The following is a 70,532-nucleotide window of genomic DNA, read 5'->3' on the forward strand; positions in this document are numbered from 1 at the left end:
TTAGCATATAATGCTATACAGTCTCCTGAACATTTCCTACAATACATTCACTGTGGCATTTATACATTCTGTATAGGGCAATATGTACATGTACAGTCTGATAGTGTTTTGCATTGGGGGCTAAAGAGTGTGTGGAAAATATTGTGTGGCTAGATGTAACACATTCCCTGTGATTAGACAGGTTTGACATAGTCTACACACCCTTCTGAACATTTCCTACATTGCTTTCTCTGTGGAACATTCAATAGTTTTTGAGCTATGAGGCAATATGTATTCCATATTCAGTCATTTGCATTGTCTGAATTTTGACCTATGAATGTTTTAATACCCCGTTTTTATTGAAACTTTCCTTAAATATAATAAAACATTAATTGTTGTCAATGTATATTTTATTAAGCAATGAATTAATTCAATTCAAATCAGTTTTGAAATAATTCGTTGGCCTTTATTTTGAAATATTCCTAATTTTCGTGAACCGGAAGTGTTTCTTTAATGTTGCTCACAAGACGCAGATGACGCTGATCTGATCTTCATGTTGTGTTTTCAAGTTTACTAACAGAACTGAACGTGCCATTTACTAAGTAGGCTTTGGGACACACTGATAGCCAGCAACACATTTTCTTGGACCAAACGAACAGTTGCAAGCCACCATGAGTTCTAATAATGTTTCTCTGTCAAAAGGTAAATATGCAATGAGAGCTAACTTGCTGAATAAAATGGTAGCTAGCTAGTTTGACAAGTTGCTAGCTAGATAAAGCGATGTTTTTAATGCTTTCCATAGGACTAAACAATGAAAAGAACTAGCTACGGACAAATGTTATTTAAATCTGTTTCCGAAGAATAAATTAGTGTGTGACGTTAGATCGTGTAATCTGTAAAGGTTTTTGGCATAATCATTTATTTCGTAAGTCTGCGACCTTGGCTTTTAAGGCTTGTTGCCCGCTGGACTGGAGGTTGGGTGTGAGGCCGAGATGAGTAGCATTTACTCTGCTCTAACTAACGAATTAACCGGGCAGTAGTTGTAATGTTACACCCTTTTTGAATGATCGCTTATGGCTACTACCAAAACAGTTAAAATGTATAATTCAAAATGTTCTGTCTTTCCATTCCGACTTTCTAACCCAGCAGTATTACCTAACACCCAAATATACCCTATCGTGTTACTCTGCCGTAATTAGTAACCAGGGTAAAGGGTTAGGGTTTGATATTCAAAACCCGACACCAGGTCCTGTTTTCCTGGAGTCAGTCACACTATAACCCCGTGGATCTAACGACGTATATACAACGGTCTGCATATGATTAGGCACCGTCAATGAATTTCATGCTTCAGCTATGTATTCAATAGTTTTTTAACCATGTGGCTTAGAAACCCCAAACCACTATCAAATAGTTCAGAGGACACCCACATGTTGCACAGACTCTGGATTTTACGAAAAAAGTTTTGAATTATTTGTATAAAGATTTGAACATTTAAAAACTCAATTGCTTTTTTGTTGATTCACTTAGAAACCTGAAACCACTTTCTCAGAGAGCACCCCCACATGTTGCACAGACTTAGGGTTTTGCAAAAAAAAATTAACATTTAGAAAATGTTGTTCAGTTCTTAAAAAAGGTATTCTATACTCTTTTTTTGCAAAAACCAAAGGCTGGGCAACACACCTGTCCTCTCTGAAAAATCTGAAAGTGGTTTGAGGTTTCTAAATCATGTTACAAAAAAGTTATTTAATTGTTCAAATGTTTATAAAAAATCCTAACTTTTTTGGGGGAAATTCCAAAGGCTGTGCAACATGTGGTTGTCCTCTCTGAACAGTTTTGAAAGAGTTTTGAGGTTTCTAACCCAGATGGTTAAATTGCTATTGAATTAATAACTTTGAGGCATGTAGTTTATTAATGGTGCCTAACCATATGCAGACCACTGTGTTTGTTGTTTGAAACACTGAAAATCAAACCAACTTTACTTTACTTTATTAAGTAACACCATAAAAGTGTTTTTTACGTCTACATCCAATGAAATTGTAATTTTTTTCCAGTTTTGGGAGAGACTAATATGTTCATGTCTCAGGCTCTAGTATGACGAGTTCTTCACCTTTGGCTTTGAGTTTTGTCAAATTAACATTACCCTGGAGCTGTGTTAATACTGGAACTGAGCGCGATCCCACCTTTGCTTTCTAGTTGAGCTGGCAGCGGCCATTGGAGTGACTGCAGGTGTCACGGCTGCAGGCGTGCTCCTTGTCCAGCACTTCTATAAAGGTAAAGGGGTGAAGCCCAAGGTGAACCTGGACCTGCAGAAAGACAACCCCAAAGTGGTGGACGCTTTTGATATTGAGGACATCGGGGACAAAGCTGTGTACTGCAGGTGTTGGCGATCCAAGAAGGTAGGCTCGTCGCCAGTTGGATTCTGTTTGATATTTTTTTTTTCATTTTGCAACCTTCGACCTCATAAGGGGAGGTATGCAGCCATGTCCTGTAACTTAGAAGTGTGTCAACCTGAAAAGAGTTAGTGAGGAGTGCTTTCTTAGCATCTGTCATTTATAGTCAATTATGAGGTTACGACTGTGGTAGGCAAATAGCTTCAACTGTCTGATTTTTAAATAATTATATAATGGTGTCAAAATATGCAATGTATTTCTAAAATAACAATTGAGTACATTGAGACACAATCATATTCTCATATTTATTTGTGGGAATATGAGAGGACCTTCATGGTGATTTTACAGTCAGTGATTTATTTATTTATTTTTACAGAAGCTAGGTTTTACTAAAAGTGTGAGTGAATCGTCTCTTCTACCCCTAGTTTCCGTACTGTGATGGTTCTCACGCAAAACACAACCAGGTAACCGGGGACAACGTTGGTCCACTCATCATGAAGAGGAAGGAGGCCTAGAAAGATCCATCAGTGTGTTTCCACGACTGCTGCTGCTGCTAACTGACAAGTTCTCTCCACTACAGACAGAATGGCAGAGGTCGACTTGACCATACATTTGTATGCTTGGTGTTTAATCAGAAATGATACAGCTTTTATCATTGTACAAATTATTGCGTCGTTACTGCTGTTAACAAAAACGATCCCTTTCTGTTTGTGATTTATTGATTGAGTGAAGCAAAACCTATCCCAGGACCAACCACCTTTCAGTGTTGTAGTGGTTTCTGGGTCATTTCTGTGTTACTGACAAGTAAACAGTGCTTTGAAACCACTAAGATGAAGGTTGTCTGCCGATTGTATTTATTTAATGGAGCTGTGGTATCAGTATGCTGTTCATTTTAGAAAACAAGGATTTTCTTATGTTTGATTGTCTGCCTTTATTTTCTTTGTTGGTACTGTGGAGTTTTTTCTGAACTCTGGACCTGATCAGGGATATCTCTGGAACCTAGAAGGTATATTCTCTCTCGCGGGCATGTGCACGTGGCAGAAATGGTATCACAGTGTCTCTTAACTGTGGGCTTCAACAACTTAAACCATCTGACGCAGATACCTGAGATATTTTTTGTGAGTTTCTGAGATGTTTTTAAGCCATGAATGGGACCCAGTGGTTCTCCGTGGTCAGGTCATGTACTCAGGGAAACTCCTTACCCTACTGTTTGACTGGTTTGTTTTGATTCAACTTGTGAAACGTTACAAGTTGCAATGTTAACGGTGAAGCAACAAGACTTAACAGGTTCCATTCTACATAATGGTTGGATTACTGGGTGGTGCTCAGAGTGTGAGAAACATTTCGGAATGTGTAATGGCATTAGGAGGGACCCTACTTGAACTACTCTGAAGTTTGTGTTTAACATGTTTTGCAACTGTCAACCATCGTGTTCAAAACCCTGTACTGTACCTTTAATGAATGGGGGGGGGGGGGTGTCAAGCATCAACCAATTAAAATCCTTGATGTGGTGTCAGGTGACAGAATGCTACAAACAGTTTTTGGACTCAACCGATAACTGCGGTACACATTAGGCCTATGCTAACGTTACCAAGTGTCAAAGGGCAAAACCTTTGTTTTCCTTCGCAAACCAAGGGGATCTCTTGCCAGCAGAGGGCTGCATGTAAATCTCCAGATTCCAGGTGTAAATGTATCCCTCTAGTGGGTGAGCTGACCTATTACAAAACAAGAACTTGAAATATTTCTGATTGTTCACAAGTATGGCCACCACACGTGCATTGTGGCAGAATCCATCAGCGACTCTGTAAACCAGCGTAATCAAAGGTCTAGGTAGTGCCGATTAAGCTTTTCCAAAACCCTTGTCCTCTGGTAACCTGGCGCCAGGCTATTGATACAACTAACCACAGTTAGATGAGCAGTTGAATTAGCTGTCGAGTGAATGGGGGGGTGGAGCTGTTCCTCTTGGTGTCCCTAGTGCCGAGTTTGGGAAACACTGAAGTCGTGTTAAAAGGACGTGTAGGTAGTCTACTGACTGAGTCTACTGACTGAGATATCTGATTTCTGTTATGTCAATAAAATTGCTATCACTTATCAATCAAATCAATAAATATGAATGTAATTTCCTGTTTTTTGTGTGTTCTCTTTGTAAGAATGTTGAGAAATTCATTGGTTTGTCAGTTTAGTCTACATACCAGTCATCTTCCACAACATTGACTGCCACCTGTCTTGGTCAACCAAGCCCCCTTCCGCAGATGAGCTTATTGGTTTAGGTGTCTCACCAAGATGCAGTCTAGGATTATTGGCCACTGGTTGTGAAAGTGGCGCTATAGAGCGAATACAGGTCCCTGAAAATTGTGGACCACGTCATCACAACCAGCTGCTAAAGAACGAAACATTCATGGCTATCAGACAATATGATGATCATACTTAGAATTATAGAAGGGTGGGTTAATTTATCTGCTTCTAACAATGGGGAGAACATGTCACCTGAGCAAAGCAATCAAGGCCATTCATGGAGGATGGGCAATTGATCTGCTGGTAACATCCGGGGGACATGCCACCTGAGCAAAGCAATCAAGGCCATTCATTATGCCTGTGACATACTGGTAAAGAAATCTCTGATGACCGGGAGGAATTAAAACATAAAGCCACTGCTGCGGTGTTCAAATACATCCCCCCCAAACGTGCAAAAGACAACTACACTCACTGGGTTTAGTCGCTATGTCAGCCAGGCGGCACACCAGTAGCTGCGGACAGTGACTTCTATTGCATTATCGCTTTGGAGGGCTCTGACCATTAGCCAGCTAGAATTAAGAAGTAAGAAGATAACATTAACAAAGCCTTACCTCATCTGAAGACGAAAATTAGCTACTATGTGCTAATAATAACTTTACAGAGAGTGGGCTATTCCTGTGAGTCAGGCTGCAATCACTTGAGGAGAAAGCTTATAGCATAGTATGTTCCTCACACCTGGTCTCTGGCAATATGGGATCCCATGAGAAAAGTTATGCGTAGCCTACTATTAGCCTATTGAAAAAAAATCAAGCACTTACAAAAATAAATGTTTCAAAATGTGCCTTTTCCCATGGCTCTACTCCTAACATGGAAACAATAGTGTTTTCTCAATGGTTACCTTTGGTCGGCCACTGGAGTTTATTATTAATCAATTACCCATTCTATTTTTAGCACTTGATCACTGATCGGAACACAATTTTTAGTAATACATCATTAAGTTATATCCTGCTGTCACCTGTGAGGTCCATTGATGTTTATCACAGAATTTTAACTGTAATGCCTGAACAAATGTAGGCCTGTCATAAGGGAGTGAACCCTCTCTGTAATATAATATTTTTGCAGTAGGCCTACAATTATATAGTATTGTTTTAATGTATTTTAATTGAAGAGAAATGAAGTAAATGAGCATCAAATAGCTTACATTTAACAGCTGTCTTTAAAAAAAAAAGTATACAATAATACTACTTAATCCATTATTCACAAAATTAAATGACGGCTTATTTTTCTGTACAGAATATCCATTCGAATGAACATGGAATGAATCCCTGCGTGTCCAGGAGATTATGTGTGTGTTTGCGCATGGGATTACGTGCGAGGAGGACCATGGCAATTGCTATTTTAGACTCTGCGTTCGGGGAATATTTTTGTGTTTTAAACCCATGCTTGCAGGTCACACAATTTTTCTACATCAATTTGGTTCAGATCCTGAGCGGTTACACACCTGCGTCCCGCTGTTATTCGCTAGGTGGGTAGGATTGGAATTGAGCCCAACAGCAAGCGACCCAAAACCTCCAGAATAATGGCTATCGAACTCGTCAAGATTGGAATTTCACTGAAAATGCTACCAAATAACAGTGCAGTTTTTTTCAAATCGGACGGTGCAAGGTTTGGCCAAACCAGGACAATTAAATTGCTAACGGGTTCAAAGTACAAGATTGACGTGGTTGTCAAGCCCGGGGCTGCAGAGGCAACGTAAGTGGGCTATAGGTGTCATGAAAATACATTATTCTTTAGCTCATCTTGCCACTTGCATGTGCTGTATTTTTTTGTGGAGAAAAGCATTTGATTTATCAACTGTCAATGTCTTAAACTGTATAGATTCCATTTTAGATTTCATGAATTTTGCATAGTATGCATTGGGTGTGATGTTGGGCTATTTGCTGTTCCTCACACGAAACACTAATAGGTGACAGGAAACACTTATAGTATTTCTAAGCTTAATAATAAATAATAATACATTTATTATAAATGTGTCAGCCGTAACGTTAAGGCTCGGCGGTTAGGTATTGTACTAGTTAAGACGTTACGTCAGAGCGCACGCGCTGGGTTTGAATACCAGAGGGCGGGTACCGGGTGCGATGGAGGAGACAGAAGGCGCTGCCAGATTGTGTTAAATCCACTTCCGATTAAGGGCTCCACAGAGCTGCAACGCTGAGATTTTTTGTCTTAGTTTCCCACAGTAGAAAAGTCACAGCTGTGAATTTGTGTGACCTTAACATTCTGGTGAAAAGGTCCTAGTTTCGTATTGTAGCATTTGGCTGGCAGTGTCACGAACCCGCAATCGTTGGCTCCAACGCCCTGCCCACTGCTCCAAATAGTGGTGTCCCATTCAGCAGCAGAAGTAGTGGCCTTATCAAGGTGGCTACAATATGTAGGACACTGGACTCACTGGTACCAAGTTAGTAACCTACATTCAATCCTCAACATCCAATATTCCAGTAGTAGGCTAACCTGTGCTCTGATCACTTTTAAACCCTACGTTATTTTCTGCCATGGCAGTTTACTCCCAAGCCAGTCAAGCGGTCATCGCCCACACCACAATAAAAAAATAGTTCCTAACTGTGGTGATGCTGTCCCGTCTTCAGCAGCATGACAGTGGGAGGAGTTACCTTCCCCTTGGAGCAGCAGTCTAAAGACCCCCAGTCTGTGGTCTACAGCGGCATCTATGACACCGAGGGTGTGACACACACCAAGAGTGGAGACCGACAAGCTGTACAGGTCAGCGTGCAGGTAATGTGGTCACTGTATGTCTGACTGTATTTGGGAGCAGTCAACCCGTTACAAATCAGTTTCCTGATGTTTGTCTGTGTCAGACTAATAGGGTCCCAAAGAGGTTCTTTGGTTGTCTTTTTTAAGTTATTTACCACAAACCCAAATGGTTCTACCTGGAATCCAAAAAGGTTCTGCTAATAGTTCTCCCAAAGAACTTGTTAGGAAAAAGAATTCTGATAGCAGAGTCTGTCCCCATAGGATAATGTTTTGGTTAAAATAGAACCATGAGGAAAGGGTTCTACCCAAATCAAAAAGGGTTCTTTGAAGAAACACATAGTTCACAGCAATCCCTATAGCTCGATACTCATAGGACATTATGTATCACACAGTAAACTATTGGTGACACAAAAATCCTGATTAAAGCTCTGTAGCCTCACTGTGCAACTCAATTTGCTCCATCCCAGTTCACAGAAGTGGGCTCTTTTGAGGTGGTGTGGCAGGTGAAGTTCTACAACTACAACAAGAGGGAACACTGCCAGTGGGGCAACAGTTTCAACAGCATCGAGTATGAGTGCAAGCCCAACGAGACTCGAACCCTGATGTGGGTCAACAAGGAGATGTTTGTCTGATGCGGTGCCGACCAATGAAGCCAGGGTCCGGGTTGAGTTCTTAGGCACAAAAAAAACACAATGACATACGACAGGACTGGGATGCACTGGCCAGTGGAATGGCTTGTTTTCCTTTTTCTCATGCGTAAAGTTTTGTTACAGTGTGCCCTATGAACAACACCCATGTTACAATAAAATCTTGAAGTTTGTGATAGTGTGTGTGTTTCAGACAGCATGGAGTCCCTTCAATGCACAGCTTAACAATTAATTATTTTAAGTATCTAGATGTTGATAACATCCCGTGTGTTGGTAAAACTGTTTGTAAATTTTTTTCCACATAAAGTTCTGTTGTGATATCTGTTAACCCTCAGGTATATTACATGTAATGGAGTGTCTGTGGGTGTGTGTGTGTCTGTGTGTGTGTTATATCTATGCATATCAAAATAAGCAGTATGGGAACTCCATGTATGTTTTATGTACATGTGTGTCATGTGTTACTTGTATTTGTTATGGCACTGTAATAAGCAGTCCAAAATGTAGTACTTTGTTTTTTATTCAGTTAAAATGCTTTAAAAGGGATCTTAAAAACATGTAACACTTCCTCGAATAAACTGTTAAAGAGGGGAAGATTCTCAGAGGAGCCATAACAACTAGCAAACATGAGGTGTTAACTATTTTTTATGGGGTATGTTCTTCAATGAACCATTACAACAAGCATTTTGAAATACACTTTTACATGTTTCCTTGAAGAATGACCTGGGAGAAAATAGAGTGAAATGCCTTGCTCAGGGACAGAATGCCATTGTTTTCCCATGATTGCAGGGGATTCAGTCTAGCAACCTTTCAGTTACTGCTCAGGTCACCTTACAACTGGGCCACCTGCTCCCCAAAAGTTTTAATGTAAAGAACCACTACTTTGTCTTTTTAGACTGCATATCTATACATTATTTTGTGAATTTCTTATGTTTTTCTAAATCAACAGAGTGGCAGCAGTAAAGAAGTTATTGTAGAATTGAGTGCTTTCCTTGACAATATTTTTTTGTGTTAAAAAGATCACTCATTTGAATTGGGCTCATGTTGATAGTGAAAAATTGGCTCACATAATATGACAATTCCCTTAGAAGCTGTTTGGCAGCACTGCCTTCTTAAATATTTTTATTTGAAAAACTATAGTTAGTTGGTGAAGTATAACTTATTTTGACATATGCATCAAAGATGCAGCAAATTTGGTTATAATTATTTGTGCAATTTTACCATGACAAATAACACAATGTGGGATGCGGATATGTTTTTCATGTGTAGCTGAAAACGTTGGTGGAGGTATTTGAATATAGTATATATTTTTGAAATATTGTTCTGTGCTGTTGTTTTTTGCTGCTATTTGAATGCTATGAGACAAAGAAGTAGTTCTTAAGTTATTACTGTCTTGATATCTGGTACTTTCTATTCCATGTATAGTAAAAGGGATCAATGTTAAAAGTAGACTATTCTACAAGTTGAATTTGGTCCAAAAATGTATGTAGTATGCCAAATAGTATGCATTTGCGGGGGAACTGCATGCTATCGAAATTAATGATGAAATATTTCGGCATTCGCCATTTTAGCTTTAAAATGCGTGTATGTGTGACTGTCATGCGACAGTTCAATGAGCACCATTAATAGAAACATTCAAAATGATGTAAAAATTGAATTTCAATAGAATTTCTTCGGTAATTGTAAATTAGGTCTGGGTATAAATGTAATAAATAAGGAATTACACTATCAACAAACTGTAACAGAGGATAACAGTAAAACATAAGGACACATGACACTAGCAAAAAAAATATAAAAATTACAGAAGCAGATTGGACGCATACTCAGACGATAGCACAAACGGTCAGAAACAGACCGTCAATTTAATGTTCTGAGGTCTCCGTGTGTCCCACAGTCTATGCTAGAGGTGTCAAACCGGTTTAACGGAGGGCCGAGCGTCGGCAGGATTTCGCTCTCACCTTGACTGGTTAATTAGGTCACCAATTAGTTAAGGTCTCCCTTCACCTGGTTCTATTTTGTCTCAGTTGGGCACTAATTGAAAGGAAAAAAACTAAACCAGCATACACCGGGCCCTCCGTGGAACCGGTTTGACAGCTCTGGTCTAAGCAGCTGCGTCCGGTGCACAAGTATACTGAATGCCGCACTAGGTTAGAATCCCGCGCACTCTCAGGAAATAAATGTATTTCTACAGTGCAGCCTGTAGAGTATGGATAGTCTCGCACTGATTTGTTTTTACCACTGAGAGGCGCACATTTGTAAACAGACTGGAGCCCGGATAAAAATCCACCTAAATTCCCCGGATGTACTGTAATGCACCTCTCCCTGTTGCTTAAGTTCCGCTCACTACACTAAATAAATATTTTTTTCAAACTAACCGTAGACTGCCACAACATGGCGTAAAGAATTTGCTGAGCTCTTCAGAATAAAAGTTGTAATGATCAAGCCAGACGAGTCTGGCCTTGGAGTCTAGTGGAATATACATGTGAGCTGTGTCCTGACACTGTGCCCTTTACCACAAGGGAGGATTTAAACAGCTCTCTGGGAACCATATCTTGGATGACACTAAGTTCCCTTTCATCAAGTTTGGGCTACATTGTTAAACTGGCAGTGGCAAAATATGTCTGTCAATCTTCTGAAAAAGCAGGACTTTTGACCTGCAGTCGTAGAAGACTGCTGGATTTCATCTGGTTTTGTCAGTCAGGGAGTAACTCACACCTGGAAACCAGATGATTGCATATACCCTAGTGAAACCGACATCAATGTGCTGTTCCTAACAATTTAGCTTCCTCCACTGACAGTCTGAACTCAGGTCCTCTGCTTCGCAAAACACATGACTGCCGTCTTTGACAACATTCCAACCATGTTATTCATACAAAAGGTCCCAATTGTCTAGCCTCTCTGGCAACATTTCAAAATAGTTGTGCATATTCTTACCTATGTTTCACTCAACCCTTATAAAACCACTACACAGCGAGCTACCCCAGCTGTTAAGCTGAGCCTGATTTATCAATCCGGGTCACGGCACCACTGACACCAGTGTCAATGTTCTGTTGCTAACAGTGTTGCTTCCTCCACTGACAGCTCGACTGGCCCCACACTGCGCTCCAAATCATGGTCCTCTGCTTCATAACAGACATAACCACCCTCCTTATTTAAACCATTTGAGCTATACAAAAGATACAATACATAAGATACCAACTGTATAATCCCACCTGCAACATTTGTAGCTAGCATTGGTGTGAGATTACGTTGGTTCTTACCTCCATGACACTAGCAAGTAGAAACAATAAAAAACAGAATTGTTTCAGCCCTCTGGATGACAGTTGAATACTGTTTAAATGGTAGGAAATATATAAATAATGTTTTTATTTGGGTGAAATGTCTCGGATAAAAAAGAGAAAACTAAGAAGGGGGACTTTTATTTTGATATTTTGGCTTTTCGCTGCCACCTCCTCTCCCCTCCCCGCCACACTTTCCTTGTCCCTCCTCCGCTTTACTGACCCCGCCCTACGGGTCTCCCTGGTTCTCTGCTGCAGTGAAACCGACGGTAAAAGAGAGGAGCTGAGCCAAAATAATCAACAAGAACCTGAATATCACTAGCACCGTTTTTTTGTAGAAGTGAGACACCCTTTATTCCGAATTTTCTTCACGTCTAAATTTCTGGGTCAGCCTATTTCATCATCCAACCGGCAATATGGTAAGCAAACGGACGCAACTCTAATTTCCACCCACCAACCCACAGATAAACAGTGGATATGGTTAGATGTCTGCAATCATAGGGAAATAATAGCTTAAAACCTATGTTTTTGCACAGTTGGTTGGGTTATTACAATGTTATATAGGCTATGTGTCAATGTATGTCTATAACAGAGACGCACCGCCCTTGCGAAAAGGAAACGATTTCCTTGCCAATTTTACCTGTATAATGGGCAGTGTTGTGGCCCAAATACGCCCTTCCCTTGCGGAACCCTGCCTGTACAGTCATTCTGCCTTACTGTACAGTATAAAAAGAAACACTGTATGTCCTATAAACAAAGTCATTACATGTGGAAACCAATCTGCGACACTCGGAGATTAACATGTTACTTTGATGTTTCCCACGTCCGTTATTTAGTGGCTAGCTTGATTTACTTGTATCCTACAGTTCACATTTGCATATAAATAACAGTTGTTTGTGCATTGCATTTAAGCTGGACTATACATTTCCAACTCAAGAATGGTTGGTCATAAAATTAAGACCAAAGCGTAGCCTGGACATGTAGCAACACTGAACAACTCTTTCATTGCGTGTGGCTACATTGTGTGGTTTCGTTCTGAAATGTAGCATTATCAGTCTATAATCATGATCCTGTCTCTGCGTATATACACTGGAATATGTGTAGGTGTATCTAACACAATGCTAAATGGCTACTCTTATCATCTAAGCATAGACGTGATTAACAATGGAATTACATACTAACAATATTACGAATGGGCATATGAAGGGTACGGACAGGCCCGCAAAAGGAATCCCGGGGCTCGTGACAGAATACCCCCCTACCCCCCCACCCACATAGGAACCTCCTGACTGGGCAGGCTACAGAAATAGAACATTCAAAGCATGTTCAAATGTTACGGCATTAGACCTTTCAGGTGTTAGTAGCAGTCTTGGCCTGGCCCGTTGGCAACTGCTGAACCCCGCCGTGCACCGAGGCCACACAGCCGGGCTGTCCTGGGTCGCCACGGCCAGTAAGTGGGGCAGGGTGTTGCTTAAGCATGCAAAAGAATGACCTGACAAAGGGACCATATGCTGCCCGGCAATCAAGCACCATACACCCACGGGCAGATCGACTGCGCGGGTTCAGGGTTGCACCAGTTAAGGAACAGAGGCGATCCCCTGTCACTGGGGCCGATCTGCTGGGGCCCGTCAACTCACTCCAAACGGACGCTGTGATGGACCAGCGTAGCCGATGCTAGCACAGCGAGGAGCTCATTTGTTTTTGTGACTGGGTCTAGCTGTAAGCTCTCTTCGGTAGGGGCCAGGTGTTTTACCACCCAAATCCCTGGACCTGCTACCTGGCCGGCTGTGGGGAGGGCAACTGCTTTGAGTAGGGGGGGCATTTTTTTCTATGTGAAGGTCACTCTGTCAAAAGCGGTTTTATTTATATTAAGATTATTTCACAAAACCCCTTATAAACCTTTCCACATCCCTGAGCTGTAGACTCGTTAAGTATTGCCTTGATCCTAGAACAAAGGGGAGGGGCTAACATCTGTTGAGCAGAGCTAATCAAAGGGGGAGGGGCTAACATCTATTGAGTAGAGCTAATCAAAGGGGGAGGGGCTAACATCTGTTGAGTAGAGCTAATAAAAGGGGGAGGGGCTAACATCTGTTGAGTAGAGCGAATCAAAGGGGGAGGGGCTAACATCTGTTGAGTAGAGCGAATCAAAGGGGGAGGGGCTAACATGTGTTGAGTAGAGCTAATCAAAGGGGGAGGGGCTAACATCTGTTGAGTAGAGCTAATAAAAGGTGTACAAATGGCAGATGTTCCTTGAATGTGAATCTTTTATTGCTGTATTTGAGGCTTTCAAACCTCTCCTAGGCTAACTCAGTTTTGCTATAGGCCTGAATCAGCTGATTCACTTTGTCATGGACGTGATGATTCACCTGGTCATGGATGTGATGAATAAATGTAGAGTAGAATCCAGTTTGCAGGTACCGGAATAACTTTAGATGCATGAAAGTGGTGTGGGTCCAGAGGAGAAATTAAACAAAACCTGGCCTTCAGAGACCTCTGGCCTAAACCTGAACCCAGAGTACCAGCCCGTATCCATGAGGGCCAGTCGTACTGCCACTTATAAGGTCTTCATTGATCTTCATTGATCCAAATGAGTAAATCCAGGATCACAGTGTTTCTACAGTATTCCCACAATGGTGAGCGGGCTGATTGTACCGTGGGCCGCACTTTGCCGTCATTGATGGTGCCTAATCCCTGGCCTTCTCACCAGTCCGTTTTAGACCTCTAGCTCCACTCAGACAGATTATTCTTGATAGGGCTCCAGCCGTGGAGCGTGATGCTGGCCAGACCAGGGCCTGGTGGTTTCATGTGTTCCTTTCTGGAACACATGAAATAGTTAAATGTTAGAAAGCGAGACTGCATGGTTTGCCTAAAGCCACCTGGGCTCTTTCCTCTGTGCCCCCTGCTGCCTCTCGGCCAGGCGCCCTAGTCCAGAATGTGGGCTCCTGGTCATTGTTATTGCCAGCTAGCAGTGTGAGAATAAAACATAGCCAATCCCCTTTGTCCACACACCCAGTTCTTTAAACACACACACATGCACGCCAGCACAAACAAATTAATTAGATGGAAGAGTGAAAGTCGTCTGGTTTGTAGCTTTTCTTCAGTAGCATGGTTTGACACTCCTGCCCGAAGCACACATGCTTGAGAGGATTAGCTAGTGAGAGTATTTAGCCTGCTGATATTTTAATTATTATTTTCAGATTAGCACTTAATCCGTCCACACAGACGGTTCGCCTCTTGCTAGAGGCCAGGAGTCCTGGACAGACTGCGCTGCTGTGGATGCTTCAAAGACGGCAGAGGACGACTATTAGAAGAAGGAACTAAACCCCCATGGAGTCTTTCTAATCGAGTAGCAGCTGTGTAATTTAGCGGACACTTCGATCCAATGTGATTGGTCCACGAGTGCTGTGTATTTTAGAATGGTGTCCCCTGAGGGAATCAGACCCAAAACCGTGGTTCTGCAAACTGAGCCACAGCGAACCATCAAATGTTAGGTCATACCAACAATACCCCGGTCCCACAGATTACAATGTGCATTGGGCTGCCATGTCTTGTCGAACTCGGGCAACTCCTTGTAGTGAGCGGGGTGCCTGCAAGCTTGACAGTCGTTGCTGACCTGCAAAAGCTGCTAGTTCAAATACCTTTAGGTTGAACGAAGAGTATGATAAAAATAAGATTGGCTTGGCGAGATGTGTATCGGATTCTTTCTGTTGTTCACAAATATTTTAGCAAAGAAATTGACAGTATTTTAGGCTAACGGTAGGCTGTCTTTTATGTGCAGTAAGCCGTCAACCGCCGCTTTCAATTTGCCACAAATTTATTTGGTGGAAACACCTGGTTAGAGAACAAAATTGATTTCTTAGTTTCTAATAGGTTACATGAATCAATAAGCCTCATGACCTCATCACAACCTCATCATGACCCCTTGACAGCTTACACCTAAATGCTCTAATTAGCCTGACAAACAATGACAGATTGTTAATATAGCGTATGCATCATAATCGCCTAAAGTGGTCTGTATGTGTGATGACACTATAAACCATACCTTATCTAGTCTGTAGAAGGAGTTTGGAAATGGAGACTATATTGTTTTTTAGTTAGGGGTTTGGAGAATGGTATTGTACCTTACAGAAGATGTGTAAGTTCTGCTCTCTAGTGTCAACTACGGCAATATCAAACATTGTTTTCACTACACTGGATAGCTTTAGCAGCTAACTTTATACCACCTCGCTAGCCTTCAGCGTTCCCATTGCTCTGGCGTGTCAGTCCGTAGTATATAACTATAGGCAAGTTAAATTATTGTTTTCTGTGTCCTAGGATAGCGGCGCCGAACGAAGACATGGCAGCGTACTGGGTGTAGCTTTTATATCCATTTGCAGATGATCCTTTGTAGCGTACTGGGTGTAGCCTTTGTCTCCATTTGTAGATGATCCATTGTATAGGTCAATGATGTACATTAAATTGCTTGGAAAAGGCTTTGTTACTATTTCTTCTGATGTCCTCAGAAAGGTCTTTTGATCTTAGCAATGTGTTAACACACACCCATATGGTTAAGACCAAACCAGACCAGATGTCTGATCTTTATGGAAGGCTGGACCCTCCCAAGTTAACTCTCTGTTGATTTTCTTACAATTTGCACCAATTCTGGTGCAGCTGATTCTAATTTTACCTGTTTAATTTGATGGTAAATTTATTGGTGTGCTTACTATTTTACTCATTGGAAAATGCACTTCTGTTCATTTTAAATGTATAAACGGCTTCAAAGTTTTGCAGGATTTGTTTAAAAAGGGTTTCCTTTAAAAATGTATTGGTTTCGAATTCGAAGTGTCCACATATGTAAAACAAAAAAAAAGCTTTCCGGGTGTATATATATATATATATATATATATCAGCTCACAAATCTCTTAATTTCTTCAATGTAATGTCTATATTTATTTTTGTTTTATACAGAGCTTTATCTCAACGGATTCTTTTTTCTTTTTTTTTTCTTTTGTTGGGTACTACTTTGACCTGTGGGTGCTGTACGCTTTACTTTCATCCTAATCTCACCGTTCGTGTTTTGGCTAGAGTTAGGGTTACAGTAGGTGAAAGGGGGGCAGCCAGTGTTCGACAATGTGGAGCTGAGGGCACAAGGAGTGCTACACTACCTAAGCCAAAATATACAAAAAACAATCATCTGGGCAATGCTGGTTCTACTAAGCTTGAATACTTTAATAATGACAAACTATTTGTGTTTCAAGTAAATATAACACATGAAAATAACAATATGTCAAGTATATTCAAATTTTCTGGATATGTGGGGCTGAAGCCACCAGTCACACAAATATATATTAATACACAGCTGCTGAGCTAAATGCCTATTCATATTTATTGCTGATAATCTGTATTTTGTAAAACTGTTTGGCACATTGCTTAGCTACCAGACGTCGAAATACATTCGTACACTTGAATCATTTAGCCGAAGCTGATATTTGTAGTGACTTAAACAAGGAGTTATGATTCAGTGCCTTGTTCAGGGCAGAGGAAACATATTTTCAATTCCCTGGACCACCGCAAGTCAAACTTACTCATTCACCCTCTCTTTAGTTTTAGGTTAATTAAGAAATGCTAGTGAGCCATGAGCAAATTCAGACATGAGTTGATTTCCACTACAAGTGTCCTATTTACACTTGGTGGCAAATGTTTACACTGGAATACATGTTTTCCGGACTCATATCAAATGTTTTCACTGGAATACATGTTCCGGACTCATCAAATGTTTTCACTGGAATACATGTTCCGGACTCATATCAAATGTTTACACTGGAATACATGTTCCGGATTCATATCAAATGTTTATGCTGGAACACATGTTCCGGACTTATATCAAATATTTACGCTGGAATACATGTTCTGTCCGGACTCATATCAAATGTTTACACTGGAATACATGTTCCGGACTCATATCAAATGTTTACACTGGAATACATGTTCCGGACTCATATCAAATGTTTACACTGGAATACATGTTCCGGACTCATATCAAATGTTTACACTGGAATACATGTTCCGGACTCATATCAAATGTTTTCACTGGAATACATGTTCCGGACTCATATCAAATGTTTTCACTGGAATACATGTTCCGGACTCATATCAAATGTTTTCACTGGAATACATGTTCCGGACTCATATCAAATGTTTTCACTGGAATACATGTTCCGGATTCATATCAAATGTTTATGCTGGAACACATGTTCCGGACTTATATCAAATATTTACGCTGGAATACATGTTCTGTCCGGACTCATATCAAATGTTTACACTGGAATACATGTTCTGGACTCATATCGATGCATCGTGGGCCGTTTTCAATAAGAGAAGGTTTAAAATGCGTGACAGTAGGTTTATGGATAAAAGCACTGGACAAGTGGTACATATTATTGTTTTATTTCTGTGTTTACAGTGTGTATAAATAAAAAGGTAGTGGTGGGATTGTACTCCACCTGGGGTCTATATTGCAGTGTACCTGAGGTTTGTGGCTGTGGAGTGAAAAATATTGTTGCAACACACAATATAACAATAACCTTAGGATAGTGTCCACAACACACCTTGAAATCCCAGCACCGGCTGATTGATCTGACAGCTGTGTTCAGCAACGTTTCAAAGACTCTCAGGCTGAGAAATCATTAGTAAGTGACGAATAATAGTATGTATGTCCCAGCTCCTCTTTTATATGGCAGACATAGAAATAATGAGAACCAGACCAGACACACACTGGGGTTCTGAGTGGCCCTTTCCTAGATGGATTCCAGTTCTCATTAGTGTGGTTTTATTTGCCGTAGAGATTCATCGGCTGAACCAGCCGTGCTGCCAGACTGTTAATTATGCAGAACGTGTGTTTTGTGTTGTGTGCTAATTCATTCTGAATGAAACATGCATTATTGATGAGTGAACACACAGACTCTCTGCCCCTGTCTGTCCATCTCTTCATCGCTGTCTCTGTTTATTACTTGCTCTCTCTGTCTCGTTCTCTACATCTCATTCCCCCCCATCTTCTTTTCTTCGCTGTCTCAGATTCTGCCTCATTCTCTCTACTTCCGTCCCTTTCTCTCCATCTGTTTCCCCCCTTCTTTCTGTGTCTCTCTTCCTCTACATCTCTCTGTTTCTCTCTGTTTGACTCAGACTGTTCCTCCCCTCTGTGTTGCTTCATTAACATCTTGAGCGGTACATTGCAGTGTGAGCTTAGCCAGCACATCTTGCTTCATGATGAGATTGAAACGTGGGTTCTGGTCCAACCAGCAGAGGCATTTATGACAATAGAAGAGGTTATTTGAGCCCAGTCAACACAGTCGACCTCAAAGCTACTTAGTAACTTCGTAATCCTAAAGAGTAAATCTTCTTTCTTGCTTGCCAGGTCCTGACCTCACTCCACATGCAGCTAACCTGTCATAGCGCATACGTATAAGCAAGTGTTAAACACACCATGGTTTAGAAAATAGTTTGTGTCAACCGCATTTCATACCACACAGTCTCAATAGAACATGTCCTTGGGGCATCATTCACACGTAAACCTTCTTGGAAGTAAAAATGTCCCTGGGTAATTTAAACAAACTTCTGTTGTTTCTAAAGAATCTACCCCATCAGCAAATCAACCATGTACCCGTTTTCCAAAAGTTATTTGAGGAACCAGTTGCTTTTGTTTTCAAAGAACTTCTAGGGATTCCCTCAGAGTCTGAGGAACCCCGGGTGGATCCGCCAATAACTTTGTATTTATTGCAGGACAAACAGATTCGTTACCATAATGCCCAGAGCCTACAACTTAGCCAGCATTCCACATCCTTGTATACATCTTTTAAATATATATCAGAAGTAAACCGTCCAAATTCCACACTTTGCCACATCTTCTGATGTGAATGATCTGAAACTTCTCCTGGGGACCCACAGCCATTCCATGTTTCCCAGAGCCAGCACACCAGAATCAATATGTCAACTAATTATTAAGTACCTGGCTGCTTGATTCAGGTGAGCTAGTTTCAGGGATACATCTAATACATGGAATGGCTGTTGGTCCCCACGAGAGGGTTGAGAACCACTGGTCTATATGGCCCAGTCTATATGCAGCACCGGGTAAGAGGTTCTGCTGTGTGTGTGTGTGTGTGTATGTTGAGCTAAGATCAGGGAAAGTCACATTCTGGTAGCCTAATTCCATATAACCCTCCTGATCTTAAAATACCTCATCAGGCATTAACAGCGTTTCTGAGCTGGCGTGCTGTCTGGGTCTGTGTTGGTCGTGTGTGTGTGAGGCTGTCAGGAGAAGGTTCCGCATCCCTTCATTCCCTGATGTAGCAGGAATTATCCAAGTTGGATCCTTTCAGGCCTGCAGGGTTGGATGTCTCCCACTCAGTTAGACACACACACAAAACATTGTACACAACACATGTACACACACACACACACACACACACACACACACACTGTTTACAACATGTACACACAAACAGTATACAACATGTACACACACCCACACAAACACAGTACATTAGACACGAAGAGTACACAGCACACACACACACACACACACACAGGGAACTCCCTACCGCCTCCCACCCACGTAACAAATATGCAGTCTTTTTCTCTGTAGTTAAATAGATTAAAAGATATGTAGTCTTTCTCCATGTAGTTAGATAGACTACATATCTGTTAATCTTTCTCCATGTAGTTAGATAGATTAACAGATATGTAGTCTTTCTTCGTGTAGTTAAGTAAACAGATATGTAGTCTTTCTTTGTGTAGTTAAGTAAACAGATATGTAGTCTTTCTTTGTGTAGTTAAGTAAACAGATATGTAGTCTTTCTTTGTGTAGTTAAGTAAACAGATATGTAGTGTTTATTTGTGTAGTTAAGTAAACAGATATGTAGTCTTTATTCGTGTAGTTAAGTAAACAGATATGTAGTGTTTATTTGTGTAGTTAAGTAAACAGATATGTAGTCTTTCTTCGTGTAGTTAAGTAAACAGATATGTAGTGTTTATTTGTGTAGTTAAGTAAACAGATACGTAGTCTTTCTCCCTATAGTTAATGATTATTTATCATTAATTAAATTAATCACATTTCTCACAACACACCCTTTAAAATTGGTAAATAAAATGTATTTTTTATGTGATTGGCTTTAAGTTTTTGCGGTAGTGTCAAAGAAGAGAAGTGGCTAAATTTAGACTGGTCCATTGTATTTGAGATCCTACTGCCTCTGGACGTCTCGTGCTCGGGAACCCAGCGACGTCTCGTGCTCAGGAACCCAGCGACGTCTCGTGCTCAGGAACACAGCGATGTCTCGTGCTCGGGAACCCAGCGACGTCTCGTGCTCGGGAACACAGCGACGTCTCGTGCTCGGGAACACAGCGACGTCTCGTGCTCGGGAACCCAGCGACGTCTCGTGCTCGGGAACCCAGCGACGTCTCGTGCTCGGGAGCACAGCGACGTCTCGTGCTCGGGAATACAGCGACGTCTCGTGCTCGGGAACCCAGCGACGTCTCGTGCTCGGGAACCCAGCGACGTCTCGTGCTCGGGAACACAGCAACGTCTCGTGCTCGATGTCATGATTCCAGAGATGTTGTAGTAAATACCAATATCAGCGAAATTCCACGATTCTCGATACCCAATTAGATACCACGGTAAAAAACGAAAACAAGCAGATATGTAAACAGATATGTAAATCCCATGTACTTAAGAAAACAGCAGAGGTTACACATACACACACACACACACACACACACTTCTACTCAGTGCAAGCGGTATTTTACATTTATTGACATGGTGACAGACCATGAGTCCGGAAATATTTATTTCAAACGCAAACGTTATATTTTGATGATCGAGGTCACAGACTGAACTGTAAGGACGGCAGCCTGCTGCTACAAGCTATGGTTACGGTAGCCTTTAGCGTTTAGCCATTGATAGGCTCACGAGGCCACACCTCCAATCTCGTCTGGCCTCCTAGTGACATTCTAGGCCTGGTTTAAGAGGTTAAGCCATTTCAAATGTAGCATGGAACATAGTTGGCCAGGCTACACAGCAATGCCAGCTGTCTCACACAAAAATAAAGTGTATTTCAGGATAAGAATATAACAAGGATAACACTTTGGATACGTTGTTAATATAACATGAATTGAAACTCATTCATCTTGAATTCTTTAAATAAATCTGCATACCAAAGTATCGGTTCTGGTGACAGCGATGTCAGCGGAAAGAAAGAGATCACAGACAGGCATCTGGACTATCTGAGGAATTCAGCACTGTGTTGTAACAAAACCCATTTTCTGTTCCACTTGGGCGGGATGAGCCCTAGTGAACAGATCTGCTGCATTTGGGAACAATCTTACACCAAAGGTTCCGCACGCACACAGACACACACAGACACACACACACACACATGCTCTTACTCCCTTTGTCCTCCAGCACAGTGATGCCTGTCTGGGATACCCTGTCACAGACAGGAATCGACTCGAGATCCTGGTGGGTTTTTTGTGTAGTGTCAGTCACCTGAACCTCAGGCCCACCACCAATCTGAGTTAACCTGGAACCAAGGTCTTACATAACCTGTCCGACGCTCGATTACGTTTCGGAACCATACCTGTTACGACATGAGATTAGAACCAGGATCTGAGCTCGAGCTTATGGCCCGCCCCTCTCCGTTGGCGTGGTACGGGCGGTAGGTCCTCTTAAACAGCCCGACAGTGTCTACGGAGGGAGTGTCTGTCCGGGAAATGGGGTTCGTCAGTTCACACCGGAACCCCGAAATCCTCCAGAGTTTAGGGGGTGATGATGTCACCTGGCTGCCTAGATTCGGTTGAGTTCTAGCAATCGTGTGTCTGGGTGTGTTTTACTTACCTCCTGGAGACTAGAAGTCTGCAAGAGGTAAGTAAAACAGGTAAAATTTACCAGGTGGGATCGTACCTTTTAGGAAATACTAGGTTTACTGGCTTAGGGGTGAAGTTTAGGGTGAAACTTTGGGTTAGCCTTATTAGGTTTAGGATTAGAACATTACATTTTTCTTTTTGCGTCCCCACTAGATCAGTAATACAGGAGATGTGTGTGTGTGTGTGTGTGTGTGCGTGCGTGTGTGTGTAAAACCAGATTATATAATTATATCTTGTGCCTCTGAATTTTTGTAATCTTCGGCAACTCTGAGCAAATGCTGATATAATGAGTGATACCGAAACATAATATCTGTTGTAGAATGTTTTACTAAAATATACCCCAATTAACACAACCCCATGTTCTATCCTTTAAGTCCCAGAGAGGACTGAACTGTAACTACAACAATGGAAGCTAACCTTCATTAAGTTGTAGTAGCAATGGAAATCAGACCGCAGTTAAACAAATGCATTTAAATCTGAAAGACCTGAAGTACATAAAGATTTCCCATGTTTGACCAGTATTTCACCATTCAGGTTCTGTTTCACTGCGTTCCCCTCCGCCGCTTGTGTTTCTCACCTGTTGTCTTTTTCTCCTCTGCAGGGAAATGAAGCAAGTTACCCCCTGGAAATGTGCTCGCATTGTAAGTAGATTTGATTTCCTTCCTCAGGCATAAACACAAGAAAATAAAACTCCTCTCACAAACCTATACCCTCAAACAATCCTATTTCGTCTTGTCTGGGCTTGCTCCAAATATTTCAATAGAGCATCCAACGTCATTCCAAAACATAAGTTGCTCAAAGCAACCGAACCAAAAACAGAATTCATAGATCGAATAGATGAACCAGAGCCACAACTTTGTGTTTAGAGGTGGAGGAACAGCCTAGCAGGTCTTTAGGTTTACATGTGTGGGAACACAGGTCTTTAGGTTTAGAGCTGAAGGAACACAGGTCTTTAGGTTTAGAAATGGAAGAACACAGGTCTTTAGGGTTAGAGGAGGAAGAACACAGGTCTTTAGGTTTAGAGGAGGAAGAACACAGGTCTTTAGGGTTAGAGGAGGAAGAACACAGGTCTTTAGGTTTAGAGCTGAAGGAACACAGGTCTTTAGGGTTAGAGGAGGAAGAACACAGGTTTTTAGGTTTAGAGCTGAAGGAACACAGGTCTTTAGGGTTAGAGGAGGAAGAACACAGGTCTTTAGGGTTAGAGCTGAAGGAACACAGGTGTTTAGGTTTAGAGCTGAAGGAACACAGGTCTTTAGGGTTAGAGGAGGAAGAACACAGGTCTTTAGGTTTAGAGCTGGAGGAACACAGGTCTTTAGGTTTAGAGCTGAAGGAACACAGGTCTTTAGGGTTAGAGGAGGAAGAACACAGGTCTTTAGGGTTAGAGGAGGAAGAACACAGGTCTTTAGGGTTAGAGGAGGAAGAACACAGGTCTTTAGGGTTAGAGGAGGAAGAACACAGGTCTTTAGGTTTAGAGGAGGAAGAACACAGGTCTTTAGGTTAAGAGCTGGAGGAACACAGGTGTTTAGGTTTAGAGCTGGAGGAACACAGGTCTTTAGGTTGAGGGGGAGGAACAAAGGTTTTTATGTTTAGAGGTGGAAGAACACAGGTCTGGCAGGTCTTTCACCATAATCTTTGCTGGCACACAGTTTGCCTTTACGATCGGACAGCAACTAAAACCGACCCAACCGCTTCTGGTGTCACAGTGAAATTATAAATGTCAGGTGGTTAGGATGGTGCCTCATCATCAGCTGTCCACCAGGAAGAGGCAAGACAAACCAAACTCTTCAATGTGTGCAAATCCGGGAGGTGTTCGTTCACAAAATGGCAGAAGCTCCACTAATGCACTAACAGCAGGTAGACGGGGGGGGGCATCCCGAACCAGACCCTCGGCCCCACCCTCCATGACCGTGTGTTCCTGATGACACTCAAAGGGGGACTCACATAGAGTGGGGGATTAGCTCATTTCCTTCGGGTCACACCCTGGAAATCCACTTCCTGTTCCACATTCACATGTAGAACAAGCATTCAGTTCTTATGAACAAATACATTATTATGGATGGATTAAACCTCTTAAATATTTAGGAGTAAATTCATGTCATGTTTTGAAATCAGACTTGAACGTAGATATATACAGTTGTAATGAAGTATATATTTGCAGCAACGACTGACGCCAAATGCTTCTTCTAGTCATTCATCAGTCTGTCACAGCATTGGGGAGGATTTTGGTACTCCTCCTAGCGGGGTTGCATTAACTGAGTGACTTTTGCGGTTTTCTGGTATGAACTGATGTTTTAAGTACTGCCACAACACCTCAATGGGGTTTAGGTCTATAATTTGACTAGCGATAGAAGAAAGTCTGCAACTCTGATAATGCTCCAACAAAGAAATGTAATAAGATAAAACGTACAAATTCCCAAAGTTTTGATCACAAACAGATCTTCGTTGGGTTACTGCTGCATTGCTCCACGCTCCAGTGTGTGCCTGCACGCAGTTGTGCACGCTCGTTGATTAGCCCTTTCACCGGTGACATGATTTTACTCCGTCAGCTTTTACTCCGTCAGCTTGCGGAGAGTGGAGATGGAGGGCTGAGGGCAGAGGCTGAGGGAAAGGGAAGGGTCATTTGTGATTTTACAAACAGACAAATGCTCTTGAGTAACTACTTTTCCCATTCATCAATATTTCTGTTCTTCCTCCCCCAACCCCCCCACCCTCACACACACATTCCCCCTCCACCCTCGTTCAATCCTCTTTAAGCACTAAAACCCACAGGGATCTATATCGCTATCCAATATCTGTCATGAGCTAATGGCTAACCCACTGAGCTAAATGTACTGCATTCTGGGTAAGGGAGTCTCCTCTGACAGTTGGCAGCGGGACCAGGCTGCAGATTCCTCACAGGGAATGACTTGGACTGAAATAGGTGCCGGTCCTGCTGTTCGTGTTTTAGCTACAGGAGCTCCCCAACACTATGATGCCTATATTCTGTTGGAGTAACAGGAGGTCTGGCAGAAGAAGGTCTGAGGTGCTGGTACTCAGCCTGGTTCCTGCCCAAAGCCAACAGTGGCTCCACGTGACCCAAATTAATGTTAACTGTTTAAAACCTACAACCGGGACTCAGGTTCATTGGTGGTTGAGCCTCCCTGGAGTGGTGTAACAGAGAAAGACTGTTACACAGAGGGGGATGTGGGTCTTCTAACAACACCCCCCTCTGCAGTGCAGCGTCCCTGACAAAACCAACACACATCTGGGTCACTGCTGAAGGTTGGGTCTAGTTAGGACCAGTGGCCTACTTTACAGAGTGTATGTAATGAGATACACACACTCACACACACTCACACACACATCCATGCACACACACACACACACACACACACACACACACATGCATGTGCAAAAACACACACAGAGGCATAGAGCAATAGCAGCCATCTAGCAGTCATTGTCTGAAACGCTATCTGCGGCCTCCCAAAATAACCCTGGCCTGCATGTTGGAGTTCCTTGTTGCTAGGGGTTTCCCAGAGCCAAAGCAACGGTTGTCGAGAGGAGGGGTTAGTGAGGGAAGGAAGGGGTTTTCTCATGACAACACTGCTATATATACTGATCCCTGTCTCCATCTATCAGTCTATATACTGAACCCTGTCTCCATCTATCACTCTATATACTGAACCCTGTTTCCATCTATCAGTCTATATACTGAACCCTGTTTCCATCTATCAGTCTATATACTGAACCCTGTCTCCATCTATCAGTCTATATACTGAACCCTGTCTCCATCTATCAGTCTATATACTGAACCCTGTCTCCATCTATCAGTCTATATAATGAACCCTGTCTCCATCTATCAGTCTATATACTGAACCCTGTCTCCATCTATCAGTCTATATACTGAACCCTGTCTCCATCTATCAGTCTAGATACTGAACCCTGTCTCCATTTATCAGTTTATATACTGAACCCTGTCTCCATCTATAAGTCTATATACTGAACCCTGTCTCCATCTATTAGTCTATATACTGAACCCTGTTTCTATCTATCAGTCTGTCTATATACTGAGCCCTGTCTCCATCTATCAGTCTATATACTGAACCCTGTCTCCATCTATCACTGCTATATATACTGAGCCCTGTTTCTATCTATCAGTCTGTCTATATACTGAGCCCTGTCTCCATCTATCAGTCTGTCTATATACTGAACCCTGTCTCCATCTATCAGTCTATATACTGAACCCTGTCTCAATCTATCAGTCTATATACTGAACCCTGTCTCCATCTATCAGTCTATATACTGAACCCTGTCTCCATCTATCACTGCTATATATACTGAGCCCTGTTTCTATCTATCAGTCTGTCTATATACTGAGCCCTGTCTCCATCTATCAGTCTGTCTATATACTGAACCCTGTCTCCATCTATCAGTCTATATACTGAACCCTGTCTCCATCTATCAGTCTATATACTGAACCCTGTCTCCATCTATCAGTCTATATACTGAACCCTGTCTCCATCTATCACTGCTATATATACTGAGCCCTGTTTCTATCTATCAGTCTGTCTATATACTGAACCCTGTCTCCATCTATCAGTCTGTCTATATACTGAACCCTGTCTCCATCTATCAGTCTATATACTGAACCCTGTCTCAATCTATCAGTCTATATACTGAACCCTGTCTCCATCTATCAGTCTATATACTGAACCCTGTCTCCATCTATCACTGCTATATATACTGAGCCCTGTTTCTATCTATCAGTCTATATACTGAACCCTGTTTCTATCTATCAGTCTGTCTATATACTGAACCCTGTCTCCATCTATCAGTCTATATACTGAACCCTGTCTCCATCTATCAGTCTATATACTGAACCCTGTCTCCATCTATCACTGCTATATATACTGAGCCCTGTTTCTATCTATCAGTCTGTCTATATACTGAGCCCTGTCTCCATCTATCAGTCTGTCTATATACTGAACCCTGTCTCCATCTATCAGTCTATATACTGAACCCTGTCTCCATCTATCAGTCTATATACTGAACCCTGTCTCCATCTATCAGTCTATATACTGAACCCTGTCTCCATCTATCACTGCTATATATACTGAGCCCTGTTTCTATCTATCAGTCTGTCTATATACTGAACCCTGTCTCCATCTATCAGTCTGTCTATATACTGAACCCTGTCTCCATCTATCAGTCTGTCTATATACTGAACCCTGTCTCCATCTATCAGTCTATATACTGAACCCTGTTTCTATCTATCAGCCTATATACTGAGCCCTGTTTCCATCTATCACTCTATATACTGAACCCTGTCTCCATCTATCAGTCTATATACTGAACCCTGTTTCTATCTATCAGTCTGTCTATATACTGAACCCTGTCTCCATCTATCAGTCTATATACTGAACCCTGTCTCCATCTATCAGTCTGTCTATATACTGAACCCTGTCTCCATCTATCACTCTATATACTGAACCCTGTCTCCGTCTATCACTCTATATACTGAACCCTGTCTCCATCTATCAATCTATATACTGAACCCTGTCTCCATCTATCACTCTATACTGAACACTGCCTCCATCTATCAATCTATATACTGAACCCTGTCTCCATCTATCAGTCTATATACTGAACCCTGTCTCCATCTATCACTCTATATACTGAACCCTGTCTCCATCTATCAGTCTGTCTATATACTGAGCCCTGTCTCCATCTATCAGTCTATATACTGAACCCTGTCTCCATCTATCACTGCTATATATACTGAGCCCTGTTTCTATCTATCAGTCTGTCTATATACTGAGCCCTGTCTCCATCTATCAGTCTGTCTATATACTGAACCTTGTCTCCATCTATCAGTCTATATACTGAACCCTGTCTCAATCTATCAGTCTATATACTGAACCCTGTCTCCATCTATCAGTCTATATACTGAACCCTGTCTCCATCTATCACTGCTATATATACTGAGCCCTGTTTCTATCTATCAGTCTGTCTATATACTGAGCCCTGTCTCCATCTATCAGTCTGTCTATATACTGAACCCTGTCTCCATCTATCAGTCTATATACTGAACCCTGTCTCCATCTATCAGTCTATATACTGAACCCTGTCTCCATCTATCAGTCTATATACTGAACCCTGTCTCCATCTATCACTGCTATATATACTGAGCCCTGTTTCTATCTATCAGTCTGTCTATATACTGAACCCTGTCTCCATCTATCAGTCTGTCTATATACTGAACCCTGTCTCCATCTATCAGTCTGTCTATATACTGAACCCTGTCTCCATCTATCAGTCTATATACTGAACCCTGTCTCCATCTATCAGTCTATATACTGAACCCTGTCTCCATCTATCACTCTATATACTGAACCCTGTCTCCATCTATCAGTCTATATACTGAACCCTGTCTCCACCTATCACTCTATATACTGAACCCTGTCTCCATCTATCAGTCTATATACTGAACCCTGTTTCTATCTATCAGCCTATATACTGAGCCCTGTTTCCATCTATCACTCTATATACTGAACCCTGTCTCCATCTATCAGTCTATATACTGAACCCTGTTTCTATCTATCAGTCTGTCTATATACTGAACCCTGTCTCCATCTATCAGTCTATATACTGAACCCTGTTTCTATCTATCAGTCTGTCTATATACTGAACCCTGTCTCCATCTATCAGTCTATATACTGAACCCTGTCTCCATCTATCAGTCTGTCTATATACTGAACCCTGTCTCCATCTATCACTCTATATACTGAACCCTGTCTCCATCTATCACTCTATACTGAACACTGCCTCCATCTATCAATCTATATACTGAACCCTGTCTCCATCTATCAGTCTATATACTGAACCCTGTCTCCATCTATCACTCTATATACTGAACCCTGTCTCCATCTATCAGTCTGTCTATATACTGAAACCTGTCTTCATATATCACTCTATACTGAACCCTGTCTCCATCTATCACTCTATATACTGAACCCTTTACTGAACAGCATTCATAAACTGGATACAGCCAGTGTCAGTGCAGGGACAGCCATAGTCAGTGCAGGGACCGCAAGTGTAAGTGCAGGGACAGCCAGAGTCAGTGCAGGGACAGCCAGTGTAAGTGCAGGTACAGCCAGTGTCAGTGCATGGACAGCCTGTGTCAGTGCAGGGACAGCTAGAGTCAGTGCAGGGACAGCCAGTGTCAGTGCAGGGACAGCCAGTGTCAGTGCAGGGACAGCCAGTGTCAGTGCAGGGACAGCCAGAGTCAGTGCAGGGACAGCCAGAGTCAGTGCAGGGACAGCCATACAGTCAATGTTGTCCTGAGTTGCCAGATAGCAGAGTAATCTCACTATTGCACAGAGAGGGAGGGGGAGAGATTGAGAGAGAGAGAGAGAGGGAAGGGGAGGAGAAAGAGACTGAGGAAGAGAGATATGGGAGAGAGAGGAGAGAGGCAGGGAGGTTAATATGACAGTAATGTAAAGGGAGATGTAGGGAAGTTATCTCCACCTCACTACCCTAACCCCAGGGTTCAATTTAAAATCCTCATTTTCTAAATATTGTCCTAAACCAGCGTTTCTCAACCCTGCTCCTGGGCGCCCCCCTGCCCTGCATGTTTTAGATCTCTCCCTGCTATATCATCATCATCATCATCATCCGCTTATCCGGGGCCGGGTCGCGGGGGCAGCAGTCTAAGCAGAGATGCCCAGACTTCCCTCTCCCTAGACACTTCCTCCAGCTCTTCCGGGGGGACACCGAGGCGTTCCCAGGCCAGCCGGGAGACATAGTCCCTCCAGCGTGTCCTAGGTCTTCCCCGTGGTCTCCTCCCGGTGGGACGGGACCGGAACACCTTCCCACCCTATCTCACCCGAGCTTCTCACCCTATCTCTAAGGGATCGCCCAGCCACCCTGCGGAGAAAGCTCATTTCGGCCACCTGTATCCGGGATCTTGTCCTTTCGGTCATGACCCAAAGCTCATGACCATAGGTGAGGGTAGGAACGTAGATTGACCTGTAAATCGAGAGCTTCGCCTTGCGGATCAGCAATTTCTTCACCATGACAGACCGATACATCGACCGCATTACTGCAGAAGCTGCACCGATCCGTCTGTCAATCTCCCGTTCCTTCCTTCCCTCACTCGTGAACAAGACCCCTAGATACTTAAACTCCTCCACTTGAGGCAGGCACTCTCCACCAACCTGAAGTGGGCAAGCCACCCTTTTCTGATTGAGGACCATGGCCTCGTATTTGGAGGTACTGATTCTCATCCCCACTGCTTCACACTTGGCTGCAAACCGTCCCAGTGCATGGTGAAGGTCCTGGTTTGAAGGGGCCAACACGACAACATCATCCGCAAAGAGCAGAGACGAAATCGTGTGGTCCCCAAACCTGACACCCTCCGGCCCCTGGCTGCGCCTAGAAATTCTGTCCATAAAAATTACGAACAGATCCGGCGACAAAGGGCAGCCCTGCTGGAGTCCAACATGCACTGGGAACAAGTCTGACTTACTGCCGGCAATGCGGACCAAGCTCCTGCTTCGGTCGTACAGGGACCTGACAGCCCTTTGCAAAGGACCCAGGACCCCATATTCCCGAAGCACTCTTCACAGGATGCCGCGAGGGACACAGTCGAATGCCTTCTCCAAATCCACAAAACACATGTGGATTGGTTGGGCAAACTCCCACGAACCCTCAAACACCCCGTAGGGGGTATAGAGCTGGTCCAGTGTTCCACGGCCCAGACGAAAACCACACTGTTCCTCCTGAATCCGAGGTTCTACTATCGGCTGTATTCTCCTCACACCTGATATTGCAGGTCAAATCGAGGATCTAAACTGAACACTGTGAAATACTTTGGATATGGTTGCACCACTAAAAACAAAAAAAATACGCAACAAGAAACTTGCTCCCTGGTACACAGACAATACTAGACTACTCAAGCAAGCCTCCAGAATATTGGAGCGAAAGTGGCACTCCACCAAGTTGGAAGTATTCAGACTATCCTGGATAGACAGTACACTACAATACCAAAAATCACTCACATCTGCTTGATCAGCTTATTTCTCCAACCTGATTGAGGTGAACAAAAACAACATTTTGCTTCGATACAGTTGCAAAGTTAACAAAAAAGCAACGCTTAACAAATGAAGTGGGGCTTCACTTTAGCTGTAATTAATACATGAACTACTTTGACGAAAAGATCATCACCATTAGAAAAGAAATAACTGACTCCTTAAATAATTATAGTCCCCAAAATCTCAGTTGTCCTGAGAATGTCCTGAACCTCTCTGACCAGGTGTCACTGGGGACACTTACGATACCATATCGCTCGAAACATTCACTAACTTTGTAATGAGTTCTAAACCCACAAATTGTGAAATTGTCCAATTCCAACAAAATTACTTAAGGAGCTATTTCCTGTGCTAGGTCAGCCAATGTTGAACATAATAAATTGCTCCCTTTCCTCTGGGTGTATACCAAACGTACAAAAAAATTGCAAAAACCAAGCCTCCTCAAAAAAAAAAAAAAAAAAAAGAATCTGGATCCTGACATCAAACCTCCCGTTACTCACAAAATTCATAGAAAAATGTGTTTCCCAACAACTGAATACCTTCCTGAAGACAAATAACATTTATCAAATGCTCCAGTCTGGTTTCAGACCCCATCATAGTACTGAGACTGCACTCGTGAAGGTAACAAATGACCTTCTAATGGCCTCAGACGAAGGTTCTGCATCCGTCCTGTTGCTTCTTGATCTTAGTGCTGCTTTTGACACTATTGATCACTCCCTTCTCTCAGAGAGACTGGAAACCCATATTGGGCTACGTGGACATGTTCTAGCCTGGTTTAAATCTTATTTATCTGATAGATATCAGTTTGTTAGTGTGGATGGCATATCCTCTGACAAGTCAACTGTATGTTTTGGTGTTCCTCAAGGCTCGGTTGTGGGCCCATTATAGTTCTCACTATGTATGCTGCCTCTGGGCGATGTAATCTGGAATCACAATGTCAATTTTCACTGTTATGCTGATGACACACAGTTATATATTTCAATGAAGCATGGAGAAGCCCCAAAATTAGCTACTTAGGAAGCATGTGTTTCAGATATTAACTTCTTGCTTTTAAACTCCAGAAAAACAGAAATGCTCATTTTAGGACCCAAGAAACAATGAGCGTTGTTAGCAGATCTCACTGTGAACCTCGACGGCTGCATGGTTGTATCCCCAAAAAACTTAGCGTTACCCTTGACCCTGACCTCACCTTTGATGAACATATAAAATATGTCTCAAGATATGCTTATTTTCATCTTCGAAACATTGCAAAAATCTGAAACTTTTTAATAAAAACCGATGCAGAAAAACGAATCCATGCTTTTGTTACTTCTAGATTAGATTACTGCAATGCTCTTCTTTCCGGTTACCCAGACAAATCAATAAATAAACTTAAATTAGTGCTCCACACGACTACTAGATTCCTAACTAGAACAAAAAAATTGAACACATTACTCCAGTACTAGCCTCTTTACACTGGCTGCCTGTTAGGGTTAGGGCTGATTTTAAGGTTTTGTTGTTAACCTATAAATCAATAAATGGACTTGCTCCTACTTACCTCGCTGAAATGATCCAGCCATACATACCTACATGTAACCTACGATCGCAAGGGAGCAGCCGGAAGCATGGCATTCTCTCATAGAAATGCAAACTCAGTGCAAACTTTCAAGTGTCTACTAAAGACTAATCTCTACAGCACGGTCTATGATTAAGTGTAGTCTGGCCCAGGGGTGTGAAGGTGACCAGAAAGGCTTGATATTGTCCACCTTTGCTGTCTTGCCAGATGGGCTCTCATCACCACTGGGATGCCCTCCCTCCAATGCCATTCGGGGGTGGAGTCTCTGTGTTGCGCACTTGTGCAATTGGGCTGTACTCTGCTGGCCATTCTCGGCCCTCATTCAGGGTGGTTGCGGTTGGTGGGTGTCCCCTTGGTTGATGCCTGGCAATGTGGGTGGATTGATTTCCTGCCTGTTGGGCCCTGTCAGGGGCCTCCCCCAGATAGGACCACAGTGTCACCGGACCCCCCTGTCTCAGCCCCAAGGTCTTATGCTGCTATATTATTGTGCTGGGGGAGTAGGGTCAGTTCTTATTCTCCACTATAAATCCTTGTAGATATAAGAAATGTCTCCCGCCATTTTAAACATAGGAGGACATGAGGTCCTGGCCCACACCTGAGGTGTACCTGGCTTGAAAGACCCGTTGCTGTCCCTGTCCAAAGTGCTCCTGGTTGTGTTGCAGATCAAGATGATACCTGATGATTTCAGCTGCCACTGTGCTGACACCTCCCCCTCCCCCATGTTGTCCCTGTCCTTGTCCATCTGGTCATGCTTCCAACCTGGACTAAGTTTAAATAGACTCTGGACTCAGCCCACATGCATTTATTAATTATTAAAATTTTTACTCTTAATATGTTCACCCGGCACAGCCAGAAGAGGACTGGTCACCCATCTGAGCCTGGGTCCTCTCTAGGTTTCTTCCTACATTTTGGCCTTATAGGGAGTTTTTCCTACCCACTGAAATTCAACACTGCTGTTGTTTGGTCCTTGGGGTTTAAGGCCAGGTGTATTGTAATAGCACTCTGTGACAACTGCAGACGTAAAAAGGGCTTTATAAATACATTTGATTGATTGGTTGATTGACCTGATTCAAATGATCAGCTCATTATCAAGTCCTTCATGAGCTACATCAGGTATGTTAGGATAGGGAGAGATATAAAACGTGCAGGACAGGAGGCGTCCAGGAGCAGGGTTGAGAAGCACTGAACCTTAACCCTCCTGGCTGTCATTGTAATGGTGAAGTTGGGTATGTCATCTACAAAATGACATACCCTCCAGTCTGCTTAGAGATGTCGCTATCACCTACACAGTCATAAAATGAAATCCTTACATTATTCCACCTTTTTAAAATGTATTTTCAATGAATAAATAACTTTTAAACTTCAAATGTGTGGACACTGGGCCATGCCCTCTCAGTTCAGTCTGGTGTTGGACTATACAGAAACACACAGACACACAGATATACACAGACACTTAGATAGACACAGACACATACATAGACACAGACACAGACACATAGATAGACACAGACACACACATAGACACACAGACAGACACAGACACATAGATAAACACAGACACATAGATAAACACAGACACATAGTTAGACACAGACACACACATAGACACACATACAGAGACAGACACAGACACATACATAGACACAGACACATAGAAAAACACAGACACAGACACATAGATAAACACAGACACATAGATAAACACAGACACAGACACATAGTTAGACACAGACACACACATAGACACACAGACAGAGACAGACACAGACACATACATAGATAAACACAGATAAACACAGACACAGACACATAGATAAACACAGACACATAGATAAACACAGACACATAGTTAGACACAGACACGCAGACACAGATACATAAATAGACAGACACAGACAGACACAGACACAGACACATAGACAGACACATAGCATTGGCTCCATAAAAATCCATTATGCTAATTGGGTTGGAGTCATGTGTTAGCCTGGCAGAGTGGTTACAAGGCTGTGCAGTCACACACACAGGTCTTGTCTAAAAAGCTGTTATGCAATCCATCCCATTGGGAGTAAGACTAATGTAATTCTACAGTGTTAATTTGATTGCTCATTGTGCCTCAGATTTCTACTCTAAGGAATGAATACTGAAAGGTGTGTTCATTAGTGCAGGTGCAGGTACATATGGATGTGTGTGTGTGTGTGTACATATGTCTGTTCCTGTGTGTGCTCCGGTCTTTATGTATGTGCGTGGAGATGACTGTGTGTGTGTGTGTGTGTGGTGGAGTCTAGCAGCAGGTTCCTGTTGCCTAGTAACACGATTAAGTGTGCATACAGTTTTGATGAACAAATCATAAAATCTGCTATGTGGAGTCGCTATATGACATTATCATAAAATCTGGTGTGGAGTAGCTATATGACATTATCATAAAATCTGTGGTGTGGAGTAGCTATATGACATTATCATAAAATCTGCAGTGTGGAGTAGCTATATGACATTTTCATAATATCTGCTGTGTGGAGTAGCTATATGACATTATCATAAAATCTGTAGTGTGGAGTAGCTATATGACATTTTCATAATATCTGCTGTGTGGAGTGGCTATATGACATTATCATAATATCTGGTGTGCGGAGTAGCTATATGACATTATCGTAATATCTGGTGTGCGGAGTAGCTATATGACATCATAATATCTGGTGTGCGGAGTAGCTATATGACATTATCGTAATATTTGGTGTGCAGAGTAGCTTTATGACATTATCGTAATATTTGGTGTGCAGAGTAGCTTTATGACATTATCGTAATATTTGGTGTGCAGAGTAGCTTTATGACATTATCATAATATTTGGTGTGCAGAGTAGCTATATGACATTATCGTAATATTTGGTGTGCAGAGTAGCTTTATGACATTATCGTAATATTTGGTGTGCAGAGTAGCTTTATGACATTAGTGTAATATTTGGTGTGCAGAGTACCTTTATGACATTATCGTAATATTTGGTGTGCAGAGTAGCTTTATGACATTAGTGTAATATTTGGTGTGCAGAGTAGCTTTATGACATTATCGTAATATTTGGTGTGCAGAGTAGCTTTATGACATTAGTGTAATATTTGGTGTGCAGAGTACCTTTATGACATTATCGTAATATTTGGTGTGCAGAGTAGCTTTATGACATTAGTGTAATATTTGGTGTGCAGAGTAGCTTTATGACATTATCGTATTATTTGGTGTGCAGAGTAGCTTTATGACATTATTGTAATATTTGGTGTGCAGAGTAGCTTTATGACATTAATATAATGTCATCTCAGTGAGATGATTGGGTCGTTTAATGTACATAAGCTAGACAAAGATGGGCATTTTTTTTTTCTTTTATGTTTTTACCTAATTTGTAACTTTTTTACCGATCCCGCTTACTCAGGAAGTTACTGACATCAGCGTGCCCGAGAAAACAGTCTTGATTTTTCTACCTTAGTTTGGCTCCATCTGATGGAGTCACTAGAGAGAGATTAGACAAGGAGTGTTTTGGCGGCCCCCTCCCCCCTCGGTCCGCACTGATGCGAGGCCAGTATACACCAACTGTAAAGTAAATAAAATGTCACAGCTACCTGACGCCTGACTGCAGTCAGTGACGTGATTGGTTGATGCAGGCAACATCTGAGCTGGGAATTCTAGCTATTCCTTCAACTTTCCAATGACATTCTAACACTTTGAAATGTTGCGTTGATACATTTGTCTAAAACACTGTGTTTCGTGAGTGTGCTACAGATATCCGGGCTCAAACACATTACGTTTAGAAGAAATGGAAGGTAATGTGTGGAGCAGTTGAGGCTTTTGCTTCTTAAGCAGATAATTGTTGGGTTTAGATAGTACCATGTACATATATCGTAGAGAGATGTGTCTGTGCTCTGGAATCTTAACCACCATCATTTGGCCTAAACAAATGCATATTCGTACCTAGTGTCCACATACCCTGTGGTATCTGGAGAGATTTGTTCCTAAGGGTTGTGAAACACCTGGAGAGAAATCTGACTGTTGAGTTCCTGCAGTTATGGCTGTCTATACGTATCTAACACACACACACACAATCATCCATTCACACAATCATCCCTCCGTTCTGTTCAGTCATCCGTCATATGGATGACTGCATCATCCAAACGTCAAAGCCAAAACACACACGCACATCACTCCCCCTCTCACTCACTCTCTCTCCCTCTCTTACTCCCCCTCTCTCTCTCACTCCCTCTCTCTCCCTCTCTCACTTCCCCTCTCTCTCTCTCACTCCCTTTTGATCTCTCACTGGCTTGTAGGTCAGGTTATCTGAAACAGATAAGTGTCTCTTGTTCTCGCTACCTTAAACTCTCTTCTCGGTTCTTCATTTACATTTCCCTCACTTATTCTGTTATTCATCTGTTTTCCCCATTACCCTCCTGTCTCTACTTGTACCCCCCCCCCCGTGTCTTTCCCCTCTGTTGGGTTTGTCTAAACATTGATAGATGTATCTGACTTTGGGGAGGTTAATGCAGTTTTGAGGCTGCTATACGTCACCTTGGCAGATCCACATGAGCTACGCCAGCTAATCACTGTGTTTTTCACGGGCTTACCCCTTGCTGTTGGGATGCTATTGGGCTAGGTGGGATCAGGACTGTAGTTAGCGGCCGGGACTCACAGGGTTTGGGTTGCAGGATCTCCTCCGGTACAGAGACAGGAAGGGCTGCTCCGACCAACATTGTCAGCATGGCCCACGGTTGCTGTAAGTTGGCTGAGCGGGGAGAAATGAGGCAGCAGCCTGTAGCCGAAGGTCTGGCTTTTCTCTGGCGATTCACTGGCTGCCGCTTCAGGTGTAGGTGGAGTCCTCGCCTACATACTGCGATATGTGTTGCACTGTGTGGAACCGCCGCCTGCAACGTTCAACACAACTGTGCGTTTTGGCATTTCTATGTTCCAGTTCATCTACGAAAACTGTTCTGTTCATTGAGGAACATTTTTATTTTTTTAACTTTTTTATCTTTCAGCAACTGAGAAATACGTCTGCCGCTAAAAGACCAAAATGTGGAGGTAAGCCTCTGCTCCCGTGTTCGGTCCCTCTGTTCAACTGTCTCTTCTTTTGTCTGTCCCTTTCAGTCGATGCTGATGAGATTAAGCGGCTGGGAAAGAGGTTTAAGAAGCTCGACCTGGATAACTCGGGGTCTCTCAGCGTTGAGGAGTTCATGTCCCTGCCGGAGCTCCAGCAGAACCCGCTTGTTCAGAGGGTCATAGACATCTTCGATACAGACGGAAATGGAGAGGTGGACTTCAAGGGTAAGAGTTATTTGCATTTCAATAAAAACATTTATTTTTACCAAATCTTAATTGTATGTGTTATATATGTGACAAGACATTTTTGTGTGTGATTTATTCATTTTATTTTATTTTTGTGCTTGGAGACACCCCACTTTGGAGAAAAGACAAAAACACCCAAATGCGTCCATTAAAAAAAAATATACATATATATTGTTAGTGTAGTGATACTGGTCTTTAGACATTAGTCACATGAAATGTTTGTAAATCGCCAAAATAAAGTTAGATTGCTAACACGAGGTATACAATATCAGAATGTTTTTTCATAATACATTTTCTGTAGGATACACTTGAATATCCAAAAAGAATTTGTTCTCTTTGATGTAACAATCAAAAACAAACACCTATGTTTGGGTTTCTTGTTTAACCAGAATATCAACATTTATGTCTGAGTGTGGCTGTTTGTCGATGTTAGCTGGTTTACTCATTGAACATGCTTCAGTAGGCTCATTAGGGCCTTCACAGAACATTAATCACATGGCATGATTAACACATGATCTGGAGTTGGGACCATGACCTAGGGAGGTGTACAGTCAGTTTCTGTTTCACGGTCAGCACTGGGTTGGCTGGTTCTGACAGAGATCCCCATGGGATCCTAGTTTCCCTGTGGTGAAACGTTTAAAGATAACCCGTCGGCAGATTAAAATGAATAAACCTTCTTTGCTGGGATTGACAAATGTTTTGTTAGCGCAACGAGGTCTGACATGTTCCTTTCGTTTACAAGATGCACTCATTGTATACACTTCAGGTTTGTGTTATTCCTGCAACAACTGGATGATACATTTATGTAATGCAGTCGTGTTCAGTCTAACCCATTTCTTCGCCCATCAGAATTCATAGAGGGAGTCTCTCAGTTCAGCGTCAAGGGGGACAAAGAGTCAAAACTTCGATGTAAGTAGAAATATCTACCGCCTAATCGGTCAGTGTTAAATCACACACTAAACCACACTACTGTAGTCAGACTGACCTACGAAGACATAACCAGATGTCTGTGATTACCCACGGTTCTCCTGCATCCTCCCGTTGCCCGTTGTTGTTGAGACAGAATGCCGATAGAATGAATTATTAGGCATTCTTCAGACCAGAGAAGCAGAGGTCTTACTTCCTCTATCACTCCCCTTCACATCCAGTTGCCTTTCGTATCTATGACATGGACAAGGACGGCTACATCTCCAATGGGGAGCTCTTCCAAGTGCTAAAGATGATGGTAGGAAACAACCTGAAGGACACGCAGCTTCAGCAGATTGTCGACAAGACCATCATCAACGCAGACAAAGACGGAGACGGCAGGATATCCTTTGAAGAGTTCTGCGCAGTAAGTCTGAAGCTGTGGTATTCTGTGAAAAAGTGTTGGTGTGTGAGGGTGAAACACCCAGAGGATGGGGAGGAGGGGGGAAGTGTGAAACGCTGCAAATTGACGCGTGGCTACCTGACACCTTCTGTCTGAATGTTCAGTATTTGGTTCCACTACACTGAATGAGCCAAATATTTCTCTGGAGCTTTGCCACACTGAACATCGCTGTGCAGAGAAGCGGGGAAATGGTTTAACTCCTAGCGCATGTTAAGATTAAAAATCCTCCCGTCCGAAGCCAGTATCCAATCCCCTATTTTCCCCCAGCCAACCAGCATTTCCTTCAGATGTTTCTGTAAAATACCACAAAGAATATACAATACCCAACTTCCAGTATATTCAAATGTTTTAATGAAGTTATTAACTTCTCGTTTGAAAGGTATTCAGGCTTTGCTTGGTTGAAACACATTTGGCAGCCATTACGGCGGTGAACCAGATTTTACCAACCTTGCTCAGCTCCTACATCAACGTCTACCATTACATTTTAGTGATGTGGCAGAACTTGTTGCTCGGTGTAACCCGGAGCGACTTAGTAACAACCCCCTAGTAGTCAGCACACCTCAGCCAATAAATCAGCCATCAACAAAGTCAGTGTGATTACCAAGGTGTTTCAAATGAGCCGTAACTCTGGGGTGGGAAGATTAGCACATTAAACAGACAAAACAATATTAATGTTGAAAATGAAAATTCCACTTCATGTCACCTTGAATGTGAAGCCTGGCGTAAGCTGTGTAGAGGTTTCCTGCAGGCTGAATGCTGTAGATGCTGTAATGAAATAAATGTAACTCTATGGTTCTTCCCTTACTCTCCCCAAAGGTGGTCGGTGGCCTTGACATACACAAAAAGATGGTGGTCGACGTGTGAGCCCGTCTCCTTGCTCCTCCCCCCCCTCTTGCTTTCTTCTCCGTCGGTCTCTGAAGATCTGCTCAAGACGTCTGGCAAACACTTTCTGTGTATCTCAATGGAAGTATTCTCTCTCTCTGTGAAGCCACTTTTTTCTAAATAAAACCACGAGCCTCGTGAAGCCAACTTTTAAGTGTTATTGAACTCCGATTCACTCATCTGAAGGAGGACAGATATTCAAATTTGCAAGAGCATCCCATTTCAACAGAGGAGGGGGGGGGTGGAACGCCCACTTGTTTATATTTGTCATTTTTCGCCCACTTCTCTTTTTTTCCCATTTTTTTGTATTTTTTTTTTTAAATATATATTTATTTTAGGTCTGGTCTCTTTAAAGAAATACACAAGTACAATGATTATGACTCTAATGAGGAAATGTGTGGTGAGCTGAGTTTTTAGATGAAATAATATACTTGATTTCAGATACAGTTCAAAACGTAGGGTGTGAAGTGCCAACCAGGACATATCCAGAAGCCAGTTCATATTGTTGTCATTATCGATCCACAATCACGGTCAGTTTTGGGTGACTGGCTCGGGATTTGTCAAACGCTCGCTGCATGATTAATTTTTGAAAAACAAACAGCAGTTTTTTCTGCTCCATTTCACTCTTGAGCAGGTTAGTTTAGATCAGCTAAACTTCAATCGTTAAACTATAGCACGTTTCTGGGTAACAAGTGATAGTTTGATTGGTATGTTTATATTGTCAGAGATTATAACGGTTTCTTGTCAGACTTCCTGAAGAAACGAAACAAAGAAGAGCAATGCCTGGAAATTCATGTCTTTGCATACTTTTTAATTTACATACTTCCAAGGCACATTTAGTAGTTGGAATACTGTAGTTTGTGTCGATCCACATGCAAACGGGTGGCTAATACCGTAGTAGTTAAAGGTGAGCCAGTTGGGTCAGAGAAGGAAATTCCATTGGAGATTTAACTAGCAACTACAGAGGTGCTAGTGTCAAAACCTACAAGCCATTGTCTGATGTTGTGAAATTGAGCAAGGCACTCAATACCCGGCAGTTTGTTCCTCTGGCGCCATAACATGGCAGCCACCCCTTCAACGCGTCTTTCAAAGGGTTTGGGAACAAATACATTTCCGTTGCACCTTGCGTACAAATTGGACAAATGAAGGGATTTTAAAGCACATCTCGTGTTGAAAAATCTTGGATAAAACCAGAGACTTTTTCCAAGGTATTTGTATCTTGACAAAGATCGTGAATGTTAGCGAGGTAGAGTCAACAACGGTTGGGAAGCTTATTGACACTCAACTGCAGGCGGCATATTCATATTATTATTTTTAAACCAATTTAAAACGTATACTTAAAGCATATATACACTGTACATTAGGTCAATGTTTGCTCATCTTCGAGAATCCACCTGCTGCAGCTAAATAAAAAGCAACAGCAAACGGTAATTTAATGCAACAGTTACTTTGATTAGTTAAATGTTAGCATGATCACCGTCCAATAGGATGCCGTGTTTCACGGTATCGAGTGTGTACATTTCAAAAGTTGGCTTCTTAATCTTTTCCCGTCGCTCCATCACTATTGCCTGATCGGCCTCTTTCTCCCAGTGGTATTCATAGGGAGATAGACACAACCTTTACCAAACCACCATTTTCAAGGAGAAAATGGCGTCGGTTCGGATTTAAATGACCCGATGGCTGGTTTGGACACCAGTGTTTTTAACAAGACATCCAGTTGAAAGGTCATTGGCACAAATGGGACTCCATTAACTATCTAGTGCACGACTTTTAACCATGGTCAATAGGTTTCCGGTCAAAAGAACTGGACTACGTAGGGAATAGTGTGCCATTTGGGATTGACTGTGTCCCTTCATCGGGCACTGTACAAGCGGCTTTGCTTGGGCCTACCCCGTGCTTGCATGATGTATTTGGTTGTGCATGTAGATACATTTTTTTATTTTATAATCCTCTTGTTTACACATGAATGGTGGTGTTAGTAATTATATTTAATCACAATCTACTGGTATACAACATGGATGTTGCCAAACTTGGGTAAATGTACAAATTATGAGCAGTAATCCAAATAAACTGAAATACATGTTAACTTTTGTATATTTCTTCCGGAGCAGTGAGATGACGCTTCTATTTCAGTAAAAAGGTGCATATCTGACCCTGTGAACTGCCCCACAACACATTCTGCTTTCAAGGGGAAATAATGTTTTGTTTTGTATATAAGTTTGTTCAATGCAGTTCCAGCTTTGTGTTCTGTGCATAGCTCAAACTGCGCTTTAGTTCTGTAAGTGCTACGTTTTCACTTTCTTTTGAAGGGGACTGGGTTCTTTTTAGTTTGTGTGAAAACTAAAGCTAGTTTGACATAGTTATTTTCTCCTTTCTCTGCATGCTGCATCTTATGCTGTGAGACTGTTGGAAACTTGATACTGTATGAAAATAAAAAGAAACTTTGAAACATTGTAAATATTGCCTTTAACCAATCACTAGATTCCATGATGTTTGCTGGGGTTTCTACAATAATATAGAAGCTTTACAGTTCATCAGAAAACAGATTCACAATTATGCGTATACATATTTATTTACATTAATTCTCACAGAGTTGCAATAAATATGAGGGTATTTACTGTTGGCATCTGGAAATATTTAATTAAGACATGTTAAAACATGTTGCAAAAATGGCCAATCATTTACTCACATCCCTTGTGGGAAAAGATGGGTCTTTTGAGATGTCCCAGACCTCTCAGATCTTGTCAATATTATGCCCAGCTTCAAAAACAAACGTCCTGGGGGAGGTCAGGCAAGGGCCCTTATTTAAAAGAGTGTCTCAAATAGCAGAAGTGATCTTGACCGGGTTTACCAACCCACAAAACCTCATTCAATGTTTCTAAAGGATAGGGTAATCCTAAATCAGGTGCTGTTGAGACTCCTCGTAAATACTTGATGTTCCATCATACGAGGAAAGGATTACCCCGGCGTTTGACTCTAGAACCTCTCTGCCGTCCTGCTGGCCACCACACGAATGTTACCGTACACCTTAGAAGGTGGACTTCCTGTAAAGGGGGCAAACGTGTTTCAGTGACATTTCCTCGAATACTTCCCAGTGAATACACGTGGAACCCCGGGGCAGATTGCATAAGTGACAACGCATGACTGACCAACTGAAATGGCCGTCGTTTGCTACATCTCATTTAGCCTCACCTAAGATCAGGTTACATATCGCTGTCCGTGCCATCTTAATGTTCTGGAAAGATCCTAATATGTGCACTTTTCTGGAAAAAAAATATTAGGAACACAAAAATAGAGAAGTTAACCACAAATACTAGTGATGGGATTTTTTCTTCTTCAAACCACGTGTTGTGGCTCTACTCACGAGTCCGCCAGCACAATCCTGGTCTTGGTCACATTTTCAATGGTGAATTTAGTTTTGCCCCCCTTCCCAGCGATCCTCCCAATGGCCCTGGACAGGTGGTCTCCTTTCAGTGGTTTCACTGCCAACCAAACAAAACCAATTAGTACACACACAAAACTCACTGCCAACCAAACAAAACCAATTAGTACACACACAAAACTCACTGCCAACCAGATTCATAGACAATGGGAAAACCCAATGACAACAGTCACTTAGTGAAATGAGATCCTGAGTGCAATGAGTAATGAATAAAGCTGCCATACCACGTCTCCTATTCTGACTATAGCAAATGACTGTATTTATATACTGGCCGGTTTGAATCCTGCATGTTAAAGCTATGGTATATGTAAGCAATAATGCATGAGGATCTGTGTTAAATGGCCAATATAGCACCCTAAGAGCTGTTCTTAGGCACAGTTGCACTGCAGAGAGCCTGGTCACAGCTCTTAGCCATGGTATATTGGCAATATATCACAAAACCCCAAGATGCCTTGCTGCGCTTATAAACTGGCTATCAATGTATGAGAAGTAAGAAGTGGTGTGGCATCACAGCAGTGATATGTTCTCATACACCAGGGCTTTCAGCCAATCACAGACCATATACCACGGGCCTGGTATCCCCTTGTATGACAACTGTGTCGTTTGGATTTTGTCTGTAAATGTAGTCCACCACTCACAGCACCATTACCCGAAGTAACATCCTGGCGTTCCGGAAATCTACAGCTGCTTCAACTATTTTTGAAATAATTAATTCCTTAAAGTTATATATTGATCATTAAAAAGTAAAACTTGAGTGACTACATTTCTCCAGCCCCATCCCTTGTGCTTTTTAAAAAAAGACGGTAGGGAACAGCATAGTTACCATCTGTGACATCAAAGGTTTCTAAGAAGAGCTCATCTAATCTGATGAGAGCGAGGGCATCCTGCGGGGACAGACAGATAACATGCAGTTAAGATTTAACAGAACCAAGACAGGTGTGGTGTAACGTAAAATCCTCAATTAACACCCTGCATCGTCTTGATTGACAGCCAAATCAGCCAGTTGAGCTCTCTGCATTCTGCACTGTGACATTAGAATATTTGGTGTTTAGTAACTTTTCAGGATCGCAGATAATGACATTACAGATAATGACATTGCAGATAATGACACTGCAGACTTGGAGCACATCCACAATAGAGCTTGATGCATCCCAGTACTTGACGCACACCCAGAGGAAACGACAACCAGAGATGAGCGTGTGCTGCTGGATCCTTCTCTTGGCACCAGCCTAACAAACCATGCTTTCCCCCATCAGGAGATGCTGCTTACCTCAACCTGGAATCCTAGAACAAAAGCTCGAACAAAGTCCGCCGCTCGGGTGAGGGAGCCAATGTCCTGGGTGTCTTTACATGTCTGAAATGAAAGAACTTATTCAGGCTTACATTTCTGGACTCCCAACTATCAACCAACTATGCAGTTGCAGAACCACTACACAATGTTGAAATAACCAAGATACACAAACAAGTCATTGTTAATACATGACGACATAACGAGCGATCCCCACTGGAACGTTCCACTCCAGACTACATAATCAGGTCGTCTCCACGTACTTACTTTAATTTCAACATTTCTTGTTTTGAGGTTGAATCTGACTTGGAGCTGTAGGTTCTCTACAATGGGTGTGAAGATTCTGAGCCAGTTCTCCTTGAGTGGCGTGTACCTGTGGGCTGGGACAGCCACCTTACGCATCTCATCAGAACCTCCCTGAAAAACGAAGATAGGAAAGAACACAGTAGTCAGTCCTGTAAGTGTTTTGACATTGCTGAGTACCCCACACCTTTTGCCACGATAAGAATAACACAGTATGCCGTACGCATCTCTACACTAAAACGCTTTCTTTGGGACAGTGACAACCAACATTAGTGTGTTAACGTACGGACAGTTACACAGCGCATTTGCAAGTATTAAATATTACAAGGGAATGGCAAAATGTCAACTAGCTCGTATGCTAATATAACGTTAAGTAAAGTTAAAGTAATAGTAAAAGTCCAAAACAAGTTATGTCGCTTTCTATAATTAAAAAAAAAGTCTGGATTAGTCTCACCGTAAGTTTGTCGCCTGAAATGGGTGGAAACTGAGGCCGCTTGCTTGCAACGGAGGACTCGGATTCCATATCGACTCCATTCTGCTCGCGTTTTCGCTTGGAAGCCTTCTTTGATTTCACCATCACAAATGTTTCTGTTGAGTCTTCACTGGCCATTGTAGTAACAGCGAGTTCAGCTGTATTTTGTTCAGTTTCCATATCAAATTCAGTTGTTTAATAGCAAATACAGGTAATTTTCTTGTGGAAAGTACATGAAGTTGTACACGAGGTTGTTCCCGTGTATAAGAAAGGACCGAAAAGCATTTTTAACATACGCCTGAATCCATTGTATGTTTAGTTTCGAAAAAAACAATGTTAATATAGTATTTAATACACATATGTAAGTAAATAATACTATATTATAAACAAAATAAATTACGTTATTGGTGATTAATCATAAAGTATACATATATTTGTGATACTTTCCATCAGGCGAACATACAGGTAGCTATTTTGCGACGGAGGGGGAGGAGCCTTTCAATGTGGTTTGTTTTGGATCCGTAGTTGTGTTGGTACCTTTTGGAGCAAATCTTCACGAAATAGCGTGTCAATGTTTGAAGTCGTGGGAATTGTTCGTCATATGGGAACGCTCTAATATTATTGATATCGTTGTTGTTTTCATACCGCAGAAGAAATGTCGACGCCATTTGAGAAGCCGCAAATTATAGCCCACGTTCAGAAAAGTTTGAACTACACTGTTTTTGACAGCAAATGGATTCCTTGCAGTGCAAAGTTTGTATGTCTTGGAAACTATGCAAGGGGCACCGGAGTGATGCAGATATACGAAGTGCAACACGGAGAAGTTAATCTCGTAAAAGAGGTACTGAGCGAATTTTGTACCTCTGTTTTATAACTAGCCAGGACGCGCGTTTTGCTAAGTAGCTAACCTCAACGGTCTGTTGTTCTAGAAATGTCAGGTACCCGTGTTACCATAACAACATGTAACACAAGGACCCCCCCAATCCCCTTACGGTGATACTGGTACTAGTTCAGCAGAAACTTTAGAAATATGTTTTACTCTCCCGTGGATGTTGCTAACTGCCATGTCGAAAAATTGGAACCTTGAGTGTTACTTTCTGTTTGCGTCACTTGACCATCAGTGTTCAAGGCTTTTTGTACCACTTGTTTAAAGATGAGACACAATGACATTTTTACGCAGTTGATGTAAACATTCCAGTCATGTAGACACATTCTGAGTAATGGATGAGCTTAACCATGTCTCATTATCATCCACAGATCGAGAAAGCAAAGCCTATCAAATGTGGATCGTTCGGGGCCAGCTCTCTACAACAAAGACATTTAGCCACAGGGGACTTTGACGGAAATCTCAATATATGGTAGACTATTTTTTTGTTTGTTTTTAAACCTAACTCGACATTTCACGTTTTATCAGATATATTAACCCAAATACCAGCATAATGTTTTTCAGTTGTGGCCAAGGGTATTGGTAACCCTGCACTTCATATTCATTTGCTCTAGAAAACTGTTATATCAAAAGGAACAAGTATGATGAAGAAAATAAATTAAAATCAGAGTCTGAGTAGGTTAGACACAAGATTGTAGCCAAGCATGGAAAGTAATTTCTACAAGACCTCCAAAGTTCTTGATGTTCCTGTGTCCACTGTACGTAATGTTACCAAGAAGTCATTGAACAGGGCTTGTATGATGGAAGACCCACTGGTGAGAGTCATATAAGAATGGCTGCAATTCGCCAAAACACATCTAAACATGCCACAATCCTTTTGTGAATGTCCTGTGGACAGAGGTTAACATTAAACCAAACATTATCCGGCAGGTCAATACAGTTGGAAGTGCACCCAGAAATGGTTCAGAATCGTCCCGCATTGCTTCCAGTTTTAAATCCTGAAACCTTTGGAGAGATCTGAAAACACAGATGTGAGGCCCCTGTTAAATCTGGGACAACCGGAGCGGTTTGCATGAAGAAGAGTGAGCCAGGAAGATCATCCCAGACTTCAGAAAGTGTTTGATTTCAGTTATTTTAGCCAGAGACTGTGCTACAAAATATTAAGTCTAGGTTGTCAATGCCATTTCTATTTATATGCCGAGTTAAAGGGATATATTAGGTTCTGAATCAAAATCAAAAGGTTATGTAATATTAACAGTGAAGTAAAGGATTGTGGAGACCAAGTACGCTGGGTTCAGAAGCCTGTTCCCAGGTCTGTTTGTACTGATGGGTGTTGGAGGCTTTACTGTATAGTAAAAGCAAATCTGGGACCAGGTAATGTGTCAGTCCAGTTATCTAATGCTGTGACTTCCTGTGTCTGTGTAGGAACCTGGAGGTCCCTGAGGTTCCAGTCTACTCCGTGAAGGCTCACAAAGAGATTGTGAACAGCGTGGATGGTGTGGGGGGCCTTGGGATCGGTGACGGGGCCCCTGAGATTGTGACTGGGAGTCGAGATGGTAAAAAAAAAGTATAATAATTTTGTGTCACGGTCTAGGATACTTATTTGAGCACTGAAGCCCTAAATAGGGACCTCAGCTATGAACTTGGTTGCTGTACGGTACGTTTACAAACCGCATCAATAGGCTCTCCCATTGAGAGAGGGGTACACCGCAGTGGCTCTGTACGTTTAAGTAGGTGGAGTACATGCGGTACACCAGCATGAACATCGACTTCCGTGTTTCATGTGTTTCACGGTACACCTGCCCTCTGTGACCCTCCAGGCACTGTCAAGGTGTGGGATCCCAGGCAGAAGGACTCGCCGGTGGCCAACATGGAGCCAGTGGAGGGGGAGGCCAAGAGAGACTGCTGGACTGTTGCTTTTGGTATGTCGGAGGGGAAATGACTAGCTCAGCGGGCCGGTGAGATTTGGTTGCTGTGTCACTCTCAAAACCCGAATTCACTCACAGTGTGACTATATCTCACTCTGTAGAACTGAGCAAATTGTAGATGGATTCCTGTAATGGGAGGGGGGCATTTAACCAATTTGGCAATTTCTTCCCAAGGCCACGCCTTCAACGACCAGGATCGCTGTGTGTGTGCAGGATATGACAACGGAGACATTAAGCTATTTGACCTGAGAAACATGTCTCTCCGATGGGAAACCAACATTAAGAACGGGGTATGGTGAACTGGAGATATCAGAAGCCAGATCTTCGGCTTCTAGTTTCAGCCTGCTCTATGCTAAAAAGGACTTGAACTTGTAATTTTAGCTAAGAATTAGGCTTCATCTGTGTCTAGGAAACCACTCTGATATATTCGGTCTATAATTACAAATTGCCTGTGAGTTGATGCTGTAATAGAAAAATGTCTGCTTACCTCAATAAGAAGTGTTTACCTTCATTCATGAATGATCTTTTGACATTTCTTGTGGATAATTGATTCTGTTGTTTCATGCCCTATTTTGATTAATCTGAAATGGTATTTATTGTAGTAATTTACTATAGTCAGTGAATTAATCTAATGATAATCATGGAAGACCACACCTCAGTCATAGCCTGTTCTTCCTGAAATATATTTTTTAAAGGGGGAATGTTTTTAGAAATGTTTAGCAGATGGACAGAGACTGCTGTGTGGGGGAAGCCTCCCCTATGATTACAGTCATACAAGGGGGATAATGAGCCCAGAGCTGAAGTTTGTTCCCCTGAGGCAGTTTTTTTGTGTTGGTTTTCCACTGCAAGAAGGAGCTGTGAGCAAGAGATGTCTGAATTTTCCACTTTCTACAACAAAATAGTAGGCTATGTTGTTGTAGAAATGTTGTCTGCTCTAATAATCAGTGCAAATGTTAAGTTTGTTTTGCGTACGGGCTCTAATTAGATTCAGGATCAAAGCACTCTCCTATTGTTACTTTAACATTTTGAGACAAAATGCCCCAAAATGGCGGCCTGTGTTAACCCAGGCCAAACTCTTAATCACTACATGGCAATGGGGACACCCATGGAATTGTTGGGAGCGTATTGAATGAGTGTGACATTCTTCTGTTTTTGTACTGTCCTCTCCAGGAAGTGAAGTGTTTTCCCTGTGGTAACTATCCGACAGGTATGCTGTGTGGAGTTTGATAGGAAGGATATCAACATGAACAAACTGGTGGCAACGTCGCTGGAGGGGAAATTCCACGTCTTTGACATGAGAACCCAGCACCCCACCAAGGGCTTTGCCTCTGTTTCCGAAAAGGTAATTAGCCAAATGGAAGGGGGCTATGGTTATTTTCCATCCTCCGATGATGGTTTGTTGTGGTAACAGGGAGGCAGAGAGTGAGAAGAGAATGGATGTTTTCTCAGCTGGATCTGTTTGGTGGACAGGCTTGGCCATGAAGCTACCAGCCAGCGGCCACATCGGCCCGATGAAGATGGAGTGTGGCTTTTCCTGTCATGCCCCTTTTAAATAAAAATACACTAGCCAAAACCCCTGGATTGTGTCCCAAGTGACACACTACTCCCTACATTGGACACTATCCAATGTAGGGAGTAGACTTAAGTATAGACTTAAGTATAGACTTAAGTATCCTTCTTAAAAGTAGTGCACCATATAGAATAAGTTGCCATTTCATACTAGCCTAAATCACCTGGGGTTTGGAGGTCTGGGGAGATTGGAGGACGGATGTGGCATCCATTTTGAGGGGAAGATGGACTCGTTTTTAATCCATATTGATACATCTGTCTTTTGAAAAGCTTGAGTCTAGTTTAATGCTCTAGGGAGCATTCCGTCTAGTCACTCAGCTGCTCATTGTGACACCCACATCACCTGGCAACTATGGAAATGGAATTACCGCCCATTAAGGATGTCATTCTATAAATGCTATTTCTATGTTCTATGCTTGTGTAACTGGTGTGAAACCGCTAGCTGGTTAGCATTGCGAGCTAGTGGCATTTCCATGGGACCTTACTCTCTCAGGGTACAAGTAAGATTGTTTCTGTCACATTCCAGGCCAACAAATCCACAATCTGGCAGGTGAGACATCTGCCCCAGAACAGAGACATCTTCATGACAGCGGGAGGAGCAGGAAATCTACATCTGTGGAAGTAGTAAGACAACACCTTTATATAACAATCACCTGCTTGGATAAATGGTAGTCAAACATAAAACATCTCTGGGTAATACTTAATCAGTGCTTTTCACTCCTGGTTTTGGATGGTGTATGTTGTGAGGTCAGACGTAGAAGCTGTGAATGTGTCTTGAGCAGTAGTGTGCAGACATTGATTTAAATCTTTTTTTTTAAATGACACTATTGACTTTTGTAGCAAGTTGAATTAGGTCAAGGTTAGGAGTCCCACCTAGTCACGCTCCACTGTCCTGTCTGCAGTGAATAGTCACCTAGTCACGCTCCACTGTCCTGTCTGCAGTGAATAGTCACCTAGTCACACCCCACTGTCCGGTCTGCAGTGAATAGTCACATAGTCACACCCCACTGTCCTGTCTGCAGTGAATAGTCACCTAGTCACGCCCCACTGTCCTGTCTGCAGTGAATAGTCACCTAGTCACGCCCCACTGTCCTGTCTGCAGTGAATAATCACCTAGTCACGCCCCACTGTCCTGTCTGCAGTGAATAGTCACCTAGTCACGCCCCACTGTCCTGTCTGCAGTGAATAGTCACCTAGTCACGCCCCACTGTCCTGTCTGCAGTGAATAGTCACCTAGTCACGCCCCACTGTCCTGTCTGCAGTGAATAGTCACCTAGTCACGCCCCACTGTCCTGTCTGCAGTGAATACCCAGCCCAGAGGAGTAAGAAGGATAAGGACGAGGTGGACATGGGCGTGGCCGGCTCGGTCAACCTGCTGCAGAACGTCACTCTGTCCACCCAGCCAATCGGCAGCCTGGACTGGAGTCCCGACAAGCAGGGCCTGTGTGTCTGCTCCGCCTTCGACCAGGCTGTCCGCGTGCTCATCGTGACCAAGCTCAACCGTGTGTGAAGCACAGACTGAAGGCGATGACCTGGGATCAGTTTAGCATTTCCACCAATAAGGTTGAAGAAGTGAGAGCCAGCGGAAGTAACACCAAACCCAAATCAGCCCAATGGTGGACATTGAGAAACTCTTCCTTATTTATCTAGTAGAAGCACACTCTTTCAAGTGTCTTTCTCTAGCTCCAACCCCCCCCCCCCCTCCCCAGTCTCTCTCTTTCAAGTGTCTTTCTCTAGCCCCCCCCCCCCCTCCCCAGTCTCTCTCTTTCAAGTGTCTTTCTCTAGCCCCCCCCCACACCCTCAAGTCTCTTTTGTTTCTCACTCTAGTTGGCCCTCTCTCTGTCTTTTTCTCAGGTGTGTTTTTCTTCCTTTGTCCCTGTCTGTTTTCTTTCTCTACCTAGTTTCTCCCTGGTCTCATTAAACAGCTTCTCTTGTGGTGTCAGGAGGATCGACTTACGCACAGCAGTGATCCTGAGTCGCTCTTCCGTCCTGTCTCCTGTTCACTGTGGTGTGTCTCTGTTTCAGCTGGCAGAATGCTGATATGCTCGGGAACGGCAGTTAGCATCTTTCGCCTGGGTGTCCGTCTGTTTCAACAAGGACTTGGCAAGAAATAGTCAGACTAAGCATATTTTGCTGCATATCTTTCCTATATTTTATTTGGCACTGCATGGTCAGTTTGTACACACCACCAATTTTGCCCAATGACGTTCTGAGTTAGTTAGTTAACTCTGTTTTAGGAATCCGATCCAGATTAAATGACCTTTTTAGAAACCATTAAAGACATTGTCTTATTGCTTTGGAATTTTAACGCCAAAGTCTATTAAACATTCATCCATTTACGCTGAAAAATATTTCCAGGGACAGGTAATAAAAGCCATAATGATCTTTAATTAATCTCACACATTCTACACATGGTTCATGATTTGGTGTGTAGTTGAAGAAATATTTCAATGTGACTACCCTGTTATGTATCTAAAGAGATAAATGAATCCTTTCAATGATTAATATCCACCCTTGCTCTTTATGAAAGGGAAGTTTATATCCAGCACTTGAACTGGATGAGATCCTGCAGATCCTTATACTAATTCATCATGGATCTCTGTATACACTCTTTGGAATACCTTTCATGAACGTCTCATCAAGGACGTCCATGAATTTCTCAAGGCACCCTAAGACAATCTGATGAGTTACCATGAAAAACATTCATCGAGAGAGAAAGCATTTTCAGAATTACAAAATGTGTGATTTTCTTTAGCATCTGCCTACAAAATGGCATTTCCCTGGCTGATGTTCTGGTTGAATACTGGAGGGATTTTAAAACGTGGGCTGTTTTTTGCTGAAGGAACAGCTAAGACTCAAACACACCTCGTCTTACACATTTGAAGAGGATGGCATTATGAAAATACCTCTGTGAGCAGGGCCGGCTCCAGGCATAAGCGTCCGCTTAGAGCCCCTGACCACTAGGGAGCCCCCGCCTGATAGGGGAGAGGGGGCCCCAAATAAAAGTCAGTTAGCTGCTTATTTTGACACCCACGTCACCTGGCAACCGTGACAATGGAATTACCGCCCATTAAGGATGCCATTCTATAAATGCTAATTCTATGTTTTTATGCATCAGCCAGAGTAATGCATCGAAGCTTGCTTTGAAATTTCAACCCAGTCTGCTGGAAGCGAAAGGGCCGAAGCTAGCGTCCAAGCAACAATATCATGTGATTTATGACGTTCGAAGCTTCAGACTTCACGCAACCATCTGATGGGGTTTTTAAAGACATGGCGCTTTCCAGCCACACTTTAAACATATAAAACCTAATGAGTCTACAGCCTAATCATCATCAACAACTAAGGAAATTCACAAATTAACTGGGGAATGTCAAAACGTTTCTACCACAATCAAGTCATTATCAATAACAAGCAGGTATCCACAATACTATAGACCAGGGCTGTCAAACCGATTACACACAGGGTTGAGGGCCTGCAGGTTAGAAATTGGTTCCCATCTCACACCTAAATAACCAGGTGAGGGTAGAAACTAACCCATTAGTGACCTAATTAATCAAGTGAGAGCGAAAACCTGCAGACATTTGGCCCCTCTGTGGAACCGTTTTGACACCTCTACTATAGACTAATGTTAGAATTATCTTAAAATGTTGGTAGAGAGATCAGCTCAACATGTGTGATAGTAGAGAGAGCATGGGGATGGGTGTGTCATTGTTTTTGAAAGCACGGTTCGAGTCCCAGTGATTACTTTTCCATATATTGTTTTGCGGAGAACACTGGCAACACTGCATTTGGAATTTCTACGTCAGGAATATTTGCTTGTTGATTTTTAATATCACATCTTAAATCAAGCATTGGATCCGCAGTATTCTATGAATGTTTAACTCCGGCGTTTCTCTGGTAGGGATGTATCATTCAACGTGTGATTACCAGGTGAGTAAGGACATCCAAAGCTTTGTTTGATCCCATGCCTTTTTCAAAGCGGACTGCCGATGTCAATCTCTACTAAGAGGCACCGTGGGCTTTCCCTCCATGGCAAGTCATTTGCTTCCCATATGTTGCACATAAATGATAGCTAGATGGATGATGTTGGTAATTAGATAATAATCTGACATTACTGTGATAGTGTTGAATGCAGTATTAGTTTAGGTTGTATGTGACGGCAAACTTAGGTCCGGTTTCACAGACACGGATTGAGCCTAGGACTAAAAGAGTTTTCTGTTGAACTAGATTTTTTTTGTTGTCCTAGACTAGGCTTTATCCGTGTCTGTGAAACCAGCCCATAGAGAGTTAAATTAATCCGGTTGGGACCTGCTGGGACAGATGAGCTGGGTCTTGGAGTTGGTGGACCTAGCTAACCCAGTGAGTTTAGCTGCTCCATGTCTCCCTCTGCTGACCACACAGGAACTACTGTTTTTGGGTTAGGATCAAGTCCATTTCAATTCAGGCAGTTTACACTGGAATTTGAGTATACTTATATTCACTGAATTAAATGGAATTTACACCTACTCTGACAGATAAAAATATGATAAAACAGTCCAAAACACAATATCCGAAATCTCCTTCCCATCGCAGTCCACAGAGTAAATCTCTCTTGCAGGGCTTTGAAAGCAGTCAGGTGTGTCTGATCTGCAGTGCGCTGACCTGTTAAGAACAGGGGTGTTTTTGGCTCCTCCTGCCAGGGAGGTGGCAGGGGCCTTGGCTGGAGCCGTGGAGCTCCCTCTTCCATTTCCTGTCCCGGCATCGGCAGAAAGCCCTGACACTCCCGCTGACCGGCCGCCTGGCTGTCTGGTTGTCTTTCTATTTGTCTGACCGGCTGTCTGTCTGTCTCTTTGGCAGCCTTATCCCTCTCTGCTGCCAGCCTGTCCAGCCACAAATGCTGGCTCTGACAAAGGGTTGGGAAGGATGTAACAAGACTCAGGGTGGGAGCAGCTTGGCAAGCTAGTTGCTGTTCTATTGACTCGAGTTTGGGTTGTGTTGGCTGCTGGGTCCAGTTCAGCAGAAGACGACCCACGTGGAGGTGGACTCCCAGCAGGACTCAACGACCAGGCGTCCAGGTACTTCAGCAGGGGCCGGGGCAGCATTGGTTTGGGTGCCTTGGGCAAATCCTGAAATTGTAGGTGACTGCATCTTTTGGAAGAGATTTGGCCCATAAACTTTCAAAGGCGAACCTCTTCTCTTTGGTTTCAAACTCATCCATTGATACATCTGAACCCAGAACAAGGATCTGACTAATAACGCCAAGTTTTATTTCTGGGTTAGCCTAGATACATTTAAACCCTAAGGCTGTAGTCAAAAGACTCAGTTCAGCAATATTTTCCCATAATGCCAGCGAAAGGGACAGTACCCATGAAAGCCAGCCAGGTGTGATGAGGCCAGCCAGACTCTGACAGCCCAGATCAATGAGTGAGATGATCAAAGCTGCTCATAGGTCCTTCACATGCTGTTTAAATGCCACACACCAGCTGGTTCATCATCCACAGAAAGTCTCTGATGCCTTCATCAGTGATAAAATGGAACTCATAGGCTACCCCCCCCTCCCCCAAAAGAAAAAAACCCTAACCAAAGCTGTCAGCTCTCCATTACCACCAGGCAAAGAACCACAGCATCTTTATTGACACTACTCTCTCCATTGGTCACCACAGAGGACAGCTGCAATGTTATGTCAATCAACTTCTTACAGGTTAAAGGACAATTTCACCATTCCTCACCTATGTAATTAATACATTTGGGTCATAAAACCGCCACATCTCAACACTATGGAACGAGCAAATCTGACTTTCACTGTAAAATCGAGAACTATCAACCTTCTCTGTATTCTCAGTTGATTTATCTTTACAGAAGGAAACAAAATGGTCTTCTGAGGCAGACTGTCTTTATTCTTTCAGTTCATGTTTTACAATGAAATATTCAAAGGGTGTAAATTACTAAACCTTGTGTGTTTATATTGATGTCAGTGTTCCCACTAGACCACAGATACACACTTCATATATTTTTTAGGCAGGGCTAATTTGCTTTGTTTATGCTACTTGGCACTCTTCATTTATTCTTCAGCTGGCAAGACTAGTCCTGCTACAGTCACAGAGAATAGACTTGGTTTTGTCTGACGGGAACCTTTCCAGCCCTGGTTTGTGAAGACACTGAAGAGTATCAGATGGTCCTGGGCCCGATAGCACTGTCTCCTAGTTTTTGTAGTCTCTTCTCCCAGTTACAAACCTGTGCAGGACATGAATCATGCCTCATCTGACAATCAATATTAACTGAAAATCAACTGAACTGGAGACCTAATTACAGAGGGCTTTCTAGTGGTATAACGCATATATCCATTATGTCAGAGTCGCTGTTAAGTGAAAATCTCACTTAAACGTATATATGTTTTTATTATAACATGAATTTCCCCACGCCAAAGCCATGAATACGTCAGAATGCACACACACCATTCCAACAACGAAACTTTCAACATACTTAAAGAGCTGATGGGTAGACATGGTTCATATGACAGGACACTCACAGTGGACTTACCCCATCAGCTCCTTGAAAGCCACAGCCAATGGAATCTGCCTTCGAGTCACCAACACATAGAACATCTTTGAAAGAAATCAACCAATCGATCGGGTAACCATGTCAATGTACGCACAGCAGTCAGTGATAATTTGATTATTACATAGGAAAAGCCACAGTCCACTTGTTTAATGATCTTACCTGATAAATGCTGCCATCTGCTGATAAGACTGAGAACTGATATTGAGGACGGTGACTCTGACATTCAAATTGCGCGGATTAGGAACCAGCTCATTGACTGAAACGCTCATGTTCTTGTCAGCCTATTAAAAATAATCTGCACTAGAAATATGAAATAATCGAATGCGTGCTATTTTTCATTTTGAAGTAACAATAAGGGCAGTTACAGTAAAACAGTATGTCACTTGTGTAATAATGGATGTTTACAGAAAATGCAGGTTGTAGTTCATCTCTAACTGTCACTTAACTCCGCAGAAACGGCAGACAGTGTGGTGACCTCTATTTAATACGTCTTTCTTGGCTACCGCTTCTGTTTCAATCAGTTGGATGGTCTTCAATCATCCCCACAAACATAGTTCAATGGCATTGGGTGGCAAGAACATAACGTTAGAAACATTATTGAAATGTCTTCCAGTATAAAACTATAATATCCCAAAATGTAGACTTAGTTTGAAATTGTATAACAAGTTCCGCGTCATTTGTTGAGCAGATCCAAATATTACTTTATTGACATCGCTTGCTACAGTAACGATGTAATGTACACCTATTTACGGTTTAAACCAGGCTGCAACTTGTGTCCCAAAATTATAGGTTTTCAAAATCACAACCATTTCAGCCTACCTTAAGAGCTAATTTAACTGGTGAAAAATAAGTATTCCAGGTTTTCTAAGTCCAGCTTTCACACCAGAACAGCAGATGGCCCTACAAGCATCGTTGTTTTGCCAACAAACTAAAAAAGCCTAGAAGAAGAGATTGTTGATACTGGCGTACTTCCGGACGAACTAAAACGTGTGCTGAGAGAAAGGTAGCTACTGTAGTATCTTTGCATAAATAAAACAATTAGCAATCTAAAATGACACAACTATTTGAAACAACAAATAATTTACTAAGTATTCAGAAGGAATTTATGATTGACCGGTAGAATACAGCAATTTGTTCTAATCTGTAGCTGGTTAAAATTATTGCTATGTTAGGTAGCCGGCTAATAAACTAGCACCATAGCTAACATTAGCCATCTAGGTACACCACCTCGATCTGAATCCCCTTCATTTACTTAGTACATTTATACAGACTTAGAAGCTTACAGAATATACAGACAGCACGTGAACAATCCGTCTGTTGTGTTGTTTAGTTCTGCCGTTAGAATAAATTATTGAAGTCGAGTACTGTACACAGTAATATAATTTGCTACTGTCTACTACTCCGTAAATACATAAAGAAACTGGTTTTTATGTTGCACACACATTTCTACTAGATTGAGTATGTGTCTTCATTAAGTTTTACTTCTCTGAAGTGTTTCTGTTTCCCTTTGATCAGGCAGACAGCATGGCGGATGACATCACAGTTGAAGACTATCCTACTGAGATTGAGGAACAACTCACAGGATTTGAGTCTTCGGTCGGTGCGGTTAATAACATGGTGGAGACCATTATATCCATGCCAAGAAATGAGCTGGCACAGAAGGTAACTGATCCCTCAGTCTGTGACGGTAACACTAAACATTTCCATTGATTTGTCAGAGGACCAGTTACATCCACAGAGACTGTTTACTGTCCAACAAGTAGGATTGAGTCCTTAACCAGGCAGGAACGGCTCTGTTTAGAACTTTTTGGGTGTCCAGTCCATCCTAAATAATCTAGTGGTCAGTGATGTTGAAGGGCCACTATGCCTTGATCTAAGGTTGTGTATTGAATTGTTTTCATCCGGAGGTGAGTTGCCGGGAAACAGCTTTTTCAAAAAAAAGTTTTAGAGGAATTGAAAACGAAGTACAGGCAAATAATGTAGTTACTGACTTCTTCCACATTAATTTTTAAGGGGATTATTCATTATGTTTAACATAGGAGGGCCAAACAAAGGAAGTGTTGTTCAGTAGTTGGAATAGTTTCCATTAGACAACTGAAAGATCTTCTGGGGCAGCCCGACTACAAAAGAAATGCAAGCACTTTATACCTGGTGAACACTGCCTGCCTATGATCTAACATACACTTCCCATGCATTGTTTCCCTGATAGCTGGATCCACTGGAACAAGCCAAGCTGGACCTGATGTCTGCATACACACTCAACTCTCTTTTCTGGAGTAATTGCGGTTTCTTTTTTCATTACATTTACCTTTTATGTCTAAGAGATTTAGCAGAGACTCATGCAGAGCAGTTTATAGTAGTGAGTGCTGCATTTCTTCGTACGTTTCATACCGACCTGAGTGGGACTTGAACCTACAACCCTCATGTTAAAAGGGCCCTGTTCTAGCAACTTAGCAACCCAGGACTTTTCTGTATTCAAAGCCTGGTTACTGAAGATGATGAACTACTTGTCACAACAACAGTCATCCTGCTAAATTAATCTATGTTGTTGTTTTCAGTGTACTTGGTCACACAAGGAATAAACCCCAAAGAACATGGAATCAAGCAAGAGTTGGTGAGCTATTTCATTTTTACACACACAGTCACCTTCTGTAAGCGTCCACAATCCCGTCAACTGCATCCTACTTTCTGTAACCTCCTGTAAGTCACTTTAGATAATCATATCATATCTATCTATGTTGATAGAAACTAAATGCAGAGACAGGTCTAAAACAAGGCTTTCAGCTAATTAGCTTACAGCTTATTTCCATCTGCCGTTCTCAGATCAGCGATCAGCGTCAATATTATTTATATAAATGAAAATACATTTATGATAGTCCTTTTTCTTCCTGATCCCTGGTTGTAGGAGAGGATCAGGACACACATGAACCGCGTGAAGGAGATCACCGAAAGGAAGAAATCAGCCCGTTTGGACAAAGCAGCGGCCTCTCGTTTCCTCAGGAACGCCCTCTGGGAACCTGAGGAAGGTGGGTCAAAGGGCCCACCGGGTCGAGGTCACCACACGCCGGGTCGAGGTCACCACACGCCGGGTCGAGGTCACCACACGCCAGGTCGGGGTCACTCCACGCCGGGTCGTGGCCAGCACAAGGGTCGCGGTCACCATACACCCGGCCGAAGCCAGCATAAACCAGGTCGCGGCCAGGACAAGGTTTTATAACCCTCTGGCAAAATGAGCCAAACTCTGCTGGTGAAGTGGTTTGTTTTCTGGGACCGATTCCTCAGCTGTGTCCGTAGCCTGTGGGCAACTATCGCAAAGGACTGGGATATGGTTGGTCTCAGAACGTCCTCAATTTGCTATAGATCCGAAATGCCACGTAAATACTGTCATGATTCACTGTTCTATGTGGGTCAGTGGGGCGTGATTGTTCTGTAGCCTATTACCAACGGAACATTCCAGAACGTTGTGTTCTGTTGATCCATGTGTGTTTTATACAGTTTATACAGTTTTATTGTTTGTTTCACAGCCTGTGATCAGTAATGCAACTGGTTGGAAGAATAAAATCACACTTCAAACATAATGTCAGCGTCACCATGAATAAAATGTTCTGCCAACATCCGACAAAGTCTCAGTGAAAAAAGTTTTGTGCCATCATAACATCTGACAGCGTCCCCCTGATTAAAATCTGCAATCATACCCGACAAAACGTCGGGATAATTAAAATGTTCTGCTTTCGTCTCGGACAAAATTGCTACTCGACTTAAATGTTACACCACAGGATTGGTTTTATTCTAGATTTCACGTAGTCTCGCCTGGTGTAATGAGGACGCGTTCTCCAGATTATGTTAATGTCATTGCAGATCAGATGGGTTGCCAGGTTACAAGGTCAGATTATTAGCTTTAATAATAATCACACTGTCTCCATGGTCCCAAATGGCTCCACACCCACGTTGTAGTGTACTGCTTTTCACCAGAGCCTGGTGGGGGAAAAGGGTGCCATTTAGGATGTGTCACAATTTATTACATTTAGTGACAAATGGGTTTGTTCCTCTAATCAAGCCCAGGAAGTAGTTTGGTTCTGTATATTGGGATGCCCGGCGTTCAGATTCTTTCCCACATGCCTCCCGCTCTTTCTGCCTGTGGGCCAGATTCCTTCGAATGACGTTTGTTTAGTTGACTTACTTTCTTCCATCTGAATTGTTTTTCCACAAAATTTGTTGATTCTAGTCTGCTCAAAGACGAGCGTCAACCCCCTTGAAACACTTTGGGAACACTCGCTGTTGCTCTAAATGGCTCCCTGGCATCTGCGTAGTGCACTAGGTTTGATTGGGAGGCCCCAAAGGGATTAGTGTGCTGTTTGGAAGGCCGCCCAGTCTACTCATAGGCCTGTCATTCCAGAATATTGGAAAAATATGGATTTTATTTTGTAGCCTCTGAAGTTCTCCTCCGTTCTCCACGTGTTCTCAGTTTAGAAAGCGTTAGGTCACTAACCAGGCATTTCGCTAGAAACAAATTTGAACAAACATTCTGGTTGTGCTGTGTTTATTTACACAGACTTCACTGTGCAGGAGAGCTACGCTGGAGCTGGGATACACTAACAACAGCCAGGTCTAACCCCGCCCCCCAGACCTGAAGGCAGCGAGAGGTCTACCTGTCAGAGTTCCTTTATTCACTCCTGCCACAGAATCATTTCACTCGACGTGGCGTTTCACCGATGCAATAATGTATATGTAACTCCTGTGGAGTAACGTCAACAAACCCGGGAGGCTATTTGACCTGGATGAAGAATAAGTAGTTGCTTGGGCTGTTTTACGTGTTTTTTTTTTTCTGCCCTGAAGGTAGTGAGGAAGTTTCTTTTTACTGCTTGATTTGGGTGAGGAACATTCTAGAAAGTCTGCCTTAACTTTCACAATCAGCCGGCTCCAGGACTGCTGCTGACCTGCCGAACCACTTAGACCTGAAGTTCGTGGACTCCAGTATCGTGTCTCATATTACCTGTCAGAGTTCGTTTATTCACATTTGCCACAGAATCATTTCACTTTTGTGGAGTCTCTCAAATTGAAATATAACTCCTGTGTACTTTTTAATGCAGTAAGGTTTGTCCGTGTTAGGTGGTGTCTGATTTAACTTTAACAATCAGTCTGCCCCAAGTTTCATGACTGCAAACAGTCATCTGACCCTAGTCCCTTTCAGTGAAGGTTATGGATTTAGGTGTTATTACACTACAACTTATAGCTGGTGACCACAAGACCGCATCTGTTGTGAAGGATGGGAGAACAGCACAATGGCCAAGGCAGACAGACAAAGAAGGCAGTTCACACTACAAGCACACCAAACATTTCACCCCATACTTTTTTATTTACAAAACCCATACGTTTTTTCACCAGGTCCTTTGTGAAACCTTTTATTGCACCTGTGTAATTATTCCATCACGAGGACAATGTAAAGAAATTAATTTTTTCTTTGAACATCTTTACCTTAATCCAAGGTTAGATTTATTTTGTGTGCAGTGTGTGCAGTCAAACTGACAAACAAAAGCGACATCTTTTCAGAACCAACTACTATCCCGATGGGGCAAACCGTTGAGGAGCGCTCAGTGTTTGTAATAAAGGCTGCTTTTTTCCAGTGCTTCAGCATGGTGATGATGTCATACTGTCAATCTCTGGAACTCCTGCCAAGTCTGAGGGTGAATACCAAATGGCTCCCTATCTGCTCTTAAAGAGTGCACTGCAGGGTTAATAGTGTACTAAAGGGGCCTTCGTTTAAAGGAGTGGACTACATAGGGAGTATGTTGCCATTTAGGACCACAGGGCCTGGCCTTGCAAATGAGAAGAACAAAACAGCCCATCTGGGCGCAAGGTGACACAGGTCTTTTCCAGGCTACGGCTTCGCCTTCCTCCACACTTAATGAGCAGGTCAAAGAGAGGAGCAGAGAACCTACTCCTAAATCATGTACTGCTGCTGTGAAGGATAGATACACACAAACACACACACACACACACACACACACACTGATCTATTTAGGATTGGTTCCTCCTCGTAACACTCCGGACAGCAGTGTGTATTCTCGGTCCGTACACACACGCTCCCACTCATTTCAAATACTTAATTTGAATCCACAATATGGCCGACATTTAAACATTACGAAGGTCATGTGCCAACGCTTAGAGACACACGTGACCCCGTCTCCAAACAGACCTCTGTCCCGGAGCACCAACTCACCTTGTTCTCCTATGAAGGCCTGCAACCTGTGGGGTTCCATGGCCTCGTGATTGTCTATCATTCTATTTCAGGTCCTTGTCAGACAACTCCATGTTGTGGCTTACTTATCAGCCCACATGCAACCACAATATCTGGTGTATTCGGTTACGCCATACAGAAAGTCACCCAACTTCCTCCTACTGACTAATGCTTATGAATCTGTGCTGTCTATGATATCTCCCTATTACCATTACTGGTGTGTCCAGCGTACATCTCCTTATATGACCAGAAACGATTAACCAGATGTGCATGTGTAAAACATGGAACAGCCTGTGGCCTGTGACGTACCAGAGGGCTGTTTTGCAGCATTACGGTAGAACCTGAAACCTCACCTCATTCTCACTAAAGGTGAGAATGTTCTCACCACTGGCAGTATTCTGGGACATGGAATGGAAGACGGTTTTCCTGCAGGCTCAGACCAGTCCAGAACAGTGTTTCCCTGCAGGCTGAGACCAGTCCAGAACAGTGTTTCCCTGCCATCTGAGTTCAGTCCAGAACAGTGTTTCCCTGCAGGTTTGAGACCAGTCCAGAACAGTGTTTCCCTGCAGTCTGACTTCAGTCCAGAACAGTGTTTCCCTGCAATCTGAGTTCAGTCCAGAACAGTGTTTCCCTGCAGGCTGAGACCAGCCCAGAACAGTGTTTCCCTGCCATCTGAGTTCAGTCCAGAACAGTGTTTCCCTGCAATCTGAGGTCAGTCCAGAACAGTGTTTCCCTGCCATCTGAGTTCAGTCCAGAACAGTGTTTCCCTGCAATCTGAGTTCAGTCCAGAACAGTGTTTCCCTGCAGGCTGAGACCAGTCCAGAAGAGAATTTCCCTGCCATCTGAGGTCAGTCCAGAACAGTGATTCCCTGCAGGCTGAGACCAGTCCAGAACAGTGTTTCCCTGCAGGCTGAGACCAGTCCAGAACAGTGTTTCCCTGCCATCTGAGTTCAGTCCAGAACAGTGTTTCCCTGCAGGTTTGAGACCAGTCCAGAACAGTGTTTCCCTGCAGTCTGACTTCAGTCCAGAACAGTGTTTCCCTGCAATCTGAGTTCAGTCCAGAACAGTGTTTCCCTGCAGGCTGAGACCAGCCCAGAACAGTGTTTCCCTGCCATCTGAGTTCAGTCCAGAACAGTGTTTCCCTGCAATCTGAGGTCAGTCCAGAACAGTGTTTCCCTGCCATCTGAGTTCAGTCCAGAACAGTGTTTCCCTGCAATCTGAGTTCAGTCCAGAACAGTGTTTCCCTGCAGGCTGAGACCAGTCCAGAAGAGAATTTCCCTGCCATCTGAGGTCAGTCCAGAACAGTGATTCCCTGCTGTCTGAGACCAGTCCAGAACAGAGTTTCCCTGCAGTCTGAAACCAGTCCAGAACAGAGTTTCCCTGCAGTCTGAGACCAGTCCAGAACAGTGAGTTTCTCTGCAGTCTGAGGTTCTTGGCCATTAGGACCAGAAACAGACAGGCTCTGGTGAACACCCTAAATATTTGAAATGACATGTTGATCTGGTGGGTCAGTCTGGTAACTGTGGAAATCACATCATGATGATCAGGTAGGTAACAGAGACCCATGTTCCTATACTTACTGCTTAGGAAGAAAATATTGTGTGTGTTTAAGCATTGCTATGTTCCCATCTCACACACACACACACATATACAGTTTTGTGTATATAGTATTCTCAGTCTGTACAGACATATACGACCACAGCTGTTGGGATGTAAATTTCCTGAGGAATGCTTCAAGCTCCACACTGAAGGCCGTGAATTGTGATTTCTCTACAAATTACAGATGATTCTTAAGGAGCGTGTGTGAAGACAGATGTACAGTGTGTGTGCGTGTGTGTGTGTACGTTGTGTGTGTGAGGACAGATGTACAGTGTGTGTGTGCTGTGGTTTTGTAACAGGGATGATGTGGATCCATGTGCATGTCTCTGTCTTGACAGGAGGAAGGGATGATGCAGGGTCTGTTTTTACAGGAGGAGGGGATGATGCAGGGTCTGTTTTTACAAGAGGAGGGGATGATGCAGGGTCTGTTTTTACAAGAGGAGGGGATGATGCAGGGTCTGTTTTTACAAGAGGAGGGGATGATGCAGGGTCTCTGTTTTTGCAGGAGGAGGGGATGATGCAGGGTCTCTGTTTTTGCAGGAGGAGGGGATGATGATGCAGCAGCTGGATGAAGACATGATAACAACTGGCTCTACCACGGACGAGGTCACTGAAACGGCAGAAATACATCTCAAACTCTTCTCATACAGTAGCTCCAGGCCCATTCCTCTGGTTCCTCTTCCTCAACTTCACTCAGTTACTTTCTTTCCTGATAAAATAAAAGGGTTTCTAGCATGTCAATAACTCTCTCTCTCTCTCTCTCTCTTTCTCTCTCTCACTCACTCTCACACACACACACACACACACACACACACACACACAGCTGTGGTTTACTACTGAAGTGGGGTTGCTCTCAAGCCTTGACGGGGAGGCTAGGCTAACGGTAGCCGGGGGACGGTAAAGTGAGGAGGCCCTGGGTTTTACGATGATGTGAATGATGTAGCCGGGTGAGGAGGAAGAACAGCCTGTGCGTCTGTGTCCTGTGCAGCAGTACGTTCAGTCCATGGACAGGGATATAAGGTCAGATCATCACTCTCCTGCAATAAAATTATATTGTGAGATTGACTCCGCTGAGAGAGGCACGGGAAGCAGTGGAGGCGGCGTGCCTCGGAAAAGGAAAACACATTATCTTTTCAGCACCTTATCCACAGAGCACACCGTAACATGGATTCACTCTATGTAGCCTACATTAGTTGCCATTATAAAATAAAACTACTCCGTTTACAGAGATGCACACAACCTAGAGTGACGGACGCCGACGGGAACATGGGTAAATCGGCGCCGCACATAAAAACCAGCCACAAGATGGCAGTCAAAGACAGCGCTCTCGTGCGGTTCCGCTCTGTCAGGGTTGAGCGAGAATAAAGGGATACATTTACCCAACCATAGAGAGATATGGGAAGATTAGTTCCCGCTTGGCCGATAATCACCCTTATCGCGCAGAGAAAATGACAACAATACTAGGGGTTTAATGATAGCGGGGGTAATTGTTTTGGAAGGGCCGTGCCTCGCTTCAGAACTAATGTGATAACATAACTCCGTGATTAATGGAGGGGGCAGAGTGTTGCTCCTGCTTGGATGTTGGTGGCATCAAGGGCATCATTTCAAACGCATTTTACCGAGCAACCGACCTCGACTTTCCAGTATATTCTGTCCTACCATATTCACACTTGTAGAGCTAAACTAGCTACCGCCGAAAGAGGTCTCAGGGGACGGTGGTCAAGCGGTCAAGAGGCTTGGGTCGGTAAACGTCGTTTACTGTCGTGCTGTCACTTAGCAACACAGCTAGCCCAAATCGCTCCCAGGTTGGTGCTGTAAATACGAATATGTTCTTAGCATAGTTACCTGATAAAAAAAAATTATCCAAAATTGTCCCTGTGCTGGAATCACAAGGCAACAGTTGCTTTTTTAATTTTTTATTTCATTGTACATTTTCACAGTTCAAAAAGGGATGAATAATGAATTCCTCTATGAGTCTTCATATTATGTATCTTTAAACCAGCGGTTGTCAAGATCTTACAGTAATTCCTTGTTTGCCAGAATGTGCATGTTGAGAACCAGAGCTCAACACGTCAAATGTTGACTTAGCTGTCAGTGACCTGTCCTTTTGCCGTTGAAAATGAGTCATCCACAAATTGTCCTGTCTCAGAGGTAGTCCTACCGGTTCTGAATATAGAGATCTTTGTTTCAGGCCCGTTGCGAAATGGGGACATGTAATTGACAGTCCAGCCTGTGCAGCTGTCTCTGGCTGAGGCATTCCAAAAAAAACTCACAAAAACTCTTCCTCCGGAGAAAACATGCTATTGATGTCAATCCAGGCATAAAGGCTGCATATCATTCTATTATTAACCCTGTGTGTGTGTGTGTCTGTGTGTGTGTGCGTGTCTGCTGGTGTGCGTGTGTGTGGGTCTGTGGTGTATCGCATGCATGGGAGTTATCACATCAGGGCTAGAGGTATTTTCACGCTCCATATGCACTGACTGAATCCACTGCGAGGTATGATATTAAACGTCAATCAGGACTCAACACCGCGAATCGTCCTCGGTGCTGGTTGATTGAGCCGCGCTTTCCGTGCAGACAGAACAGAGCCAACGGGGAGCCAGACGCTGTCCGTGTGTTTGGCGGGCTAAACGGCGTAATGCTCTGTGCACGTATTTCCTGTGAAGTGTCACGGGGGACATTTTGTCCTGTGTATCCCTGACAATGCCGACGCACACGTTCACACGCGAGAGGTTGCTACAGGACGGACGGACGGCCGGGTTCTGATCTTCCCCCGTGTCCCCTCTGATGGTGTTACCCGTCGCTAACGGCAACTCGTCTTTCCCTCTGCGGGGTTCTGAAAGCGCGGTGGCCTGGCTGAACGTGCCGCTGGCGCCTGTGTTGATTCTTCCCGCCGTCTCGGCATGACCAAAACCCCTGTACCCGTCTTTCTGCCCAAAGGAAATACCAGGCCTAATGTCTGCTCGCTCCTATTATGTCTAATGGAAGCAGAATGTGTCATTAGCTAATCGAGGGGGCATTTTCTCCCCTTTCAAAACATCATGGAAGTGAGACGTGTGGGGGCTGATCCCGGGGGCTCAGCGGGCCCTCTTCAAAGGACCCCCATTTAACTTCAATGGAGGGTAAACAGCGGGTCCCAAAAATGACGGTCTCCAAAGTTTAAAGCAACATCGTTTATCACTTTGCCAGGCCTGCAGGTGTGACCTCGTTCCCACAGACCGACAGGCAGGCCTGGGCCCCTTGGAGGGACCCGTTGGTCCGCGTGAGAGAGGGCTTGCCAGTCGCATTCCCCAACATCATCAAGTCTTCCTTGCACTTGAGCGTGCGCGCAAAATTGCACATGTCTTTTTTTACCCCAGGGTATTGAGAACGCAGTGTAGATGTTACCACTGGTGGCTCCAGGGCATGAATGGGGGGTGGGGTGGGGGTGGGGTTACAGAGACGGGGGAGGGGTGTAGGAGGGAGAGAAGGAGGCGGGGCTAACAGTGTTGGCTTGAAGCCTGTTCTCTGGCCAGGGCTTGTTGTTGTGTTGACGACAACAGCAGGTGGAAGAAAGAGGGTCACCTGTGACCCCTCTCACAAAGGTCAAATTGCAAGGTCAAGTACGACACTGGTTCCAGGTGTAATGACCTCCCTGGGGGTGTGGGGGGGGGGGGGGGGGGGGGGGGCTAGTGGTGATACATGACGGGGGGCAGCGAGGGGGACTCTGCAAGGATGAGATCCAAATGCTTGTTAATTGACCTGCCAGTCACTGGTCAAACAGATCCATCCAATCAATACTGTCATGTCCACAGGTGTAGAACTGATGGTGAACACTGGGCTTTGGGTTTTCCTTTAAACACGTGCCCAGCTATATAACCAGATGTTTGTTATACTGTCCATCTGGGCCTGACTGGGAGGGGTGGAATAACACACAAAAGGCTCCTCTACGCTCATCTCCTGTTTCTCCTCATCTCCTCTCCTTATCTTTTCCTCTCCTCTAGTCTTCTCTCCTGTCTCTCCCTGCCTCCTCTCCTCTAATCTCCTCTCCGGTCTCTCCCTGCCTCCTCTCCTCTAATCTCCTCTCCGGTCTCTCCCTACCTCCTCTCCTCTAATCTCCTCTCCGGTCTCTCCATGCCTCCTCTCCTCTAATCTCCTCTCCGGTCTCTCCCTGCCTCCTCTCCTCTAATCTCCTCTCCGGTCTCTCCCTGCCTCCTTTCCTCTAATCTCCTCTCCGGTCTCTCTCTGCCTCCTCTCCTTTAATCTCCTCTCTGGTCTCTCCCTGCCTCCTCTCCTTTAATCTCCTCTGTTAGCAGGCGGACATGCTAACACCAGCAGAGGTCACAGACTAGCGACTGACTTTGCCGTCAGCTGAGTGCATCGTTAGCGTCAGTGGCCAAAGCTTAGAACAACTTGGCTCGACCACAATGGAACAACTCCCAACGAGGCTCTGAGTAACTTGGACGGCTCAGCCGATGAAAACCGATGAGTGTTTTTTAATTGGGCCTGAATGTTTTTTGTATTGCTTCCTTCACGCATGATTAAGTTATACAATCTGAGAGGGCACTTTGTAGGTCCCCTGTGCTTTTTAGTTTTTTACAGTCTCAAAAAGCACTTTGTTCGGGAACGATGCTGCCTATTAACCACGGTCACACGCAGTGATTATCAAATACTGTGGGAAGGATGGTTATTGGAGTATGATTACGTTGAACTCATATTCATGACATGGTTATGTGGTGGAAGGTTTTATTCTGGAAATGTTGAGAGAAATTTTCAGTCTCTTATTCTCCCTCTTTCTCTTCTTCCTCTCTCACTGCGTGAGTGTGTGTGTGTATATATACATTTATAAAATACAAGTAAAATGTTGGGCGAACACAATTGCTCAACTGGATGTTAACATTGCTGAGGGTGCCTGGACCATTCTGAACAATATTGAATGCTCAAGTAGTATTTAGTTATTTAGCTTAATAGGTCTAACTTGTATAACTACAGTAAAACATGTCTGGGTATGGTAGGTAGTGGGTAGGTTGTTGTTAGTTTGGGGGGGCATTACCGCAGGGCTTTGTGTCGATCTACAAACTGATGAGCAGATTCGTCAGAATCTACAAAATGTAATGATCATATTCTTCATTGAGACATGCTCTTAAACTGATGCCTCTCTGTGAATGTGGATGATGGTCTGCAGTCGGTGGGCTAGGCAAACATTTGAATGTGTAGCTGTCATTTGACCTGTCACTCATGTAGTTCCACTGATCCGTATTAATCCAAAACCCTCTGTGTCTTTCAATTTCTGGATGTCAGCCTATATTTGACCAGATCCGAGCTATTGGGTCTTTGGCCCAAGGCGATATTTGATCCACCCAGTGTGTTTAGCATTCTGATATTTCCTCAGTCCTGAGTGTTTTGTGGAGCTGGTGTGGTGTTAATTAGGTTTGCATTGCCAAAGCCGGCGGGCACTTCATTTCAGTTATGCTGGTTAGTTTAAAAACAATTTCAAATAAAAAAGCAGATGTGAAAAATGGCTCTTGGAAAAACAACCCATTATTATGATTTAAATATGCTTTTAATGAAGATAGTTAATTTAAATGCATGTTTTATTGTGAAATCATCAATAACTGAAATATGGTTAAACGATTGTCCAAAATTTTATTAATAAATCATTTTCTTTATATAAATCCCCTTTTACATCAGCAGTTGTCACAAAGTGCTTCTACATACCGGACCTATAAAACCCAAAGATCAAGCAGCAACAGTTAAAAGAAATCCCTGGTAGGGTTGGAAACTAAGAAGAAACCCAGAGAAGAGCCAGACTCTTCTCTGGGTCGTCTTCTGGCTGTGACATCTTCTAAAAATTTCCTGGTGTGTAAATGGATCCTGCCTGGTGTCCTGCTCTCTGAAGAAGGGCT

At 43.1% G+C, this 70,532-nt stretch overlaps 6 protein-coding genes across 9 annotated transcripts; 5 read left to right on the forward strand and 1 right to left on the reverse strand.

The window, feature by feature from the left end:
- The first annotated feature begins 498 nt into the window (after positions 1 to 498).
- cisd1 (CDGSH iron sulfur domain 1) lies at positions 499 to 4,488 on the forward strand. Its single transcript, XM_010867989.3, has 3 exons — positions 499 to 681; positions 2,173 to 2,375; positions 2,795 to 4,488. Exons 1-3 carry the CDS (start codon positions 651 to 653, stop codon positions 2,882 to 2,884), a joined length of 324 nt encoding a protein of 107 aa, XP_010866291.1. The 5' UTR covers positions 499 to 650; the 3' UTR covers positions 2,885 to 4,488.
- A 1,436-nt stretch (positions 4,489 to 5,924) lies between these two features.
- cnrip1b (cannabinoid receptor interacting protein 1b) lies at positions 5,925 to 9,322 on the forward strand. 2 transcript variants are annotated; one of them, XM_010867983.3, is made up of 3 exons: positions 5,925 to 6,356; positions 7,253 to 7,394; positions 7,841 to 9,322. In XM_010867983.3, exons 1-3 carry the CDS (start codon positions 6,184 to 6,186, stop codon positions 8,003 to 8,005), a joined length of 480 nt encoding a protein of 159 aa, XP_010866285.2. In that variant the 5' UTR covers positions 5,925 to 6,183; the 3' UTR covers positions 8,006 to 9,322. The 2 variants fall into 2 exon arrangements, with proteins under 2 accessions (XP_010866285.2, XP_010866281.2); XM_010867979.3 differs by having other exon boundaries at positions 7,250 to 7,394; positions 7,841 to 9,321.
- A 2,172-nt stretch (positions 9,323 to 11,494) lies between these two features.
- Positions 11,495 to 42,840, forward strand: LOC106024317 (calcineurin subunit B type 1). Of its 2 annotated transcripts, XM_013134027.4 has the most exons (6): positions 11,495 to 11,714; positions 22,790 to 22,829; positions 37,934 to 38,110; positions 38,981 to 39,040; positions 39,280 to 39,464; positions 40,317 to 42,840. In XM_013134027.4, the coding sequence occupies exons 1-6, from the start codon at positions 11,712 to 11,714 to the stop codon at positions 40,362 to 40,364; spliced, it is 513 nt and encodes a 170-aa protein (XP_012989481.1). In that variant the 5' UTR covers positions 11,495 to 11,711; the 3' UTR covers positions 40,365 to 42,840. The 2 variants fall into 2 exon arrangements, with proteins under 2 accessions (XP_012989481.1, XP_034147984.1); XM_034292093.1 differs by lacking the exons at positions 11,495 to 11,714; positions 22,790 to 22,829 and adding an exon at positions 37,436 to 37,562.
- Positions 42,841 to 42,939: 99 nt separating this feature from the next.
- On the reverse strand, positions 42,940 to 46,163 carry pno1 (partner of NOB1 homolog). Its single transcript, NM_001311049.1, is given in 7 exon segments — positions 42,940 to 43,426; positions 43,575 to 43,645; positions 43,747 to 43,864; positions 44,648 to 44,708; positions 45,095 to 45,178; positions 45,380 to 45,529; positions 45,870 to 46,163. Coding segments are annotated over 7 exon segments (750 nt in total). The 5' UTR covers positions 46,068 to 46,163; the 3' UTR covers positions 42,940 to 43,358.
- Positions 46,164 to 46,344: 181 nt separating this feature from the next.
- On the forward strand, positions 46,345 to 52,232 carry wdr92 (WD repeat domain 92). The gene is made up of 8 exons (XM_013134026.3): positions 46,345 to 46,728; positions 47,145 to 47,245; positions 48,199 to 48,329; positions 48,594 to 48,695; positions 48,876 to 48,991; positions 49,909 to 50,043; positions 50,797 to 50,894; positions 51,573 to 52,232. The coding sequence occupies exons 1-8, from the start codon at positions 46,543 to 46,545 to the stop codon at positions 51,778 to 51,780; spliced, it is 1,077 nt and encodes a 358-aa protein (XP_012989480.2). The 5' UTR covers positions 46,345 to 46,542; the 3' UTR covers positions 51,781 to 52,232.
- A 1,656-nt stretch (positions 52,233 to 53,888) lies between these two features.
- c1d (C1D nuclear receptor corepressor) lies at positions 53,889 to 60,429 on the forward strand. 2 transcript variants are annotated; one of them, XM_020046682.3, is made up of 5 exons: positions 53,889 to 54,200; positions 58,326 to 58,472; positions 59,020 to 59,086; positions 59,369 to 59,424; positions 59,716 to 60,429. In XM_020046682.3, exons 1-5 carry the CDS (start codon positions 54,144 to 54,146, stop codon positions 60,025 to 60,027), a joined length of 639 nt encoding a protein of 212 aa, XP_019902241.2. In that variant the 5' UTR covers positions 53,889 to 54,143; the 3' UTR covers positions 60,028 to 60,429. The 2 variants fall into 2 exon arrangements, with proteins under 2 accessions (XP_019902241.2, XP_010866260.2); XM_010867958.3 differs by lacking the exon at positions 53,889 to 54,200 and adding an exon at positions 57,682 to 57,813.
- Positions 60,430 to 70,532: the final 10,103 nt, after the last annotated feature.

This window comes from Esox lucius, chromosome 5, assembly GCF_011004845.1.
Source record: "Esox lucius isolate fEsoLuc1 chromosome 5, fEsoLuc1.pri, whole genome shotgun sequence".
Lineage (NCBI taxonomy): Eukaryota > Metazoa > Chordata > Actinopteri > Esociformes > Esocidae > Esox > Esox lucius.

What these genes read in the sequence shown, in the direction of transcription:
- cisd1 (XM_010867989.3), top strand. Translation starts at nt 651, where the DNA reads ATGAGTTCTAATAATGTTTCTCTGTCAAAAG. An exon ending in TAATGTTTCTCTGTCAAAAG is followed by an intron (nt 682 to 2,172) that starts GTAAATATGCAA and finishes TTTGCTTTCTAG; the next exon opens with TTGAGCTGGCAGCGGCCATT. An exon ending in GGTGTTGGCGATCCAAGAAG is followed by an intron (nt 2,376 to 2,794) that starts GTAGGCTCGTCG and finishes TTCTACCCCTAG; the next exon opens with TTTCCGTACTGTGATGGTTC.
- cnrip1b (XM_010867979.3), top strand. Translation starts at nt 6,184, where the DNA reads ATGGCTATCGAACTCGTCAAGATTGGAATTTCACTGAAAATGCTACCA. An exon ending in CCCGGGGCTGCAGAGGCAAC is followed by an intron (nt 6,357 to 7,249) that starts GTAAGTGGGCTA and finishes TCCCGTCTTCAG; the next exon opens with CAGCATGACAGTGGGAGGAG. An exon ending in CTGTACAGGTCAGCGTGCAG is followed by an intron (nt 7,395 to 7,840) that starts GTAATGTGGTCA and finishes GCTCCATCCCAG; the next exon opens with TTCACAGAAGTGGGCTCTTT.
- LOC106024317 (XM_013134027.4), top strand. An exon ending in TGGAGAGGTGGACTTCAAGG is followed by an intron (nt 38,111 to 38,980) that starts GTAAGAGTTATT and finishes TTCGCCCATCAG; the next exon opens with AATTCATAGAGGGAGTCTCT. An exon ending in CCTTTGAAGAGTTCTGCGCA is followed by an intron (nt 39,465 to 40,316) that starts GTAAGTCTGAAG and finishes CTCTCCCCAAAG; the next exon opens with GTGGTCGGTGGCCTTGACAT.
- wdr92 (XM_013134026.3), top strand. Translation starts at nt 46,543, where the DNA reads ATGTCGACGCCATTTGAGAAGCCGCAAATTATAGCCCACGTTCAGAAA. An exon ending in GACGGAAATCTCAATATATG is followed by an intron (nt 47,246 to 48,198) that starts GTAGACTATTTT and finishes GTGTCTGTGTAG; the next exon opens with GAACCTGGAGGTCCCTGAGG. An exon ending in AAACCAACATTAAGAACGGG is followed by an intron (nt 48,992 to 49,908) that starts GTATGGTGAACT and finishes ACTATCCGACAG; the next exon opens with GTATGCTGTGTGGAGTTTGA.
- c1d (XM_020046682.3), top strand. Translation starts at nt 54,144, where the DNA reads ATGTTTAACTCCGGCGTTTCTCTGGTAGGGATGTATCATTCAACGTGT. An exon ending in GAAATGAGCTGGCACAGAAG is followed by an intron (nt 58,473 to 59,019) that starts GTAACTGATCCC and finishes TTTCCCTGATAG; the next exon opens with CTGGATCCACTGGAACAAGC. An exon ending in ATGGAATCAAGCAAGAGTTG is followed by an intron (nt 59,425 to 59,715) that starts GTGAGCTATTTC and finishes CCCTGGTTGTAG; the next exon opens with GAGAGGATCAGGACACACAT.